We start from the raw sequence: 72,089 nt of genomic DNA, 5'->3' as shown, positions 1-72,089 counted from the left end.
CACTCCGAAGCTTATGGAGGACACCACGCTGGAGATAGAACTGCACATAAGGTATTGCAATCCGGTTTTTATTGGCCTACTCTCTTCAAAGATGCCCGTAAGTTTGTCTTATCTTGTGATGAATGTCAAAGAATTGGTAATATTAGTAGACGTCAAGAAATGCCTATGAATTATTCACTTGTTATTGAACCATTTGATGTTTGGGGCTTTGATTACATGGGACCGTTTCCTTCCTCTAATGGGTATACACATATTTTAGTTGCTGTTGATTACGTTACTAAGTGGGTAGAAGCTATTCCAACTAGTAGTGCTAATCATAACACCTCTATAAGATGCTTAAAGAAGTTATTTTTCCGAGGTTTGGAGTCCCTGGATATTTAATGACTGATGGTGGTTCACATTTTATTCATGGTGCTTTTCGTAAAATGCTTGCTAAGTATGATGTTAATCATAGAATTGCATCTCCATATCACCCGCAGTCTAGTGGTCAAGTAGAATTGAGTAATAGAGAGCTCAAATTAATTTTGCAAAAGACTGTTAATAGATCTAGAAAGAATTGGTCCACGAAACTGGATGATGCACTATGGGCCTATAGAACTGCATATAAAAATCCTATGGGTATGTCTCCGTATAAAATGGTTTATGGAAAAGCATGTCACTTACCTCTTGAACTAGAACATAAGGCATATTGGGTCATTAAAGAGCTCAACTATGATTTCAAACTTGCCGGTGAGAAGAGGCTATTTGACATTAGCCCACTTGATGAATGGAGAACCCAGGCCTACGAGAATGCCAAGCTGTTTAAAGAAAAGGTTAAAAGATGGCATGACAAAAGGATACAAAAGCGTGAGTTTAATGTAGCTGATTATGTATTGCCATACAACTCTCGCTTAAGATTTTTTGCAGGAAAACTTCTCTCTAAATGGGAAGGTCCTGACGTTATCGAGGAGGTCTATCGTTCCGGTGCCATAAAAATCAAGAACTTCGAAGGCACAAATCCGAAGGTGGTAAACGGTCAAAGAATCAAACATTACATCTCAGGTAATCCTATAAATGTTGAAACTAATGTTATTGAAACCGTAACCCCGGAGGAAAACATAAGAGACACTTTCCAGAATGTTTCAGACTCCGAAAAGGAATAGGTACGCGGTATGGTAAGTAAACCGACTCCAAAACAGTTCTAATGGCAATTTTTCTCCGTTTTGGAATATTTAAGAAAATAGGAAAATAAGAAGTAGTCCGGGAAGGCCACGAGGGTGGAGGGTGCGCCCTACCCCCTGGGCTCGCCCCCCTGCCTCGTGGGCACCTCGTGTGCCCTCCGGACTCCGTTTTCTTGCACGATACTTCTTTTGGTCGGTAAAAAATCATTATATAATCTCCCGAAGGTTTTGACCACCGTATCATGCAAATATGCTCTATTTTTGTTTCGAGCTATTTTTCTGACAGATCTAGATCGCCATGACGTCTCCAAGTGCCCCCCAGGACAAGTTCTTCAAGAAGGTCATCAACCCTACCTTGCGGAAGTGCTGCAACACCCTCAAACCATTGAGATGCATGAGGGGGTGCTGCACATCCGTGATGTTGAGGGACCAAGGAGGACCGGAAGCGTGGAGACAAGGCTCGAGGCAATGGAGCAACAAGTTTTCAAGTGTCAGGAGATGGTGGAGCGCGGACTTGACTCCAATCACATAATGATCACGGAGTTCACCAACAACCACAAGCTGGACGGCAAGGACATTGGGGAGGCCATCTTCAAGCTTCACGAGAAAATCGAGCACCTCCAAGCCCAGATCTATGACTTGCAAAACCAAAACTGTGAGTATGAATATAGATTCAAGAGGATGAGGTTAGCTGTAGATTTAAGGATCCCGGAGACTCGATCATCCTTCTATGATGGAGAGCCTATGCCTTGGAAGATGGACGACAAGCCTACATCATCAACAATTCCTTCACCAGCAAAAGAGACATAATCACATGGGTATGGGCACTCCCCTTGGCAACAGCCAAGCTTGGGGGAGGTGCCCCAGTATCGTATCACCATCACGCTCCTATCTTTACCATTTTTCTTAGTTCGATCCTTTTGGTAATATCTTGATCTAGTAGAATAAAGTTTTAGTATGATCTAGTTTTGAGTTTTGCTTTATGATCCTTCTATGTAATCGAGTCCGTGAGCTATATATAATAAAGATTAGTATTGAGTCAAGGGCTTGATTATCTTGCTATGATCTTGAGGGAATTAAAGAAAAGAGAAAGAATAAAAAGAAATAAAAGAGATCATATTGATCTTTTTGAGAGTAATGACTTCACATATAAAGAGTATGATGAATAAAAGTTGTTGAGAGTTGACAAACCCAGTTAATACGAAGTAATAAAGAAAGAGAGGTTTTCACATATAAATATACTATCTTGGACATCTTTTATGATTGTGAGCACTCATTAAAATATGACATGCTAAAGAGTTGATGTTGGACAAGGAAGACAACGTAATGGGTTATGTTTTCCTATATCCGAAATAAAGTATATTGTCATGGATCATCCAACATGTTGAGCTTGCCTTTCTCCCTCATGCTAGCAAGTTCTTTGCACCAAGTAGAGATACTACTTGTGCTTCCGAATACCCTTAAACCCAATTTTGCCATAAGAGTCCACCATACTTACCTATGGATTGAGTAAGATCCTTCAAGTAAGTTGTCATCGGTGCATGCAATAAAAATTGCTCTCTAAATATGTATGATTTATTAGTGTGGAGAAAATAAGCTTTACACAATCTTGTGATGTGGAAGAAATAAAAGCGATGCACAGCATAATAAAGGTCCATATCACAAGTGGCAATATAAAGTGACGTTCTTTTGCATTAAGATTTTGTGCATCCAACCATGAAAGCGCATGACAACCTCTGCTTCCCTCTGCGAAGGGCCTATCTTTTACTTTTGTCTTATTCCTTATGCAAGAGTCATGGTGATCTTCACCTTACCTTTTTACATTTTATCCTTTGGCAAGCACATTGTGTTGGAAAGATCCTGATATATATCCAATTGGATGTAAGTTAACATGAATTATTATTGTTGACATTACCCTTGAGGTAAAAGGTTGGGAGGCAACACTATAAGCCCCTATCTTTCTCTTTGTCCGATTAAAACTCCATACCCATAAGTATTGAGTGAGTGTTAGCAATTGTGAAAGACTAAATGATAGTTGAGTATGTGGACTTGCTGAAAAGCTCTTATATTGACTCTTTCCGATGTTATGATAAATTGCAATTGCTTCAATGACTGAGATTATAGTTTGTTGGTTCTCAATGAAGTTTCTGATTCATACCTGAGATTGTGAATAGATTATTACTTGAGCATAAGAAATCATACGACAATATTTATATATATGTTGCTGTTATAAGAATGATCATGATGCCCTCATGTCCGTATTTTATTTTATCGACACCTCTATCTCTAAACATGTGGACATATTTATCGTTATCGGCTTTCGCTTGAGGACAAGCAAGGTCTAAGCTTGGGGGAGTTGATACGTCCATTTTTCATCATGCTTGTATATCGATATTTATTGCATTATGGGCTGTTATTACACATTATACCACAATACTTATGCCTAGTCTATTTATTTTACAATGTTTACACGAAGAGGGAGAATGCCGGCAGCTGGAATTCTGGGCTGGAAAAGGAGCAAATATTAGAGACCTATTCTGCACAGCTCCAAAAGTCCTGAAGCTTCACGAAAGTTATTTTTGGATTTAATAAAAAATACTGGCGAAAGAAAGTACCAGAGGGGCCCCACACCCTGGCCACGAGGGTGGGGGCGCGCCCTACCCCCCTGGGCGCGCCCCCCGCCTCGTGGGCCCCCTGGCAGTGAAGGAAGTATGCCCTAGAGGCAATAATAAACTTATTATTTATTTCCTTATATCATGATAAATGTTTATTATTCATGCTAGAATTGTATTAACCGGAAACGTAATACTTGTGTGAATACATAGACAAACAGAGTGTCACTAGTATGCCTCTACTTGACTAGCTCATTGATCAAAGATGGTTATGTTTCCTAGCCATGGACATGGGTTGTCATTTGATTAACGGGATCACATCATTAGGAGAATGATGTGATTGACTTGACCCATTCCATTAGCTTAGCACACTCGATCGTATAGTATGTCGCTATTGCTTTCTTCATAACTTATACATGTTCCTATGACTATAAGATTATGCAACTCCCGTTTACCGGAGGAACACTTTGTGTGCTACCAAATGTCACAACGTAACTGGGTGATTATAAAGGTGCTCTACAGGTGTCTCCGAAGGTACTTGTTGGGTTGGCGTATTTCGAGATTAGGATTTGTCACTCCGATTGTCGGAGAGGTATCTCTGGGCCCACTCGGTAATGCACATCACTTAAGCCTTGCAAGCATTGCAACTAAATGAGTTAGTTGCAGGATGATGTATTACAGAACGAGTAAAGAGACTTGCCGGTAACGAGATTGAACTAGGTATTGAGATACCGACGATCGAATCTCGGGCAAGTAACATACCGATGACAAAGGGAACAACGTATGTTGTTATGCAGTCTGACCGATAAAGATCTTCGTAGAATATGTGGTAGCCAATATGAGCATCCAGGTTCCGCTATTGGTTATTGACCGGAGACGTGTCTCGGTCATGTCTACATAGTTCTTGAACCCGTAGGGTCCGCACGCTTAACGTTTCGATGACAGTTATATTATGAGTTTATATGTTTTGATGTACCGAAGGTTGTTCGGAGTCCCGGATGTGATCACGGACATGACGAGGAGTCTCGAAATGGTCGAGACATGAAGATTGATATATTGGAAGCCTATATTTGGATATCGGAAGTGTTCCGGGTGAAATCGGGATTTTACCGGAGTATCGGAGCGGTTACCGGAACCCCCCGGGGTTAATGGGCCATAGTGGGCCTTAGTGGAGATGAGGAGAGGCGGCCAGGGCAAGGGCCACGCGCCCCTCCCCCCTAGTCCGAATAGGACAAGGAGAGGGGGCGCCCCCCCTTTCCTTCCTCTCCTCCACCTCTTTCCCCCTTCTCCTATTCCAACAAGGAAGGGAGGGAGTCCTACTCCCGGTGGGAGTAGGACTCCTCCTGGCGCGCCTCCTCCCTGGCCAGCCGTACCTCCCCACCCCCCCTTGCTCCTTTATATACGGGGGCAGGGGGGCACCCCAAAGACACAACAATTGATCGTTTGATCTTTTAGCCGTGTGCGGTGCCCCCTCCACCATAGTCCACCTCGATAATACTGTAGCGGTGCTTAGGCGAAGCCCTGCGTCGGTAGAACATCAACATCGTCACCACGCCGTCGTGCTGACGTAACTCTCCATCAACACTCGGCTGGATCGGAGTTCGAGGGACGTCATCGGGCTGAACGTGTGCTGAACTCGGAGGTCCCGTGCGTTCGATACTTGATCGGTCGGATCGTGAAGACGTACGACTACATCAACCGCGTTGTGCTAACGCTTCCGCTTTCGGTCTACGAGGGTACGTGGACAACACTCTCCCCTCTCGTTGCTATGCATCACCATGATCTTGCGTGTGCGTTGGAATTTTTTTGAAATTACTACGTTCCCCAACAGTGGCATCCGAGCCAGGTTTTATGCGTAGATGTTATATGCACGAGTAGAACACAAGTGAGTTGTGGGCGATATAAGTCATACTGCTTACCAGCATGTTACACTTTGGTTCGGCGGTATTGTTGGATGAAGCGGCCCGGACCGACATTATGCGTACGCTTACGCGAGACTGGTTTTACCGCCGTGCTTTGCACACAGGTGACTAGCGGGTGTCAGTTTCTCCAACTTTAGTTGAACCGAGTGTGGCTATGCCCGGTCTTTGAGAAGGTTAAAACAGCACTAACTTGACAAACTATCGTTGTGGTTTTGATGCGTAGGTAAGAACGGTTCTTGCTCAGCCCATAGCAGCCACGTAAAACTTGCAACAACAAAGTAGAGGACGTCTAACTTGTTTTTGCAGGGCATGTTGTGATATGGTCAAGATGTGATGAGATATAAGTTGTTGTATAAGATGATCATGTTTTGTTGAAGTTATCGACAACTGGCAGAAGCCTTATGGTTGTCTCTTTATTGCATAAGATGCAAGTGCCAAATAATTTCTTTACTTTATCGCTATGCGATAGCAATAGTTGCAAGAGCAATAGTTGGTGAGACGACCATGTGACGACACATTGATATAGATCAAGATGATGGAGATCATGGTGTCATGCCGGTGACGATGGAAATCATGACGATGCTTTGGAGATGGAGATCAAAGGCACAAGATGATGATGGCCATATCATGTCACATATTTTGATTGCATGTGATGTTTATTTTTTATACATCTTATTTTGCTTTGATTGACTGTAGCATTATAAGATGATCTCTCACTAAATTTCAAGATAAAAGTGTTCTCCCTGAGTATGCACCGTTGCCAAAGTTCGTCGTGCCCAGACACCACGCGATGATTGGGTGTGATAAGCTCTACGTCCATCTACAACGGGTGCAAGCCAGTTTTTGCACACGTAGAATACTCGGGTTAAACTTGACGAGCCTAGCATATGCAGATATGGCCTCGGAACACTGAGACTGAAAGGTCGCACGTGAATCATATAGTAGATATGATCAACATAGTGATGTTCACCATTGAAAGCTACTCCATTTCACGTGATGATCGGTTATGGTTTAGTTGATTTGGATCACGTGATCACTTAGATGATTAGAGGGATGTCTATCTAAGTGGGAGTTCTTAAGTAATATGATTAATTGAACTTTAATTTATCATGAACTTAGTCCTGGTAGTATTAGCATATCTATGTTGTAGATCAATTGCTCGCGTTTAGCTCCCCTGTTTTATTTTTGATATGTTCCTAGAGAAAACTAAGTTGAAAGATGTTAGTAGCAATAATGCGGATTGGATCCGTGATCTGAGGATTATCCTCATTGCTGCACAGAAGAATTATGTCCTTGATGCACCGCTAGGTGACAGACCTATTGCAGGAGCAGATGCACACGTTATGAACGTTTGGCTAGCTCAATATGATGACTACTTGATAGTTTAGTGCACCATGCTTAACGCCTTAGAATCGGGACTTCAAAGACGTTTTGAATGTCATGGACCATATGAGATGTTCCAGGAGTTGAAGTTAATATTTCAAGAAAATACCCGAGTTGAGAGATATGAAGTCTCCAACAAGTTCTATAGCTAAAAGATGGAGGAGAATAGCTCAAGCAGTGAGCATGTGCTCAGATTGTCTGGGTACTAGAATCGCTTGAATCAAGTGGGAGTTAATCTTCCAGATAAGATAGTGATTGACAAAATTCTCTAGTCACCATCACCAAGTTAGTAGAACTTCGTGATGAACTATAGTATGCAAGGGATGACGAAAATGATTCCCGAGCTTTTCATGATGATGAAATCGATGAAGGTAGAAATCAAGAAAGAGCATCAAGTGTTGATGATTAACAAGACCACTAGTTTCAAGAAAAGGGCAAAGGGAAGAAGGGGAACTTCAAGAAGAACAGCAAGCGAGTTGCTGCTCAAATGAAGAAGCCCAAGTCTGGACCTAAGCCTGAGACTAAGTGCTTCTACTGCAAAGGGACTGGTCACTAGAAGTGGAACTGCCCTAGATACTTGGCGGATAAGAAGGATGGCATAGTGAACAAAGGTATATTTGATATACATGTTATTCATGTGTACTTTGCTAGTGTTTATAGCAACCCCTTAGTATTTGATACTAGTTCAGTTGCTAAGATTAGTAACTCGAAACGGGAGTTGCAGAATGAACAGAAACTAGTTAAGGGTGAAGTGACGATGTGTGTTGGAAATAGTTCCAAGATTGATATGATCATCATCGCACACTCCCTATACTTTCAGGATTAGTGTTGAACCTAAATAAGTGTTATTTGGTGTTTGCGTTGAGCATGAATATGATTTGATCATGTTTATTGCAATACGGTTATTCATTTAAGTTAGAGAATAATTGTTGTTCTGTTTACATGAATAAAACCTTATATGGTTACACACCCAATGAAAATGGTTCATTGGATCTTGATCGTAGTGATACACATATTCATAATATTGAAGCCAAAAGATGCAAAGTTAATAATGATAGTGCAACTTATTTGTGGCAATGCCGTTTAGGTCATATTGGTGTAAAGCGCATGAAGAAACTCCATGCTGATGGGATTTTGGAATCACTTGATTACGAATCACTTGATGCTTGCGAACCATGCCTCTTGGGCAAGATGACTAAAACGCCGTTCTCCGGAACAATGGAGCGAGCAACAGATTTGTTGGAAATCATACATACTGATGTATGTGGTCCGATGAATATTGAGGCTCGCGGCAGGTATCGTTATTTTCAGACCTTCACAGATGATTTGAGCAGATATGGGTATATCTACTTGATAAAACATAAAGTCTGAAACATTTGAAAAGTTCATATAATTTCAGAGTGAAGTAGAAAATCATCGTAACAAGAAAATAAAGTTTGTACGATCTGATCGTGGAGGAGAATATTTGAGTTACGAGTTTGGTCTTCATTTGAAACAATGCGGAATAGTTTCGCAACTCACGCCACCTGGAACACAATAGCGTAATGGTGTGTCCGGACGTCATAACTGTACTTTATTAGATACGGTGCGATCTATGATGTTTCTTACTAATCTACCACTATCGTTTTGGGGTTATGCATTAGAGATAGCTGCATTCACGTTAAAAAGGGCACCATCTAAATCCGTTGAGATGACACCTTATGAACTGTGGTTTGGCAAGAAACCAAAGTTGCCGTTTCTTAAAGTTTGGGGTTGCGATGCTTATGTGAAAAAGTTTCAACATGATAAGCTTGAGCCCAAATCGGAGAAATGCGTCTTCATAGGATACCCAAAAGTTACAGTTGGGTACACCTTCTATCACAGATCCGAAGGCAAGATATTCGATGCTAAGAATGGATCCTTTCTAGAGAAGGGGTTTCTCTCGAAAGAAGTGAGTGGGAGGAAAGTAGAACTTGATGAGGTAACTGTACCTTCTCCCTTATTGGAAAGTAGTTCATCACAGAAATCTGTTCCTGTGACTCCTACAGCAATTAGTGAGGAAGCTAATGATGATGATCATGTAACTTCAGATCAAGTTACTACCGAACCTCGTAGGTCAACCAGAGTGATATCCGCACCAGAGTGGTACGGTAATCCTATTCTAGAGGTCATGTTACTTGACCATGACGAACCTACGAACTATGAGGAAGCGATGATGAGCCCAGATTCCGCGAAATGGTTTAAGGCCATGAAATCTGAGATGGATCCATGTATGAGAACAAAGTATGGACTTTGATTGACTTGCCCAAATGATCGGCGAGCCATTGAGATTAAATGGATCTTCAAGAGGAAGACGGACGCTGATAGTAGTGTTACTATCTACAAAGCTAGAATTGTCGCAAAAGGTTTTCGACAAGTTCAAGGTGTTGACTACGATGAGAGTTTCTCACTCGTGTCTATGCTTAAGTCTGTCCGAATCATGTTAGCAATTGCCGCATTTTATGAAATCTAGCAAATGGATAAACAAAACTGCATTCCTTAATGGATTTATTAAAGAAGAGTTGTATATGATGCAACCAGAAGGTTTTGTTGATCCTAAAGGTGCTAACAAAATGTGCAAGCTCCAGTGATCCATCTATGGACTGGTGCAAGCATCTCGGAGTTGGAATATACGCTTTGATGAGTTGATCAAAGCATATAGTTTGATACAGACTTGCGGTGAAGCTTGTATTTACAAGAAAGTGAGTGGGAGCACTACAACATTTCTGATAAGTATATGTGAATGACATATTGTTGATCGGAAATAATGTAGAATTATTCTGCAAAGCATAAAGGAGTGTTTGAAAGGAGTTTTTCAAAGAAAGACCTCAGTGAAGCTGCTTACATATTGAGCATCAAGATCTATAGAGATAGATCAAGACGCTTGATAAGTTTTTTCAATGAGTGCATACCTTGACAAGTTTGAAGTAGTTCAAAATGGAACAGTCAAAGAAAGAGTTCTTGCCTGTGTTACAAGGTGTGAAATTGAGTAAGAACTCAAAGCCCGACCACGGCAGAAGATAGAAAGAGAATGAAAGTCATTCCCTATGCCTCAGCGATAGGTTCTATAAAGTATGCCATGCTGTGTACCAGATCTATTGGATACCCTACCACTAAGTTTGGCAAGGGAGTGCAATAGTGATCTAGGAGTAGATCACTGGACAGCGGTCAAAATTATCCTTAGTGGAATAAGGATATGTTTCTCGATTATGGAAGTGACAAAAGGTTTGTCGTAAAGGGTTACGTCGATGCAAGTTTTGACACTGATCCAGATGACTCTAAGTCTCAATCTGGATACATATTGAAAGTGGGAGCTATTAGCTAGAGTAGCTCCGTGCAGAGCATTACAGACATAGAAATTTGCAAAATACTTACGGATCTGAATGTGACAGGCCCGTTGACTAAAATTATCTCACAAGCAAAACATAATCACACCTTAGTACTCTTTGGGTGTTAATCACATAGCGATGTGAACTAGATTATTGACTCTAGTAAACCCTTTGGGTGTTGGTCACATGACGATGTGAACTATGGGTGTTAATCGCATGGTGATGTGAACTATTGGTGTTAAAACACATGGTGATGTGAACTAGATTATTGACTCTAGTGCAAGTGGGAGACTGAAGGAAATATGCCCTAAGAGGCAATAATAAAGTTATTATTTATTTCCTTATATCATGATAAATGTTTATTATTCATGCTAGAATTGTATTAACCGGAAACGTAATACTTGTGTGAATACATAGACAAACAGAGTGTCACTAGTATGCCTCTACTTGACTAGCTCGTTGATCAAAGATGGTTACGTTTCCTAGCCATTGACATGGGTTGTCATTTGATTAACGGGATCACATCATTAGGAGAATGATGTGATTGACTTGACCCATTCCGTTAGCTTAGCACTCGATCGTATAGTATGTTGCTATTGCTTTCTTCATAACTTATACATGTTCCTATGACTATGAGATTACGCAACTCCCGTTTACCGGAGGAACACTTTTTGTGCTACCAAACGTCACAACGTGACTGGGTGATTATAAAGGTGCTCTATAGGTGTCTCCGAAGGTACTTGTTGGGTTGGCGTATTTCGAGATTAGGATTTGTCACTCTCATTGTTGGAGAGGTATCTCTGAGCCCACTCGGTAATGCACATCACTTAAGCCTTGCAAGCATTGCAACTAAATGAGTTAGTTGCGGGATGATGTATTACAGAACGAGTAAAGAGACTTGCCGGTAACGAGATTGAACTAGGTATTGAGATACCGACGATCGAATCTCGGGCAAGTAACATACCGATGACAAAGGGAACAACGTATGTTGTTATGCGGTCTGACCGATAAAGATCTTCGTAGAATATGTGGGAGCCAATATGAGCATCCAGGTTCCGCTATTGGTTATTGACCGGAGACGTGTCTCAGTCATGTCTACATAGTTCTCGAACCCGTAGGGTCCGCACGCTTAACGTTTCGATGACAGTTATATTATGAGTTTATATGTTTTGATGTACCGAAGGTTGTTCGGAGTCCCGGATGTGACCACAGACATGATGAGGAGTCTCGAAATGGTCGAGACATGAAGATTGATATATTGTAAGCCTATATTTGGATATCGAAAGTGTTCCGGGTGAAATCGGGATTTTACCGGACTACCGGAGGGGTTAACGGAACCCCGCGGGGATTAATGGGCCATAGTGGGCCTTAGTGGAGATTAGGAGAGGCGGCCAGGGCAAGGGCCGCGCGCCCCTCCCCCCTAGTCTGAATATGACAAGGAGAGGGGGCGGCGCCCCCCCCCCCCTTTCCTTCCTCTCCTCCACCTCTTTCCCCCTTCTCCTATTCCAACAAGGAAGGGAGGGAGTCCTACTCCCGGTGGGAGTAGGACTCCTCCTGGCGCGCCTCCTCCCTGGCCGGCCGCACCTCCCCCCTTGCTCCTTTATATACGGGGGCAGGAGGGCACCCCAAAGACACAACAATTGATCGTTTGATATTTTAGCCGTGTGCGGTGCCCCCCTCCGCCATGGTCCACCTCGATAATACTGTAGCGGTGCTTAGGCGAAGCCCTGCGTCGGTAGAACATCATCATCATCACCACGCCGTCGTGCTGACGTAACTCTCCCTCAACACTCGGCTGGATCGGAGTTCGAGGGACGTCATCAGGCTGAACGTGTGCTGAACTCGGAGGTGCCGTGCGTTCGGTACTTGATCGGTCAGATCGTGAAGACGTACGACTACATCAACCGCGTTGTGCTAACGCTTCCACTTTCGGTCTACGAGGGTACGTGGACAACACTCTCCCCTCTCGTTGCTATGCATCACCATGATCTTGCGTGTGCGTAGGAAATTTTTTGAAATTACTACGTTCCCCAATAGGCAGGCCTCCGGTGCCCATCTTCAGCTATATGAAGTCTTTCGTCCGAGAAAAAATCACAAGCAAGCTTTCGGGAAGAAACTCCGCCGCCACGAGGCGGAACCTTGGTGGAACCAATCTAGGGCTCCGGCAGAGCTGTTCTGCCGGGGAAACTTCCCTCCGGGAGGGGGAAATCATCGCCATCGTCATCACCAACGATCCTCTCATCGGGAGGGGGTCAATCTCCATCAACATCTTCACCAGCACCATCTCCTCTCAAACCCTAGTTCATCTCTTGTATCCAATCTTTGTCCCAAAGCCTTAGATTGGTACCTATAGGTTGCTAGTAGTGTTGATTACTCCTTGTAGTTGATGCTAGTTGGTTTATTTGGTGGAAGATTATATGTTCAGATCCATTATGCATATTAATACCCCTCTGATTATGAACATGAATATGATTTGTGAGTAGTTATGTTTGTTCCTGAGGACATGGGAGAAGTCTTGCTATAAGTAGTCATGTGAATTTGGTATTCGTTCGATATTTTGATGAGATATATGTTGTCTCTCCTCTAGTGGTGTTATGTGAACGTCGACTACATGACACTTCACCATTGTTTGGGCCTAGAGGAAGGCATTGGGAAGTAATAAGTAGATGATGGGTTGCTAGAGTGACAGAATCTTAAACCCTAGTTTATGAGTTGCTTCGTAAGGGGCTGATTTGGATCCATATGTTTCATGCTATGGTTAGGTTTACCTTAATACTTCTTTTGTAGTTGCGGATGCTTGCAATAGAGGTTAATCATAAGTGGGATGCTTGTCCAAGAAAGGGCAGCACCCAAGCACCGGTCCACCCACATATCAAATTATCAAAGTAACGAACGCGAATCATATGAGCGTGATGAAAACTAGCTTGACGATAATTCCCATGTGTCCTCGGGAGCGCTTTTCTCTATATAAGAGTTTGTCCAGGCTTGCCCTTTGCTACAAAAAGGATTGGGCCATCTTGCTGCACCTTATTTACTTTCATTACTTGTTACCCGTTACAAATTACCTTATCACAAAACTATCTATTACCGATAATTTCGGTGCTCGCATGGAATACCTTGCTCAAAACCGCTTATCATTTCCTTCTGCTCCTCGTTGGGTTCGACACTCTTACTTATCGAAAGGACTACGATAGATCCCCTATACTTGTGGGTCATCACCATGCAAGACTGTTTGTGTTGGATAAGCTCGATTTCCAAGATAGTGACAATATGGAAACGAAGATAGCTCAACTTAGGACTCAACATGGTTACGCTTTTATGATTAAGGTCTACAATGTAGTTAATCACACACATTTTGGTTGCTCAAATTGGAGAGCTCTATGCAAGGCCTATGAATTTCAGGACGATATGCAAATAAGCTTAGATATTCGTTCTGAAGATGATGTTGAAGATAATATCGACATTTGGGTGAATGTGGAGATGCTTCCAGTTCTATCTCTGTGTGAGTTTGTCAAATTTGTTAAGTAATTTATATTGTTTATTTAAAAATAGTTGACAGCTTATTTCCATTCTTCAAGAAATATACGGAAGGTAGTAGACAAAACCTACAACACCGATGGCTCTGAACTAACTTGAGAGGAGAAAAATTATCTTGTCTCTTTTATTACTGATGTTGAGATTTTCAATAAAAAATATGAAACTCCTGCACATTATGATCAATACATGCCACTAGTCCACACGTTGAACTACGGTAGCATCTCGATGGAAATAGGCTGGTAAGATTTTTTGCTATTATGACACTAGTGCATCTTTTGCATACATTCTTCTAAAGCTAAATTGCATTGCTAACTACGTTATTATTATGTTCTTCAACGGAAACCCCCGAAGGATTGTGTGCCTCATCTGATGCATATGAAAGTTGACATGGATATTATTAGCTTAAGGCCAAGTCTGCCTCTAGCCCACGCAGTGCATAGATGATTACTCGAAGAGATGAATACCTCACAATCAAAGGATGGAGAAAAGTTATGAATGATCGCAGGGAGCTACTTGGAGGCAACATGGTGCGAAGCCCACAAACTGGAGACATGTGGATCTCCATTCTCCATAATGGAGAGTCAAGGGCTATCTTGTTATATGCCATTTTACCTTAGAGAGAGTAGCATGTCCTAATTAGTACTCATCATGTTCTAAGAACAGTTAACTAGTGTTGGTTATGACTATGATGATCAGTAGGAGTTGTTATTATGATAATGATGAGTTATGTGCTAGAATGTGTTAAAATAATGATGAGTTGTTATATGACTCATAGATGATGATAGATGGTGACTAGCTTGACTACCAATATGAAAATAATTTGATTGAGAAATTGAATGTCTTCCAATACCGTCTAATCAGCTCTTATCTATGAAGATCAAGTTTGACGATCAAGTGCAAGCATTGTTGCAAACGAGTTCCATTCCTAATAGCTGGAACACGCTTTTGTGTCACTCAGCAATTCACGTTCAAACGGTAGGCCGACACTAGAGGTGGTGAAGAACATCATGTTGAATGAAGAATTCAAAAAAATAGAATATAGACAAAAAAGAGCCTCTTCTGATGTTGCAAATGTGCCTAAACCCAAGGTAAATTATGGGAGTCGTGGAAGTAGGCGTGCAAGACTTAACAAGGCATAGATAAATCTAGTGGGAGATCAAAATCAAGACAAAAAGGAGTTTACTTGTGGCAATCCAGGATAACAAAAGAATGATTGCATGCTATATAGAGAGAGCTTGGAGAGGGTATAATAACAATGTAAAACCGAGAAAACGGAAGTGACATTTTCCAACATGACTATGCAATGTGAGGACTACTAAGTCATTAAAGATGAAGAATTTTGTATTATTGTTTGTGACGATGCAATGAATTAATTACGGTGTGGATTGAGGTGTGTCCTTGCATAACACATCATACTAAGAGCACTTCAGATCACACACCAGTGCCATTAGTGGCTCTGCGAGAATGAGAGGGGGGGGGGGGTCTATCAAAAAAATTGACAAGCGTATGCGTTAAAGCCAACCTTGGCTGCAGGTGGTGCCCGATGACGTGAGGCATGTTTCCAATACAAGGTCCAACTTTTTTCAGCTGGCAAGCTTGATGATCTCATCAGTGGCAATTACCTTGGTGAAGGAAAATGGAAGCCCGTCAGAGGCTATTTAATTGTGACATGTGGAAGTGAGCAGTGTTGTCTATATATTACTAAAAACCCAGTTGTACAAGTAAGTGTTGAGTATTGTTGATAAGGAAATTTTAATCGACTAGTCGCACATATAAAGTTATAAACTGTCCAAATGAGCGTTCATGTACTAGACTTAATTGCTAGTCATGAATATGGTAATCGATTTGTGATGCAATGCTTTATTTACCCAATACACTCGTGCTTAATAAAAAAAGTCCAAAAAATCCATATGACTATTATATAGGTAGGTCATATGGACTAGTTTTTACTAATCTTCTGGCGCTACAGGGACAAGTAGGAGCTTCTCCTTTCGGTGGACTGTTACCCCAAATGATTCAGTCATACTGATGCCAGCTTCCATTGATTCTGATGGTAGCTTCCAGTCGAAGTGGTACATGAGATTTGCTAGCATGACTTCAATGGTCACAATTGCAAAGTTGATACCTGGGCATATCCTCCGCCCAGTCCCAAAAGGCAAGTAGGGGAAATCGTTTCCCTTGTAGTCCATAGTTGCAGCGCTGCCACCTTCCATGAACCGCTCAGGCATGAACTCTTCTGCGCTCTCCCAGCTGCTAGGATCCCTTGCAAGAGCCCAGCTGTTGACGATGGCGCGCGTTCCTGATGGTATCGTGTAGCCGTTAATTTTGCAGTCAGCCATGGAGAGGTGAGGCACGAGGAGTGGTGCGGGCATATGGAGCCGGAGTGTCTCTTTGATGACTGCCTTTAGGTAGGCCAAACTGCTCAGATCGTCTTCGGTGATCATTTCTTTCCCCTTGGACATAGTGCTCCTCACCTCGGTTTTCAGCTTATTCATGAGGTGGGGTTTTTGCATGAGCCGAACCATGGCATATTCCAACACTATGAATGATGTATCAGTGCCAGCTTCAAACATGATCTGCATACATACATACACACGTATACACATATCAGAATGAACAACATATATAAGCTACAGTCTCCGTTCCAAATTATTTAAAGTTTTATGTTTGTCTTTAAGTCAACTATTTTAAATTGACCAAGTTTATAGAAAAAAAATTCTATAACAATATTAGTGTAACCAAATTAGCGTCGTTACCAAATATATTCTGTATACTATATATATTGATGTTGTAAATATTAAGAATCTTTTGTACAGACTTAGTCAAATATAGTAAAATTTGACTAAACACAAAGCTACAACTTCAAATAATTTGGAACGGAACGTTAGTATGTGTAGGTAGGTGCGGTTTGTGAGGTCATACCTCCAACTGAGCCTTAATATGGTCTCTCGTAAGATTGTACTCTTGTTGAATGGAAAGCAACACGTCGATGAAGTCGCTGTCTTCGCCGCCCTGTTCTGACGCGGGCCTGCTTGCATGCTGATCGATGAGGCTATTGAGCAGTTGGTCCCACATCTTGTTCACCTTCTGGGCCTTGGCGCAAACCATCCTCTTGATGAAGTCCAGCTTCACCAGCACCGGGAAGTAGTCCTCCAGGTTGAAACCGCCGATGAGCGACGAGTTGGCCTCGACGAGCTCCCGGAAGAGCTTGTTGTGGCCTTGTTTCCTGAAAAGCTTCCCGGACACGGCGTGGCACACGACGTCGTTGGTGAAGGCGTTGAGCAGGTCACTCAGGTCCATGGCGGTGCCTGCTGCGGCGGCCTCCCGGATCTTGGCTACCACCAACCTCACCTTGTAGATCGAGGAGGTGAGCACATGCAACAATAGTTAATTTCAGTATAGCCCATGAGGTGGACAATATATATACACATGGTGCAATCAAATTCATTTTATTTATTTTTTTGAGAACCGCAATCAAATTCAAATTGATGGTTGGTTACCTCGTTCTCGCGCGCATGGCGGTAGGAGCGGACCTTCTTGTTGGTGAGGAGGTGCGTAGTAGCGATCTTCTTGACCTGCCGCCAGTGCTCGCCGTAGGGGCAGAAGGCGACGTCCGTGGAGCCGTAGAAGAGGATGTCGGTGACGGGGGAGTAGGCCCGGGACGCGAAGACGTGGTCGTGGGTGCGCAGCACAGCCTGCGCTGCGCTCGGCGACGACACGATGAGCGTCGGGACGGCTCCGAGGCGGAGGAGCATGAGTCCATCGCGGCCGTGCTCGGCGGCGAGGTCGCGGAGGGAGACGTGCGGGAGGGGCCCGACGAGGTGCAGGTGGCCGATGATGGGGAGCCTGCTGGGAGGAGAAGGCAACTTGCTGAGCTGATCTTCCCTGGCTCTCGCGGTGACGGTGGCCGTCGACGGCGTCCCGAAGCGACGTGCCACGAGGAGTACGAGAAGTGGACAGAAGAGCAGGAGAGAGACCACTAGGGCTGCCTGTGGGGACGGCGACCTCGCCTGCAGCAGCAGCAGCAGCTCGTGGAGGCTATGCTGCACTTGCGACATGGCTGATCAGTTTACGGAATGAGGGATTGGTCGCTGGGTTTCTTTCCGACAGCAGCTCAGCTGGCTTATTTATAGCTAGAGGCTTGGAGATTCCAGCAAGAGCAAGGCATCTTTTTTAGTCCGTAGTTTATTTAGAAGAAAACTGCAGGCCGATGTAGAGAGCCACGACACCATGAGAGGCGCTATTAATTTGCATACTACACATGTGGTGACGTCTTGTAGTTTATCCCTCGTGTCTTCGTCCTCACTGACCTCACACGATAGCCCCACGATTGTGACACGCTTCAACTAAAACAGAATCTTACGTCGATGAGCACTTGAACACAAACTTCACTCCTCATCCTCGTCTCACACCGCCCGTCTCTTGGAAGGTGGCAAGCCGGCAACTGAAGTCCGGCGGCAACAGAACACGCCGTATACTAGCACCTCAACTTCGTTATGTACGAACATGCCAAAACTCCTTGAAATCTCCCAAGTGCTCATGTAGACACCATGACTTAGGACATGCTAACACCACTCGCACCACCAATCCCGCAGTAGCTAATACCTATGCCACGCCTAACTAGGATTCAACTCCAAATCAGATACTGCTCTACTACTATCGATGCTGGGGAATTCTGATTCATTATGGACACCTCATTAATACGGAGTGGAAACACATTGAAGAGTGCTTAGGCAAACGAGTGGGTAGTTGAAAAGCCAAGTTGCTCTTTATTAGAGGAAGACTTTGGGGGTGTTTGGTTCCAGGGACTTTTTTGTGTTGGGACTAGAAAAAGTCCCTAGCAAACCAAACAGGGTGGGACTTTTTGGGACTTTTTGCTAAAAGTCCTTAGAAGCACCTCCTTGAGAGTCTTTTTCAAAAAGTCCCAGGGACTAGAAAAAGTCCTAGGACTAGAGAACCAAACACCACCAAAATCATGTTCTCCCAAATTAGATTCTCCACGTGCTTTCCTTTTTCCAGCTCTCAAAAGGGATTCCGCAAGATCTAGATCCAAATTCTTTTGATAGGGGACAGTGAAAAGAAAAAATATATATCTAACCAAACGGAGTATGGTTTGTCGACGAGGAGGTCTAGGTATGCAGGACATCCATGTCAAAAATAATGCCTTAATTAGCAAATGGCTTACAAGCTTCTTACCAAGGATGGTGTATGTTAAACCCTCTTATGCAATAAGTGCTTAGGTCCAAAAGCCTATCTCAAGCATGCTAGATGCCTGGAAATTCATATTTTTGTGCAAAACTGATGAAGGCAAATAAACATATTTTCCGCTTTGATTCATTCAAGATAAAGGACGGCTCAGAGGTTCGATTATGGGTGGACAAGTGGTTCGGAAACGCCAACCATGTCAAAAATAATGCCTTAATTAGCAAATGTCTTACAAGCTTCTTACCAAGGATGGTGTATGTTAAACCCTCTTATACAATAAGTGCTTAGGTCCAAAAGCCTATCTCAAGCATGCTAGATGCCTGGAAATTCATATTTTTGGGCAAACCTGATGGAGGCAAATAAACATATTTTCTGCTTTGATTCATTCAAGATAAAGGACGGCTTAGAGGTTCGATTGTGGGTGGACAAGTGGTTGGGAAACGCCACACTCCGAGAATAGTATCCAACTCTATACCTCATTGTAGTTTTCCAATCTTGACGAGACAATCAAACGCCTCTTTTTTAGATGCGTGGTTGCATGTTCTACGTGGTCCATCCAAATAACGTCAAATTTGTATCCACCAACAAGTGTTGACAATATATATTGTTTGGCTTGACAGTACACCCCAAAGAAACTGTATGCTAATAAGGGTGGTAGCGTCTGTCTTACTATGGTCACATTGTCTCTGTTGAAATGATATGGTTTCTTAAATGTAAAAAGCTCTTCTCCCATGTAGGTTATCCATCGTTGTAGGCATTGGCTTCGTACGTGGTATATGCTACAACGAATGGAGTATCTTCCGCTATTCGTGGATGTGTGTACATGTTTGGAGCAGGTGGTCAAGGACATTTTTTCCAATATGGGTGGTGGCATAGTCTCCTGATAGGACATTCACCATCCTCGACATAGGCATAGTTTCGGTCGCACATGACTTACTTTTGCCTTTATGTCTTTCTTAATTTGTGAGACTCTTAGGATTGGTTATGTGCATTTTAATCATGCTATATGTTGTGTGTCAACTCCATGCTATATGTTGAATTAATTTTGAGTTAGTAAAATAGCTATTTATCGGAAAAGAAAAGTAGGAATCAACTCCAAGACGGACACACCCATAGTTGCTTTCTTAATTTAATCGCACGGCAACCTTAAACACTATTGAAACCCAGACAAAATAGACTCACCAACTAATTCATCAATTTACTCTGACCAAGACAAGATCATTTCCATCAAGAAGAAATAAACATGGCATGCAGCAAGAGGTCCTCTTCTGAAAACAGGCAGACAAATAGCACAGACAAGAGGTAGATACCTACTTGGAAGGAGCTAGCTAGATAACATCCAAAGTGAGGCCCCGAAGAAGATCCTGAATCCAACATCCAGATGGTACGGTTTCTTTTGAATCGTGGGTTTCCATCACATAGCCGCCCGACGCTGAGTTTGTGGACTGCCTGCAAATCTCTTGTGATCTAGTATGAAATTAAATAGGTAGCAAGGACAATAACAGGGGATCATACCATTCGTTCTGCTGAAAGGATGATACGGACATTCGTCAAGGCAATAATTAACTAATGTCATCATGTTTACAAAAACGCCAGCGTGGTTGATTTGTTGTCGTCTACTAGTTATGAATATGATGGACGAACCTATCAATGCATATGCACATCATATGATAGGCGGCTAAAATGAGATAAATCATTCAAACATACCTGGTCCGGCCGAGTTACGTACGTTGAAAACCAGCCGGGCGGCTTCAAAGACGATTATTTCATATATGGATGGTGACACATTTAGAGCCTCAACATAATATGGCTAGTGAAGGTAACATGGAGTAGCAAAACATTTGCACACACATTTGGGTGCTGCGCGCGTGAGCTCAGCACCACGCGGATCCATGAACACCGGCTTCTTTCTCCACCATACCCTCTCCGGCACTACTGGTTTTCTCCCTCGCACCTCCTTCCACAACTTATTGTTGTGGTTAATATCAGTAAGGATGGCAAAGGACTAATGACACGTTAGGCTCCACATTTGTAAAAAGAAAAAACTGACTGTTACAGCATACACTGACATGGACGGCATGGAACAGGGGTCACTTTCCATCACATATGGTCTCCTAGCATGCATAAATGTAGACGGTAGAGAGTATACTATACAAGTTGGGATCAGATCCAGTCCCCGCACTGCTACAGCATACACTGACATAGACGGCATGGAACAGGGGTCACTTCCATCCCATATGGTCTCCTAGCATGCATACATGTAGACGGACAGACGATAGAGAGTATACTATACAAGTTGCAGGATCAGATCCACTCCCCATGCCGTCTCTGTGTGTGTGTGTGAGCACGAGAGCAGTGGCGGAGCTACATCCACATCTTATACATCTAAAGTTTTGCTCTCAGGGCCCAAATTAAGCACCAGTCTTCACTAAACTTTAGTTGAGCTGGGCGGATCATGGCCTGGTTTTACCCAGCCGTAGCTCCGCCACTGCACGAGAGATACATTATGTGAACTTTTCTTGGTGCATTGCCCATCGTACAGTAGTTTTACGTCGATGGATTTGGAGTTATGTAGCTAAAAACGTACCAAGCGAGTGAGAAGAATTCGCCACAATGGTGGAAGAATAAAGATAAGCGCCAGCTGTATATAGGCGGAAAAAATCGTCTCAATGATACATTAGTGGCCTTTTCATGAAATGTTTCTTGACTACGTTAGTCTTTGTCCATTTCGGCACGTGATGCGTGAGCTCTCAATATATATTGGCGGCACTGTGCCAAACTGAATGTAAAAGCCCATCACCTTCGGGCTTCACTAAGTTCATGTTTTAGCATGGAGTCCAGTCCCACCAATATGACTATGTGATTCCTATTTGAAGCTCAAGATCGTCAAAAGGGTGTGGTTTCACTGAAGCGCGGCCTCCTGATGCCCTAGATTTGGCCGGCCCATGGTCGCTTTGCTGTTTTTTCTTTCTTCTGTTTCTTTTCTCTTTTTTCTGTTTTTGTTTCTATTTCTTTTCTTTTCTTTTTCTTTTCCTTTTAATTTTATATTTTTCTTTCCTTTTTGTGCATTATACAAAGTTCCTTGCGTCTTACAAAAGTGCTAATCATATATTAAAAAATTGTTCGTTATAAATTGTTCAACGAATATACAAATTTTCACTCTTTGTTTTGAAATTTGTTCAATGTATATTACACAAATGTTCAGTGTGTGTTCGAAAATTGTTCATCGTATATTACAAAATGTTCAATGTGTATTCAAAATTTGTTCAACGTATATATTCATATTCTTTCAAACATTTCATCAAATAATACAAAAAAGTTTAACATGTATTATTAAAATTTTCTAGCTACCTACTTGGGAGGAGCTACTTAGATAACATCTAAAGTAAGGCCCTGAAGAAGATCCTGAATCGAAAATCCAAAGAGATACGGTCTCGGTTGAATCGTGGGTTTCCATCAGATAGCCGCCCCGCCCCGACTTTGTGGGGTGCAAGCAAATTAAGGTTGATCTTGTGATCTTGTATGAAATCAAATTGGTAGCAAGGAAGATAACGGGGCATCATACCATTCGCTCCGCTGAAAGGATGATACTGACATTCGTCAAGGCAATAATTAACTTAAGAAATCGTGTTTACAAAAATGCCCGTGATGTTGATTTGTTGTTGTACTGCTAGATAGATATGGTTGATGGATCCATCCGTGTATATGCGCATGATATGACAGGCGGGTAATATGAGATCAATCATTCAAACACGCGCCCTGTTTGGCCGAGTTACGTACGTTGAAAAGCTGCCGGCCGGCCTCAAAGACAGATTATTTTTATGGATGACGACACATTAAGAACCTCAACATAGTATGGCTAATGAAGGCAACATGGAGTAGCAAACCATTTGTACCCGCACTTGGGTACTGCACGCGTGAGTACAGCACCACGCGGATCCATGAACATTCTTTCTCCAACTCACCTCTACGGTTTCCTGGCACTTTCTTGAACGACTACTTGTTATGATGAATACATTAACAAGAATTTGTAAAAAAGAAAATTGACTGTGTGTCGGGGGAACGACCCCCGGCAGACAACGAAACCTGGATTGCTTTTCAAAACATCGGGCCAAGCTAGGCCCCTCAATCCGGCTGACCTACGAGCCGGCTCCCCAGCGTGAGCCGGCCAGGTACGGCCACCCGGCCCAGCCGGCTAGCGCATGCCGGCTGGCCACAAGAAGACAGCCTCAACGACAAGCAAGCGTGGCAACAACGCTCCTCCCTTTACGCCGGCCCAGACGGGCGTGGCTACAATACGCCCTACGCCCCCGCCCGGGCTTTGGAGTTATGCACCTACAAAGGTACCAAGCGAGTGAGAAGAACTCGCCAGAATGGTGGAAGTAAGGATAAGCGTCATCTGGTAGACGAAAGTATTTGTCTCAATGATACCTTTTGACGAAATGTTTGCTGACTACTTTGAGGATCTTTTGTCCATTAGTGACCTTGCAAAGGAAGATTTGGTAATCGCTAAGCTTCATTTGGACATGCGATGCGCAAGCTAATCAGCCGTCCTCTCGGCAGTTGTGGGTTCTCGATATATGTTTAAAGTACTTTAAACTAATCGCTAAGCTTCACTGTACAAATGTTCAAAGTATTTAAAACAAATGTTCGTTGTGTACTTGAAAAATGATTAGTTTATTTCCCAAAAAGTGTTCAATGTGTATTGGCAATTATTCAGCATATATCACCAATATGTTGTTTTTCACATGAAGTCACATGGTGATATCTTCAACAAGAATTCCAAATGACAATTATTTTTATTTAAATGATATACCAATGGGAACATTGCAGTTCGGGTAGCATTTATTTGAGGGAGCGAATAACGACTGATGGTGATAAGTAGAAGAGAGAAATACGAAGATTAGTGTGAAATTGTATGGAAGTGTTTGCTAACAATAATACAATTAAACATAAATCGCCGACCAAAGTCTAATTTGTTTCCTCGAGGTGCACATTTTGGTTGTTATATTTCCATAAAATTTAAATGTTGCATCAATGCTAATGTGAAGACAAAAATAGATAAAATAACATTGGGCCACAAGGGTGGATACTGATGGACAAAATAACACTGGGCCACAAGGGTGGCATTTTGTTGAGGGAGCAAATAACGACTGATGGTGATAGATAAGTAGAAGAGAGAAATACGAAGATTAGTGTGAAATTGTATGGAAGTGTTCGCTAACAATAATACAATTAAAAATAAATCGCAAACCAAAGTCTAATTTGTTTGTTTGAGGTGCACATTTTGGTTGTTATATTTTCATAAAATCTAAATTTTGCATCAATGCTAATGTGAAGACAAAAATAGGTAAAATAACACTGGGCCACAAGGGTGGATACTGATGGACAAAAGAAAAATTATATTAAAATAAGGTGAGAATGAATGATAGAGAATATTTTAGCAAAAAAGGAATGACAAAATCATCTCGAGTATGTAATGAATATTTTTACTTTTCTTAAAATTTCAAGTTAAATGCACAAGAAATAAGCATCATCAAAAGTAACATGGTCGATAGAGGGCCACTGAGAGAAGAGAAGACATGGAAGCATTGATATGTCAATAAAACCAAAAGCACTATATGGCCAGTGATGAGATAGATGATGAAACAGATGACAAGATACGGGCACAAATAATCAATGTTTATATTTTATCAGTGAAATTTCATAAATATATAGTAGGCGCAAAGATAAATGTTGAGGGATGAGAAAAGAAGGAACAATATTATTGAAGTATTTTGCATGGCGGGACACATACGCTGATTATTTTGATCGTCCAAGTCTTCAGCAACAACGTTAAACATATGATGGAAATATTTCGACCAAAGTTTAATCATGCTTTCAAGTCTTTCAAGTTTTTTGCATGGCTATAATTATCTATATAAATATTGAAAATAAAATGAGAGAAGATGCGTAGAAAATCACAAACAGATAAAATGTAGACCACGCCTAGCAGTGTGACCCGTGCATTTGCGCCGCTATATGTATTAAAAAAATGTTCAGCCTATAGCACACAAATGCCTGATTATTTTCAAAACCAGTGGAACTAACTATTTGGCAAGCCTAATTATTTTTCATGCCTAATTATTTTTCAAAATCAATTAAGATTTTTCAATATCAACGATCATTTTTTCAACATTGATCAACATTTTTCATATCGAACGGATATATATCAACATTGATGAACTTTTTTAAATCAGATGAACTTTTTTCATAATTGATGAATTTGTTTTTCAAAATCAATGAACTTTTTGGTCTAAATCAATGAGTTTTTTTCAATTAGATGAACTTTTTCAATCTGAATGAACTTTTTTTCATATTTGATGAATTTTTTTCTAATTCGATGACTTTTTTTCCAAACATGATGAACTTTTTTCAAATTCGATGATTATTTCAATTTGATGAATTTTATTCAAAATCCATGAACATTTTTATCAAAATTGATGAACTTTTTTGAAATACCTGTTTTTTTTATTTATGTTTTTTTTAACATGCGGATTTTTCGAATGCATGAACTTTTCTGAAAAGGTCAATGGTGAAGTCAATTGTTAATGGTCAACATCCCTACTTTCCTAGTCATTAGTCACCATGTCCAGTCAATAGATCAAACCTTTTTTTTACGGAAAAACTAACGCCCACACGTGTGGGCGTTTGCACATCGCCCACACACCTCCATCACCACTTATTTTGCCACGTACATCAGCAGAAATCTTTTTGGTTTTCGGCTTTAAAATGTTTTATTTCTAATTAAAAAAGTGAATTAAAAATCCGTTTTCACCATTAAATCCGTCTCAACGAGATCTTCAAAACTAGACCCCATGTTGATATGTTTCGATGAAATTTTTTTTTTGCCCAAAAGTTGCCATGATGTTTACAATGTAGTTGCCATAGTGCTTAAACTAAAGTTGCCATGTGGCAATTTTAGTTTGTAGATCATGGCAATTTTAATTTTTTTATGATGGCAATTCCAGTACTTTGACCATGAAAATACTTTTTTTATGAATCATGGCAATTTTAAGTGCGTGTATCATGGCAATTTTAGTTTATGGTGCATGGCAAGTCTAGTTTCTTAATTCCCTGTTTTATAATATGTCAAAATTTACTTTTAAATGTAGAAGAAAATAACTGAAACATATCATGACAACTTCAGTGTAAACATCATGGCAATTCATGTGCAATAGACATGGCAACTTTTAATAATAAAAAATTCATCTAAATATATTGATATGAGATCTAGTTTCGAAGATCTCGTCGCGAGGGATTTAATGGTGAAAACGGATCTTCAATCGGATTTTTCATTTAAGAGTTAAAACATTTTAAAAAAATCCAAAAAGATTTCTACATGCATGCATGCGGTGACATGGCGTAGTCTGTGTGTTATAGAGTGTGTGGGCGGGTTTGGCTCCCACCACACGTATGGGCGTTAGTGTTGTCCTTTTTTTATCAGGAGTGTCTCGAGCGAGCGCTAGTGCTTGTCATCGAGCCCGCCCACAAAGCTTTCTGCGTAAGCGCCATTGAGGATAGGTGGCCTCAAAGGCACCCAATAGGAGCACCAAAAAAATGAGCACAAGCTACATCCATTTTGGGCCTTGGCCCATGTAAGCACTGATGCAAGCGATACCATGTGAAACGGGGCTTGAAGCGCCGACTAGGAGGTCTACAATAGCGCACCGATCATTATGTGAGTGGTTCACTGCAGTCATTAGTTTACTATAGCGACCTAATACTGTAGCAGACTATTGTACCATAGAAGCCAAGTTATTTGATCGAGTTATTTACCAAAAGTATTTTGAGAAAATAATAGTTTTTATTAAAAGTTTGTTTTTAATAACTTGAGCATTTTTTTGGAAATCTGACCACAATTTTTGAAAGCATAGATATTTATTTAATTTGTGACAAGTTATTGGTAAACAAGATATATTTTTTCAAATTGTGAACAATTTACGGATATGCCATTATTTCCTGTAAATGCGAACAATTTTAAGAAAATTATAATTTTTGTAATTTTTGAATAAATTATAAATAATTTTGATAAATGCAGGTATTTTTTGAAATTCCTAAAAAGAATATTGAGAATGGAATCATTTTTGAATTTGCAAACAATTTTTGAACAAGCAGAAACAATTTTTGAAATTCAAAAGAAAAATTGAAATATTAACATTATTTGGAATTTCCAAATATTTTTTGAAAATGAAAATGTTAGAACTATGAACAATTTTGGAAAATTGCCATGCATTTTCTTGAAATAGAAAGAAAAAGCCCAAAAAACTGGTCAGCTGGAAAACCCCAAAAATAACAAAAGAAAATACGCAAGAAAAGAGAAATTTGGACTGAAGCCTTCTAGATGATTTACCAAAAAAGATAAAAATCGGACAGGGGTCATTCCACAGGGTTGGCAAACCGGGATTAGTAGAACCTATATGGGCGGATCCACCTCGCCCCTTCTTTCTGCGAAACGACGACTATTGGACGCAATGAACATCCAATAGGAAATGCGAATGCGCATTGTCTCTCCCGAAGCAGGTGCGGGCTTCCTACCGTCCCTGTAGTGGACTGGCCTGTTAGTACCTAGTAACGTTTGTCCGTTCGTTCAGTTTTTTTACTTCTGTTTGATGGAAATAAGAAGAATTTCCAGCCTAAAAAAAGAAAACAGTGAAAATAGTCATGCTCTGGATTTTCCATGTTCCTGAATGGAATTGACATTCCACATCAACGTAAAATGATGAAAATCTGCCATGCTCCAACAACATAATTTGGCATCCAAAAATGTATCCGATCAGATTGCCATTCCGAGTGAACTGTTTACTGTTGTCGGCTCATCGTTCGCTCGAAGGGGTGTGGGGGAGCAAACGCTTTGGAATTCATGTGTGTGATCGGACATGCATGAGGGCGTTCGATCGGGATCGGCAATTCTATTACGTTAGAGAAAAATAAAACGAGTGTGTTTCTATAAGTTATCTTCGCACACTTTTTGGAGGAGTGGTAGAGATGTTTATACATTGGTGTCAGCTTCCCACCATTCTCCGTGCGAGATTGAACTATGCACCTATTTTTCATGTAGTTATTAATGTGCCTTTAAGTTTTTTCACGGATTTTTGTTGAGCTTTTTTATGGTAACTTGGTACTCCGTGTACATACAGTGGAGTACCAATTAGATTCTACCCATGATTCAAGGGCACAATTTGGAAATTTCTCTATTGCTTAATTTGGTAGCAAACTCCACTTTTTTCACATCACATCCCTTTCTTCTCGATCAAGCCAAGTGTACACCGCCTCCTTCACCTCCCGACGAAGGGCGCACTGCCAGTGGCTCTTCCTTGGCCACCTGAGTGCCTACCGGCCTTAGCACACTGCCACTTCCTTTTCTCCATTTGTGTTGCCGCCACCATGTGCTATTCAACATTTCCACGTCTACGACGCCCACCTCTATATTCTAATCAATGTTTGCACCTTTCCTTGAGGACCGGCCAAGCACACCCAGTTCTCTGGCGATTTTTGCTTAATGTCAACAAATGTATCTACCTCCTCACATAACTATTAAAATTATTGTGGTTCATCAAATATCTTCTCGGGAGCTTGGCAGTTATTATACATGTGTTTACTATTACCTCCTCACATGAAGTTTCTACATGTAGTTTCTCGATGCCGGAGAAACTCATTCTTGGTAAATCATTATAAGATATGTTAATCCACGGGTATTTGAACTAATTCAGAACGATCTTTGATAGATGAATTGAAGTTTATATATATTGTTGTCCTTGTAATTTGTTATCTTTTGATTGTTATGAATCTTATATTGTTGGAACCATTTCTTTGGTTATTATGCCTCATACGTCAAATGTTAGATGTCAAAATTATTCTTTTACTTCAAAATGGTAATAGTTTCAAAATTTTGAATGTGGGTGTTGATAGAGCTCCATTTTAAATTTATGTGTACCCTTAATTATAGGTCAGATGCTTTGATCACTACAATTATCAGTTCACAATCGATGTTCCAAATTCCATATATTTTCTTAAAATTTAGTAGAGTTGTTTTGCTATCAAAATGTTGTGTTTTTTATGGCTAGACATTATTCATTTAAAGAACAAAATGTAGCAATACTGAAAAATGGCAGCAGCTGGTATGTGACTCACTCAAATTGCCATTTTTCGTCTTACAAACTACCTGAAAAGGGTGTACGTGATTGTCAAGGCGGTCTAATGCCATCCACATCATTGTACTCATACCTAATATTAGATTATACCCCCACATTGCTGCGGAATTTGGTTGTATGGAGAATGAATATTCAGATTAATAATGTGAAACCCGAAATTGAAAATACATATGATTTGTTTTATTTGATTATTATTGTATAGTTCTAAAATATGTTTGAATATGAGTAGCATCAATGGAAAGGAAGCTTATTCCCATGCATGGTTGCATGCTGAGTTGGGACTTTTACTTTGCATGGTTAAATATAGAGGTGACATGTTTGCATGTTGAGATAAATATGTAAGTGGCGATCATCTATTATCTATATAGGAGTTGTATTTGATTATTCTACAATTTTACAAAATTTCTATCAAAATATAAACATCTACAATACCCAATAAATACATCATGAAAATATATTCCATGATGAATCCAATGATATTGCTTTGCTATCAAGGATTTTGATATTTTTTATATAATTTGGGTCAAACTTCAGAAAGTTTGACTTTAGAGAATAATAATACACAAAGTATTCCAAAATAGAGGGAGTATTTAGTCTGGTGGTGTAAGTGATAAACGTGCTCATTTTAGTCCGTAGTAGCCCTGAAGACTGGACAACTGTGGTAAATGTGAATTGAGTTGTATGCGGTTCAATGATATTTGGTAATATCCATCCAAAACATGATTTGTCTTCGCCCTCACTGTTGCTCCAGGGGAAACCTGATCCCTAGATCGGGCGGCGGCGACACTATGGTGGCATATTCTTCCTGAAGGAGTCGCCTTGGAGTTTGTAGTTTGTCATGCACGAATTCTCTTCGCGGTGACCTGTTCACCGGGGAGGGCCCAGGAGGCTTCAAGCGGCGCTCATTTTTATTGCTTGGAGTAGTAGGGGGTTTTATCGCTGCTCTGTTCATCCTTGTATCTTGCATTGAGTGTGTGTGTTATGGTCCCGGGCGTGTGAGTTTTGTTGAGTTGTATGTTTGGTTGTTGCTTTATGTATAAAGCGGGGTGCGGGCCTTTTTCAATGAAACATGATTTCTTTGTAGATCACAAACTTGATTCATTTTTTGCCAAATGAATTAAATTATAATGTCATCTTTGATTTATCCTTTTTCCAGTAATGCCATCTTTGATTCAAGAAGAAACCCAAATTTATTTATTTTGCTACTGGCTAAGTTGTGCGTACCTGAAAACACGCATGAACACTATTTTCCGTAATATTGAAGCTACCATTTGTTAATTTCTCTTCTTTGCCCCTCGCTCTAGTATTAGCCACCAACCTCCAATTAGCCTCTTGCATGCTACATCTTGTCATTCTTCATTTACGCTTGATTTGTCGATCCCTCAGTTATATCTTAAGCCTTGTAATGAGCCTTAAGCCCAGTAACTCTCAATACGGATGGTGTATGGCCAGTAAAATACATGTGGTGATGCGAAACCCCATATGTTTGATTGGCGTGCATCTGAGCCTGGCCTCAAAAACACATTTTGATCTCAATCTTCAAGTTTTGCATTTCTGTCTTCACATAGACGACTTCTTCAGTTGTTGTCTCACACCTTCTATTTTGTATGCAGATGGCTGGTAGGTTCCTAGTGGTTCGACCAACATCATTATGAGAGAGAGAGAGAGAGAGTCCACCATATATGCAACCATGTATATATTTCACGGAAGCTTGACGCCTACTATAGTAGCATAGTAGTACCTCTCCTAAAAGAAAAAAAAAGTGTTTTCTTCTTGCACGAGAGACACATATTTATTTTCCATGGAGGCATGGATTTGCTTCGGCGAGAGGCTGTACCTCCCAAAAAGATACACATTTTTTTGTGCAGGAGGCACAAATTTAATTCTCATGGAGGCATGGATTATCTTCCGTGAGTGGCACAACCATGTATCTCAAAAAGAAAAATAAGGTGTTTTTTTTCCTTCAAAGAGAGGCGCAAATTTACTTCTCGTGAAAGCATGGATAGCTTCCGTGAAAGATGTCCTAGGCTGGCCCATTCAGATTGCGCACTGTGTGAAAGCTCGTATGTTTGAGCGTCTGCTAGAGGGAGCAAGCAATTGAGGGGTGCCCCTTGTGGGAGCCCCGCAAGGGTCACTTCCATGTGTCGCATGCTGGGAAAATACGTGTCTTTTATGCTTCCACGGGAGGCACGGATTTGCTTACATGAGAAGTACATTTGTGTCTCTCAAAAAGAAAGTGTTTTGTTTTGCTTCCAGGGGCACAAATTTCTTTCATGTGGAGGCTGAAAGAACATGCGGTGCCCCCATGTTTGGTTTTGGTAATTGATGACAATCTCTATGGACTAATTGTTGCCTTGAGTTATATTTGAAGGATTTGTCCATAGGCATTTTTTGAAGTTCATGTGTTGGTTTTAAGGAGTTTATGTGGTGATCAAGGTGTTATTAAGGAATTATCCAAAGATTGGTCATGTGAGAGTTGAGCTTATTGCTAGCATGTCTTGGAGAAGAAGATTGTGTGATCATTCATGTATATCTTCAAGACATCATCCAAATGAAGAGAGTTGAAAAGATTCAAGGTTGATCAAGACTAAGTCAAGAGTGAATCAACTTGATCAACTCACAAAGCGTAGAAGATGTACCGAGAGGGATCAAGCGATCCCATGGTGTGGTAAGCATTGTCAATTACGCTTTGTGTACTAACCCATGATCTTCGTGAGAGTTCTTTGTGGGGTTAGGTTGCGGTGTGCAAGTTCAAGTGAAGCATCATGAAGAGATCAAATGCTTGAAGCTTGCCGTCCATTGTGGTGACAATGGACTTGTGAAGATGTTGCGGTGTGCAAGTTCAAGTGAAGCATCATGAAGAGATCAAATGCTTGAAGCTTGCCGTCCATTGTGGTGACAATGGACTTGTGAAGATGTGCGGAAGAGTGGCTCACCCATAGTGGAGTATGGGGGAGCAATCAACTAGTCTTCATCGAGCCAACGCAACCAAGAAAGGTGGTCCAACTTGAGGGAGTCAAGATCGTCATCATCTAGCTCAAGTGGACCATGTGCAAGGCAAAGGTTTGCCCTTGATAGGTTTTCTATTTTACCGGTCCCATGATGGTAGTTGGGAGACCGGGTTATAGGATCGATTGCCGTACTATCAAGGGGGGCTCTCGATGAGTAGCTTTATCGTATCATTCGTAGAGAGCTCAAACCATTGCATCCTTGCATCATCTCTTGGTTCTTGTTTGGTTTTTCTCTTTGTGAGTTTTGGAGCTTATGGTCATCTTGATGACAAGCTCGATTTCATCGAAAACGGAGTTCACTCGCATCTTCTATGATGTTTTCGATGTTGGAAGGTTATGCCGGTTCTTCTCGGTTGAAGGTTATGCTGTTTTGATGCTAATCGTCGTCTTGTATCTAACAAGCTTGAGTTTGCTCAATTCGGAGCTCATATGCAGAAGTTATGGCAGTTTTGGTTTCCCGTGGAGTATTCTTGTTTTCGTGGAAGTGGTACCGCGGTAGTACCGCTTAGGGGTCACAAGCGGCAGTACCACTCCGCAGCGGTAGTACCCCTGGTGGGTCCTCAGCCGTAGTACCGCTACGGTACCAGGCCCCTACCGCGTCGACTCGAGGGGTCATTTTTCGTGTCGGATAGTGCGGTACTTCCCAGCGGCAGTAGGGCGGCAGTACCGCTCACGAGCGGTAGTATCGCCCAACCACCGCGGCAGTACCGCTCGGGTCTGTCACTCTCCTGCCCTCCAGACTCCACGGTAGTACCGCTGGGGTGAGCAGTAGTACCGCTTATAAGCGGTATTACCGCCCCAAGGTTCATGTTTTGTTGATCCGTTTCCCTTCTTCTTCCGCCCGAGCGGTAGTACTGCTCGTGGAGCGGTAGTACCGCTCGTGTGCGGGCTGAGCACATAACGGTTGGATTTTCCCCCTCCTATAAAAGGGGGTCTTCTTCCCCAATGAACCTTATCCTTTGAGCTCGTGTTCTTCCCCCATTGTTGACCTTCTTCGAGCTTGCTAACTCTCAATCCCTCCATGGATTCTTGCTAGTTTTTGAGGGAAAAGAGAGAGGAGATCTAGATCCACATTTCCACCAATCACTTTGTCCTCTTTGTGAGGGGAACCCCTTGGATCTAGATCTTGGAGTTCTTGGTGTTCTCCTTCTTGTTCTTCCTCTCTTTTTCCTCCCTAGCATTAGTTGCTTCGGTGGGATTTGAGAGAGAAGGACTTGGGCACTCCGTGTTCCCTTGGCATTGCATTTGGTGCATCGGTTTGAGTTCTCCACGGTGATACGTGGAAGTTACAAGTTGAGAAGCTTATTACTCTTGGGTGCTTGGTGCCCTTGAGCTTGTTCCTCTTGGGTGCTTGGGCGCCCTAGACGGTTGGTGGTGTTCGGAGCTCAATCATTGTGGTGTAAAGCTCCGGGCAAGCGTCGGGGTCTCCAATTAGGTTGTGGAGATCGCCCCGAGCAATTTGACGGGTACCGGTGACCGCCCCCAAGGGTTGCCAAAGTGTACGGGTTCGGTGACCGCCCCCAAGGGTTGCCATTTGTACGGGTTCGGTGACCGCCCTCAAGGGTCCCTTAGTGGAATCACGGCATCTTGCATTGTGCGAGGGCGTGAGGAGATTACGGTGGCCCTAGTGGCTTCTTGGGGAGCATTGTGCCTCCACACCGCTCCAAACGGAGATTAGCATCCGCAAGGGTGTGAACTTCGGGATACATCGTCGTCTCCGCGTGCCTCGGTTATCTCTTACCCGAGCCCTTTACTTGTGCACTTTACTTTGTGATAGCCATATTGTTTCTTGTCATATCTTGCTATCACCTAAGTAGGTTTTCTTGCTTAGCATAAGTTGTTGGTGCACATAGGTGAGCCTAGTTGTTGTAGGTTTTGTGCTTGACAAATTAACCGCTAGGTTTATTCCGCATTTGTTCAAGCCTAAACCGTAATTATTTTAAAGCGCCTATTCACCCCCCCCCTCTAGGCGACATCCACGATCTTTCAGAGGCATAAATTTGCTTCTTGTGGAGGTATAGATTTGCTTCTTCTTGAGGTACATTTGTGCCTCGAACCCTAGGAGGAGCCCCGCAAGGGAGCGTCGGGACGTGACCTCCAGCGCCAGAGCCGCCGGATTGCCTCGCCGGCTTGAGGTCGGGGTGCACGACGCGTAGCGCGTGGAGCACGTGCAGGCCCCAGAGCCCCAGGAGCGCCTTCTCTATGGGGCGGCCGAGCGCGCAGAGCCCCCGGACACGAGCTCGGGCTCCAGCGCCAGCGCCGCTGGCTACTCCACTGCGAGCGACAGGATGAAGGTGCGGACGCGCACGAGGGCTCGACTCAGAACGGGAGGTGGCGCTGGAGTTCGCCGGTGGGCGCGGCCACGGGCTGCGCAGTGGCCTCGCTCCTCGTTGTAGCGGTCATGGAGGCAGAAGCTCAGCTCGTGCGCAGTCACTGGTATGCAGGACTAGGGCGGACATGCGTGAACATGAGCGGCCGAGGGGAGCGTTCGCTTTTGTCTGTCGCGGACCCATTTGTGGCCTACATTTGCGCACTTTGGGTCGGGACGGACAGTAGGCGAACGCTTTGTCCATTTGGGTCGCCCCGTTGGGCCAACTTTTCTGTCCGGATGACCCAAACGGACAAAATGGGTCACTAAGTTGGAGTTGCTCTAACTAGGAGGGACACGTCTCCTTTAACCTTCCAATTGTTTGGCCGTGCATTCATTTTTATTCTTCTCCAAATCTACACGCACAGATTGCGGGTTTGGTTCTACATTCTTGTGCGGGTTTGGTTCTAAATTTTTCTTGAAGTTGGATTTGCATCTGTCTGTGTCTTCTACGTACTCATATTGACTACATAGCTCAGGGCACACGCGGCGATAACTTGTATGCCTGGATGCCCAATAAAGTGAATACATAAATTATCTCCGGGCGCTGCTGATTTCGGTTTATACAAGTGCATAGTACGACATCGGCACCAAAACACATGTCATGGCCACAGAGTCTTTAATTATTCTCAATAAGATTGTTGTTTCGGATCAGGAAGAAGATGACATGCTTGATGTCCTTGAAGATGGTCATGTTGAAGGTGGTACGGAGGAACAAGGCAAGGAACTTATACATCCTTTTGACCCAAACATTGATGCTATGGAGAAACAAAAACATTTGAATCCATGTAAAATTACTTTTGAAGTATTGCATATACGGCATTTTTATTGTCTGATGTCCGTGCAATGGTTAATATGTTGGTGTGGTATGCTTTATCACTAGGCATTGACATACTAATATGCAACTTCGTAGTGAAGTCGGACGAAAAACATGGTGTATATAGCAATTCTTTTACTTTAATATCATTTTTCTGCTATCTAAATTGCTTCAAGAAATAACATGACACTCTAGCATGTGAACAACACATATATTCTCATGCTTATGTCCAGCGTGATTAGATTTATTTATAAGTAGCTACATATGCTCTATTTCTGATTCAAATTTTATATCAATTTTTTAATCAACAACAGGTTCATATAGTATCGAAAATTCTCATGCAGGAAAGCAATTTGGATGGCAATCTCGAGTCATGGATGGCAAGAACAAAGAAGAAAAAGAGATAAAGAGCGGTATGTATGAATGACCAATGAAGAAAAACAGAAAAAACTGAAAAGGTGATGTGAGGCCTATCAACTAAGCAAAAGAACTCAAGATTTGACCCGGTTGCAAAAAAATACACACAAAAAAAATGCAAACATGAAGCCAACACAGAAGATAAAATGGTGTGCATGGGAAAGGCGGAAAGACAAAAATATGCAACTAGAACAAAAGAACCAAGAATTGAGGCGCAACACACTAAGCAAACATTGAACTGCGATGGAGAAATCCTACATATATCGCGACATCACAGGAAGTTATATATCTATGCGACAAGGACTTCACAGTGAGCAAACACACAACATGCTTGGACACTAGGCGAAGTATACGTCATTTTTACTGTGTGATATCAGTAACTCAACATAAGTGTTGTGTGTATGATTTTTTTATCATCAATACAATGGTTAATTTACTGGTGAGATATGTGTTATCACTATATATTGACGGTCTAATCTACAATTTCACATTGAAGTCATACAGTCATACAAAAAACATCATGTGTGCTCTTACTTCAAAAATCCTTTGAATTAGTAGCTGAACTCTTAAAAAATGTGCTTCAAAGTCGAGAAAAAATGCACTCGGCGGAAGTCCTTCGTGCACCACCCTCTCTTCAACCATTGCCCATCCACCCCGTAGAAAACACGGGCATGTTTCCTAGTTTCAAAAATGTTAATCTAGCATTTTAAAAATGTTAAATGTGTATATAAAAATGCTTTGCATGTATACGAAAAATGTATACCAAAAAAATACAATCTCTATTAAAAAAGATGATCATTTATTTCGAAAATTTATTCAAGCATTTGGAAAAATATTAATCATCTATTTTTAAAAAACTAACTATGTAAAAAAATTGTTCCTGATGTTTACCAAACATATAGAAAATGTATTTAGAAATGAACATAAAACTATAAATTTTTGAAAATGTCGATCATGAATCAAAACTATGTTAATTATATATTTTAAAATGTGAACCATGTAGAAACAATGTTCATGATATACAACAAAATTGTACAATGTTTATGAAAAAGTAGAAATAGTTGAAAAATATTAATCATCTATTTAAAAAATGTGTGCCATGTACAAAAAAATGTTTCTGATTGTATGTAAAAACTGCAGCTTGTGTATTAAAAAATCCAACATAACTACGTAAAACAAATTGAAAAATTGATCGTCTGAAAAACAATGTTCCTAATGTACACAATTTTTTATGATGTATAAGTAAAATGTATAAATGCTTATGAAAAATGCATACATGTGTTCAGGAAAAAAGAAAAAAGTGGTGAAAATCGAAGAAATGAAATAAAAGACAAAAGAACAATGTCAAAAATGAAGAACAACGAAAAACCTAAAGAAAACCATGAAAACTCGTATGAAAATGAAGAACAAACAAGAAAACAAAAAATAAAGAAAAATGAAGGAAACTGATGGAACTAAGAGAGAAGCAATAAACTGAAACAAATTGAAGAAAATATAAAAGAAATGAAAAACAAAAATGGCGAAAAGAACAAATAAACACCAAAATGAAGCTAATCCACGCGTCCATTAGAAGTAAGTTTGTGCCTCTCATGGAAGGATTTTTTTTTCCGAGAGGCACGACTGTGCTTCCCACGTAAACAAATATTTGCCTCTTGTGGAATAAAATGAAAAGAAAATTGTGTTTTTTACACCATTTTTTCGATTTTATTTTGTCCAAAACCTAAGGAAAATTGGGGGAGAGTCGAAAAAATCATGTAAAAACCGAAAACATGTATAAAAAAATAAAAATAAAAATTGAAGGAGCACGTGACACATGGCGGTTGCTGAGAGTGCACCAAGTGACGTGCTCCCAGCCCACCCAAAGTGACCCTTAGTTGCTCTCATGAGATATACCTCTCCGGCATGAGTACGCCTGGTTTTAATGTGAGATGGAAGCCAGCGCTCACTTACAATACTGTAGCAAGTGGATAACCAGCAAAATCGCATTTTTTTTATTTTCCTTGTCCTTCTATTTTGCTTTTCTATATTTTTCTATTATATTCTTTTTTTTATTTTCCTCAGTTGCTTATCACACATTTTAAAAGTGTTTATCACACATTTTAAATTGTTTCTCACACTTTTTTTGAAAATTTAATCATATATTTCCAGATTTTAAATAAATTTATATAAAAAAATAACAAATATCTATAAAAAATAATACATATTCACAAAACTTTCAAACATATATATTTTTTAAAAATAACCATGTATTTGAAAAATTATAAATGAGTATAGAAATTGTTCCAAATGTTTATATACAATATACAACATGTATGAAAAAAATAGATATCAAAAACATGAATTAAAAAAATGGTAATCATCTATTAAAGTTTTGTAAACACATGTATAAAGACTATTCTTGGTGTATGAATAAAATGTACAAGCTCTATATAAAAAAGTTGACCAAAAGTCCAAAACAATGTTAATTATTTTAAAAATGTATACCAACATGTATAATGTGTATGAAAGATAAAATATGCATCAAAAATATATATTTGAAAAATATTAGACGTGTATTCAGAGAATGCTCAATGTGTAAACAAAAATGTTTCAATTGAATAAAGTGTCTATAAAAATATTAAAAATTTATATATCTATGTTCTAATATATAAAAGAATTGTTCACTATGTATTTGAAAAATGTACGCCATGTATTCAGGAAAGTGTTCAAAACTTGTATTCAAGAAAAAAGGTACATCACGCATTTGAAAAATATTAAGATTCTATCTACAAAATGTTTCAGGTGTACACTAAAAATATACATTGTGTGCTGGAAAAGTGGACATGCGTTGAAAAGCGGCAAAATAAACCAATGAAAGAAAGAAAACAAAAAAAAACAAGAAAAACAATCCTGAACAAAAAAAAGTACCAATCAAAGCTGGTGCAAAAGAAATGTCATTGAGTAACACAAACCGAAGCCACCCAATGTGGCCCAAGTCAAAATAGCTAGCGCTCGCTCTGTTGTTCCTGCTTTTGGATATTTTGTTTGTCTTGACAAGCACAACATTTATTCATTTTTCAAAGTTTCCCCACATTTTTGGAATCATTGAACAATGTTCTTACGCTTTTTATGATTTATTATTATTATTATTTGTAATTTGGAAAAACATGGACATATTTAAATATATATCAACATTATTTAAAATTTAGAATATTATTTGAACTGTTTAAAAGCATGAACTTTTAAAAATCAGGAGAATTTTATATAATTTGAAAAGTATTGGTAATCACACATTTTAAAAAAAAAATAGAAGTTTTTAAAAGTTACGTTTTGTTCTAAAGTTGTAACTATTTTTAATTTTCTGAGAGCAGTTTAAAATAAACGAACCCAAAACAAAAATAAAATAAAATATCAGGGTAAAATACCGGATTGGAACCTTCCCATCAGAAACTTTGCGGTACTCTGGCTAGCTCCCTTTCTCTGATCGGTCGCTACTTACTTCTCTGTGCAATTGCCGGTCGCATTGAGTGCTAATATTTATTTATTTGAACAACCCAGTTGACGGGCCTATGATCCAATTTACTACCCTTTATATGTTTTTTTAGGGGAACTGCCCTTTATAGGTGGGCTGAGTTCTCAACATATATCCAAGCCCAACTTTGTGGCGTGCCTGTAAGAAGAGAGGAAGGTGCCTGTGAGAAGAGAGGAAGGTGACTAAATGTAGACATGTGTTGAAAAAAAGGAAACTAAAAAGAAAAACTAAAGAAAACCGGTGACAACCAAAAGAAAAAACAAAGAAGACAAAAATAAAATAAAATTAATTGAATTATAATGTCTATTGGTTTCAGCTTCATTCCAGTATATGCATCAACATTCACAATTAGTTAAATACACACTTTCCTAAAAAATTCTACTCATACCAATGCCACATGAATATGCAAGCTTAATTTTGTAACTTATCGTACATGTCCAATCTTAAGACACGAGGCAGTTATTTACATCTATATTGTAAATTTAGATATCACTCACACAATACTTCTTTGTCTCATCAACGTCATTGATTATTCTAGAAAAGTTCAATATAAAGCTCTTAGTGAATTATGATATGATGTTTTTTTATTCTTTGTTTTCAAGAACACCATCTTTGAGTCAAGAAGAAAACCTAAATTTAATTTATTTAGCTACTGGCTAAGTTATGTGTACGTGAAAGCACGTGCAACCACTTGTTAATAAATAAACCCTCCGTTCATTTCTCTGCCCCTCGCTCTAGTCTTTACTACTAGCCTCCGACTAGCCTCCTTGCTTGCTACATCTTGTCAATAGTCTTCATTTACACTCAATTTGTTGATCGCTCGGTTATAGATTAAGCCCAATAACGAGTTCTCGGTAGCTTCTATTCTTTGCAATTCCTGATACCATACACATATGACGTGGAACTAGGTGCATGCCACAATGTTGATTAGTGTGCATATGTTGAGATGGCACTACGCTTGTTGACCTCATCTCACGGTGTTTTCCGTAGATTGGTGAGCACTGATTTGCATATACCATGTTGTTTGATATATCTTTTGCTGATCTCGTTTTTTTCCTTTTTAAATTAAATTGCATTTTCCCACATCAAACAAACAGATACATAAAAGCTGTGTCATTGATTCATTATTTTGCGGGTGTGGCTTTTATCATATAAGTACATGCTTTTGTGTAAATAAACAAACATTTACTTCAAACGCTTTACTAACCAACACAAATTAGGCAATCAACATGCTTACTCAGCTAGTCGATACGGACAAACATATTAGAACTGCATGGAAGAAGCACATCTGGAAGAAAAGGGAAAAGCAACGGTGTGCAATCTCCAAATCATTCAAGAAAGCAACGGTGTCTGCCTTTTAAAAGGGCAAGGTGTCTCAATTGCATCACCCGTATATTAAGCGTAGTTTGGCCCAACCTGAGGTGTTCTATGATTACACTATTAATAAGACCTACCACTAAATCAACGAAGGAGACAATTCAGCTAGTGTGGACGAACTTGATGGCTTATTATAACAAAAAAAAAGTATCCTACACGTGATGCTTCTCTTTCTTTCACAGATACATACATGTATCGGGTAACCCGGCGAACCTGTCCTAAAAGTTGAAAACACCGAACCGAGAAATATCAAGGCTTTCGTAGACCTAACATTGATGTTCGCATTGGATTTATTTCAGGTCTTTCGGTGATGTGTGTTCAGTGAAAGGAGACGTTCCCGTTGACTATGAAGGCATATATGGCGATTTCTTCAATCTCCAAATGCTGCGCCGGCTCAATGTCCCGGAGATGCTCATAGGGATAGGTTATGCATGCGTGCGTTCATCGGAGTGAATGTATGTGCATATGTGTGAGCGTCTTCGTCTGTACTAAGAAAAAAAGTTCTCAATTACTCCCTCCGTTCCAAAATAGATGACTCAACTTTGTACTAACTTTGTACTAAAGTTAGTATAAAGTTAAGTCGCCTATTTTGGAACGGAGAGAGTATTTGCCTGGCTTATAGCTTACCAAAATCAGATCGTGAACCGGTCTCCCTCACCTTGGCTCAAACATGATGTCGCTTTCTGCCGTATCTCAGGTTTCCTCAACAGTTAGTGGGTGAAAGACAGAAACTTTGCTACCTACCTCTGTTCGTATCTCTCTCTAGTATCTTGGAAGCAAAGATCCCATGCTCTGGTTAGCTTTAGCCTATTTATACGGCCGGTTTCTTCTCCTCTCCTCCCCGTACTACCGCAGCTGCAGCTAGCACTTAGCTCCTGTGTGTGCCAGCTAGCTGTTTGCTGCACGTACGAGATGGACGCCGCTAAGCCTGATCTGCCGCAGGAGCTGGAGGGGCACGATGACAACGATGGCATCATCATGGAGAAGACGAGCACCGACGAGACGTCGTCGGGCGAGCCAGTCCGCAACTACCGGGGATGGAAGGCCATGCCATATGTCATAGGTGAGCTTTGCCATTCCAGCTATCTGCCTCTGTTTGTTTTCCTTGAAACAGTACGACGTGTTTACTCTGAACACTACTAACTAGGAGTATCAGGGGTACACCTACAATATGATTTCGGTGAGTTTCAAGCAAGTATTGCATGCATATATCATAAAAATTTGTGATGTGTTGTTTGCGTATGCAAATTTAAGGTTGCAGTAGTAAGAATCCATGGTCTTGATTCTCTGTATCCCGCCTCTTCATCATGCAAATGTAAATTTGTACGATGAATTTTGCTGAATTACAACTAGTGACTAATCAAAATGGAGATTGGACAGTGGTTAATGAAACATGTAAAAAAATAATGAATTGTTACAGGGAATGAGACGTTCGAGAAGCTTGGCACGCTCGGGACACTATGGAACTTGCTGGTCTACCTGACGACAGTGTACCACATAAAAAGCGTCAACGCCGCCACCATACTCAACTTCTTCTCCGGCACCAGCAACCTCGCCACCATCCTAGGCGCATTCATCAGCGACACCTACCTTGGCCGCTACACCACCCTGGCCGCTGCCACCATCGCATCATTCATCGGCATGGTCCTGCTCACCCTCACTGCCGCGCTCCACTCCCTCCACCCTCCTGCATGCACTTCCGAAGGACAATGTGAGGGTCCCACCCCCTCCCAGCTTGCTGCGCTCATGGTATCCTTCTTCTTCCTCGTTGTCGGCGCTGGCGGCATCCGCCCTTGCAACCTGGCATTCGGGGCCGACCAGTTCAACCCACGTACCGCCGATGGCCGCCGAGGCATCGCCAGCTTCTTCAACTGGTACTACTTCACCTTCACTATTGCCATGATGCTCTCTGCCACCGTCATCATCTACCTCCAGAGCGACGTCAACTGGGCGCTGGGCCTCGCAGTGCCTGCCGTGCTCATGGGCCTTTCCTGCGTTCTCTTCTTCATGGGCACACGCCTCTATGTCTGCGTTCGCCCCGAGGGCAGCCCGTTCACCAGCTTCGCACAGGTCCTCATCGCCGCCACCCGCAAACGCCGCCTCCGGCGATCTCACAATACTTTCGAGTTTTTTGACCCGCCACACCAGAGCAAGCTCGTCTCCAAGTTGGCCTACACCGACCAGTTCACATGCCTTGACAAGGCCGCCATGCGAACCACCAAGGATGTACTTTGCTCTGATGAGAAGACGTCGGCGAACCCGTGGCGGCTATGCACGGTGCAGCAGGTGGAGGAGGTGAAGTGCCTGGCACGCATCATCCCGGTGTGGTTGTCGGGTATTGTCTACTTCGTGGTGATCACCCAGCTAGGCACCTACGTCGTGTTCCAGGCGGCGCAGACTGACCGCCGGATCATCAAGTCTGCCAGCTTCCAGATCCCGCAGGGCTCCTTCATCGTCTTTCAAATGCTTGCCCTCACGGTCTGGATCCCGGTGTATGACCGAGTGATGGTGCCGACACTTTTTCGCTTCACCAAGCGTGAGGGCGGCATCACTTTGCTCCAGCGGATCGGCATCGGGTTGGTGCTCTCCGTGGTGACGATGCTGGTGTCGGCAGCCGTGGAGCACCGTCGGCGCCGGACGGCTATGATGTCATGCTTTTGGCTAGTACCGCAACAACTGTTGGCCGGACTGTCGGAGGCATTTACCGCCATCGGGCTGATCGAGTTCTACTACCGACAGTTCCCGGAGAACATGCGAAGTGTAGCGGGGGCATTCTTCTTCCTGGGGCTCGGGCTGGCAAGCTTCGCAAGCGGGCTCATGGTGATTGCGGTGCACCGGGCGACGAGCAGACGGGACGGGCGGCCGGACTGGCTGGCGCAGGACCTAGACGAGGGGAGGGTGGACCTATTCTACCTGGTCACGGCTGCCATCGCCGCCGTCAATCTCATCTATTTTGTGGCCTGCTCGTGGTGGTACAGGTTCAAGAAGTCCGACGGTGACGTCAACGCTGGCAATGATGTCGAGCTTGATGAAAGCTCAAAGATTGCCGTGAATCCGGCGCCGGTTTAGTTTAATCTATCACGAAGCATAGATTGGTAGATTAATGGACAGTTATATATGTATTATTGTTGATCCTTGGGAATCAACATACACCCTAGCGTTCTATGGTATATATGTGGGAATGATCAAGCATGCATAGCACATGTGTAGTATGAGTGCGATGAGGAATGCATGGGAGTAGCATATGCACAGCACCTCAAAGCTCACCTTGCATGATTGCTTTGCATCCATCATGGATTGATGCACTACGTACGTACAGTGACGACTGACTACTACTTCCGCCCAGTTGTATTCATCTACCAACAATAAATAGATAGGCCAATCTACTCGTCAAATTCATCTACCAACAATCAAATCAAATAAATTATCGGCAGGGATGGATGCATGGATTACACATATTTTGTATGAACACCAAACAAACCTTGCCGTCCTCCCAAAACTTCTCACAGCGGAGCTTTATTGAAAAAACAAGACCCGGGCAACCGTGGCCCGGATCATGATGCCTTAATTCTTTGGTGATTGTAGCATGTTTAACCTCGTATGATGTTGTTTGTCATGTTTGGCGCGGAGCTGACTAGAGCCCTCACGCCCTTCCCTATCCCTCGTATCACTCTCCTTGTCGATATCGATCGGTTTAAATCAAGGAACGGTGGAGTGCGCAGCCGGCTGCTAGCCAAGCTTGACCAAGCGAGCTGCTAGTGTTTACCACGTTGTTGCGTCTCGGTTGACGTGGATATAGACATGCATGTCCACCTCCATCAACATACAAGTATGAAGTATTAGCCGAGCAATCATCGGCGTAGGGTGTCTTGATGCATGCTTAACGAAAAGGAGGTTTTAGATAACTACTAGTAGCAGTACATGTACCTAGCTAGCCCAAAACCTACATTAATATAATTGACTACTAGATAACGTACATGTACACATCCTACGTCTAGCTGACTTACTCGCAGATACGTACGTTGCATCCACACTCTATCGACGACTAGCTAGCTAGCTTGCCTGATACTGACCTCTTGCGTGTTAATCACTCTTCGCCTTGGCCTCCTACATGCCTAGCGACATGTACAGCTTTATCCATGCATTTGGGCCAGCCATCGAATTTGAGAAACAAACATAAACTATATGTTGGGGCTGGACAGCAACAATGCGCTGCACAAATTCACCGACACGGCAAATATGCACACTACACAGCCCCCTCCATTTGTGATAAACTTTGAGGACAACTTCAACCAACAAGTAAGCAGCGGAATAACACAAACAACATGCACATGTGACACAGGATTTAACGTGGAAAAACCTCCTCAACTTGAGGAGTAAAAAACCACGGCTGTGGACCGACCGGTCCACGCAACTTCACTATGAGAATGATGAGTACAAAGTATTCTCTAGAACCTCTAGAGATATTTACAACACACTCTCCATGTTGCCAACCGGCAACAGCAACAACATCCACAAGAGGCAAGATTTCAGCAAAGCAGAGTTTATACAGCTTCTGTACCCTTCAGTATTTTGCAAACTGCTCTTAAACCGCTGAACCAAACAACATCAAATTTGGCAGACAAGTAGACACATGAGTTCTTGACATCCCCTCCAAATTGCAGCTCAATCGGACATCATTTGCCTACCCAAACTGTTCGTCTCCCAAAACTACTCCGTTATGAAACTGCAGCAGTCAGAGCTGACAAAACCACTCTCAAATCTGATGCTCCACTGAGCCAATCCTCAAACCAGCAAACCAGATCGAAGTACTCAAAGTAAGGAACGAGCTCACAAAGTTTGGGGTCGATCCAAGCACGTTTGAGCCTCCAATCACCAGTTTGAACACTGTCTAGTCGGATGCAGCAAATCTGGACACAACCTCTGCTTCTTCTTCTTTCTCTCTCTCAGGCTGTGGTTTCTCTTGTGTGTTCTCTCTCTCACTTTCACGAATGGCAGCCACCACCAGCAGGGGTGGAATGGCTAGGGTTTTCTCCTTGCTCCCTTTACCAGGGAACACTCACAACCATTGGATGCAGAACAGATCAACGGTTCATATGTGTTGGACTTGTGGGCTGATGTTGGGCTGCCAACACACCTCCATGTGGAGGGACTTAGCCCAACAAACTTCCCCTCCCGACATCATGGAGGGTCTCACTGCCTTCCGGCAGCCATGCCAGCGAGTCGGCAGCATACTTCGAGCTTCTTCATTGTCACCATTTTACTCAACATATCAGCCCCGGAACCTGCTCAGGAGCACATCCAGGAAAATGGTTGGCCTATGTGGCCTGTGGTTCCTTCGCCGTACACAGGGTTCAGTTTTAGAACTTTCTTTCAGTACGACGGGCCGTCCCTGATGGATGGTGTGGACCCTGAAAACAATGTCCAGGACAACCTGTCTGATATTTGGTCTTCTGATTCAGAATTTCAAGCGGTGGAAGCGTTGGCTGATGGTTTTGTGCTTGGGAATCCTGCTGCACGCCTGGCGTTTGTCAGGGCAGGAGGGGATTCAGTTAATTTCTTTGTGGTTGTTGATCAAGAGTTGCTGCTTTGGATGGGAGGGATGCTCAAACGCATCTATACGCCGGCCCTCACCTTTCAGCAACCTGAGTTTGTTATGTTGCCCCTTAACCCGTTCAAACTTCTCCAGAACCAACTGAATGTTGTTGCGGCTGCTTGGCTTGAAGGCATGGTCCCGGAGCATGATGTTTTGTCAGCGGTGTTCAGTTCAATCTTTCAGTTGGGGGTTGTCATCATACCCTCGCTTCTGATGCAGGAGTCTGTTGAGCACAGGTCTGAAGTGGTAGATTCTAATTGGGAGATGGCGGCTCGCTCTCCTGGTCTCAAGGCGATCTCACGACTTGTTTCTGAAGATGCAGAGTTACAGTCAGTGCCCCTGTCAGATCAAGATACTGCTCTCCAGGTGATTGCTTCTACTTCTCTTTATAATGTTCCCCAGCCCCGCAATGTGCTAGTGCCTCTAGACACTACCACTGTCAGAAGAAGCACTCGATCTAACAAGTATGATGGCTTCAAGATCAATCAAGTCTCTGACACCAAGCGTTCTAAGTCACGGGTAAAACCACGTGAGACTTCTTTTATCACAGCTGTTTCTTTGGCTGCTGCCCCCGTGCAGGTTAGGTCTGATGCTTGTCCCCCTCCTACGTCGATTGAAGATCTTCAACAGATGGGTAGCCATTGCGGGATTGCGCAGGATGCTCTTTCTCCCGAGAAGCTGCTGGCTGATCAGCGCTCGTCCACTGGAGCTGGCGACTGAACTTTCACTCGATCATGAATAAGTCGTGGAATGTACTGTCGTGGAACATCAGGGGCATCAATTCTGATACTAAGACTTTGGCTCTTAGGAATGCTATTGATACTAGCGGTTGTTCTGTGCTATGTATCCAGGAAACTAAGCGTGAATCTTTTGATCTGGCGTTTATTAAAACCTTCTGCCCTAAGCGTTTCGATAAATTTGTGTTTGCCCCCTCAGTGGGTGCCTCTGGTGGTCTTATCACAATATGGAATAGCTCTGTGTTTGTGGGCACGCCTTGGTTTGTTGACTCGTTTGCTGTGGGGGTCTCTTTTGTTGCTACGCAGTCTAGTGATTCTTGGAAATTGATCAATGTCTGTGGTCCATGCTCTGGTCAGCGTCGGGTGGATTTTACTAACTGGTTATTTGACCTTAACATACCTGATGATGAAAATTGGTTGATCCTTGGGGATTTTAATTTTATTCGTTCCACGAATAATAGAAACAAACCTGGGGGCGTCGCTGCGGACATGTTGCTGTTTAATGAAATCATTCGAGCGCAGTCTCTGATGGAGTTACCTGTGAAGGGCAGAGCATATACCTGGAGCAACATGCAAGACGACCCACTGCTCGAACAGCTCGACTGGTTCTTTTCTTCCTCCTGTTGGACTACCTCCTTCCCAAACACGATGGTCCTGCCATTGGGGAAACCGGTGTCTGATCATATCCCGTGTGTGGTTGCAATTGAATCTACTATCCCCAAGTCCAAACTTTTCTGCTTTGAGAATTTTTGGGTTAATCATGCTAGGTTTACGGATGTGGTTGCCACCTCTTGGTCCAAAGCATGTCATGCTCCGAACGCTGCTGCCCGCATTTGTAAAAAACTGAAAACTCTGAGATATGATCTCAAGAGATGGAGCAGAGGTATCTCAAAGTTGAAAATGATCCAGAACAGTAATGAATCCTTAGCTATGATGGATAATCTCGAGGACAAAAGACCTCTATTCATCCAGGAGTCAAATTTTAGGAGGATTTTGAAATCTCACTTGCAGACACTGCTCAAGTTTCAGAATGAGTACTGGAGGAAAAGATGCACGATCAGGTATTTCAGATTTGCTGATGAAAACACCAAGCTCTTTCAATCTCTGGCCACTGAGAGATATAGACACAATTCTATTGCCATGCTTCGTGATGGTGCTGTGGAAATCCATGACCATGTTGGAAAGGAAGGGGTGCTGTTCAAAACCTATAAGGAACGTTTGGGTTCTTCTAAACCCACTAGCATGCGTTTTGATCTTTCTAGAATCATTCGTCGGATTGAGGGACTGGATCAATTGTCGGCACCCTTTTCCAATGAAGAGATCGATACCGTAATTAAGGAAATGCCGAGTGACAGGGCTCCGGGCCCTGACGGCTTTAATGGTTGCTTCCTTAAGAGCTGCTGGCAGATCATCAAGTCGGACTTCTATGAGCTGTGTCATGCCTTTCATGCTGGAGGGCTAGATATCACCAGCATTAGTGAGGGGTATATCACCTTGATCCCTAAGAACTCTTCTCCAGAAACTGCGAATGATTATAGACCAATTACTTTACTGAATTGTTGTCTGAAAATCATCACAAAGATCTTGGCTAACCGGCTGCAGAAAGTCATACTCAAAATCATCCATAAAAACCAGTACGGTTTCATCAAAGGGACGACTATCCAAGATTGCCTGGCGTGGTCGTTTGAATACATCCATCAATGCCATACCTCAGCGAGGGAAAACATCCTCCTCAAGTTAGACTTTGCTAAGGCGTTTGACACGATTGAGCACGCCCCCATGATGGAGATCATGAAACACATGGGTTTTGATGACAAATGGCTCGGATGGATGAAAACGATTTTTGGTTCGGGGGTTTCTTCTGTACTCCTTAATGGAGTTCCTGGTCGGAAATTTAATTGTAAATGTGGTGTGCGACAGGGTGACCCTCTCTCACCGTTGATCTTCGTCCTTGCGGCTGACCTTCTCCAAGCAGCAATTAATGATGCTTTCACTCGAGGACTAGTTGAACTTCCTCTCCCTCGTGACAGTGCGGGTGACTTCCCCGTTGTTCAATACGCTGATGATACGATTTTGGTTATGCAGGCGTGTCATGAACAGGCTGCCCGTATGAAAACTATCTTGGAGGATTATGCTGTTTCGATTGGGCTGAAGATCAATTTCCAGAAATCAACTCTTATACCCATTAACATTGATCACCAGCGTGCTTGTGAATTGGCTGGGGTTTTTGGTTGTTCTGTTGGTTCCATGCCCTTCACCTACCTCGGTCTCCCAATGGGCACGACGAGGCCAAGTGTTCTTGATCTTATGCCGCTGGTACATGCTGTCAAGAGAAAGACGTCCACTGCGTTGTCGCTGATGTCATCCGGGGCCAAACTGACCTTAGTCAATTCTGTTGTGACTTCGATGTTGATATATGCAATGTGCACAATCAAATTGCACCCAAAAGTGATCGAGCATCTGGACAAACTGCGTAGATATTGCCTCTGGGCAAAAAACTCTGGCGATGGGGTCAAGAACAACTCCCTTGCGGCCTGGGAACTTATCTGCCGACCAAAACGTTGCGGAGGACTTGGTGTTATTGATATCAAAACACAGAATGTTGCCCTCCTCCTGAAACATCTCTTCAAATTCTATAATCGTGAAGATGTCCCCTGGATAGAGCTGGTTTGGGACGCTTACTACAGAAACAAAATACCGCATGCAACTGATGCAGTGGGCTCTTTCTGGTGGAAGGACGTGATGCAACTCAGTGGGGTCTTCCGAGGGATCACCAAAGTCACCCCGGGGGATGGCTCTAGCGCTTTATTTTGGAAAGATGTTTGGTTTGATAGTAGCCAGGATTCCCCGCTCATGGACATGTACCCACGGGCTTTCTCTTTTTGCCTGAATGAAGACGACTCCATTGCTAAGGTTCTTACTGCAACTGACCCAGCCATGATCTTTAGTCTACCTCTCTCGATCCAGACGAGAGAGGAAATCAAAGAGATTCAACATGGGTCGACGCAAATTCGTGTGGCCAATGAACGTTGTGACATCTGGGAATGCACGCTCGGACGTTTCTCGTCCAAGAAATTCTATAACCACTGCTACAAGCAGGTTGTGGCAGATGAGGCGTTTGGTTGGCTCTGGAAAGCAAGAAGCCCGATCAAATTCAAGATGTTCGGGTGGCTACTCCTAGTTGATCGTCTGAATACCAGGAATATGCTCAAACGCAGACATTTTGCTATCGCGGGGGACAACTACACATGCATGCTCTGTCAAAATCCTCCCGAGGAAACTGTGGAACATCTGTTCTTCAACTGCCCCTTTAGTCAACATTGCTGGAGTAAAGTTGGAATGGTGTGGCCGATACATGCCAACAGATTGGCTTTGCTGCGTGGGGGTAGGGATAACTGGAGGCAACCTCTGTTCATGGATATATTTCTTTTGGCTGCTTGGAGTCTATGGATGGAGAGAAACAACCAACACTTCAGAGGGATTAAGCACTCCTTCGGAGCATGGCTGGCTAGATTCAAGCATCTCTTAGAGTTGCTAACACATAGCTGCAGAGAGGAACTTCGCCCCTTCTTGTCTAACTACATTGTAAATTTGGGTCACTAGGGTTGTAGATAGTTGGCATGGCCGGGGGGGGGGGGCACAAAAACCCTTTGTAACGCATATGTAACTGTTCCTTTGTGAGTAATACAAAGTCAGTGGGAGCCTCTCCCACTGTCATTCACCTTCAAAAAAAAAAACCTTCTCAAGTTGCATTTGCTTGAAATACAGCACATGTCGAATCCAATGATAACGGACTTCTATATGCTTAGACCTTGAATGAAAGCTTGCATTCTTACTCAAGTGGATAGCATACAACACATACTTGTCTTGCTTAAAACTAAGTTCACAAGCCAACCGTTTCAGCCACAATAGCTCTTTGCTCGCCTCTGTTACAACAATGAATTCAGCTTCAGTTGTATTCAATGCCACACACTTCTGCAGCCTGCTTTGCCACGACACCGCTCCCCCTGCATAGGTAACCAAGTATCCTGAAGTAGACATCCTTCTGTCAACATCTCCAGCCATGTCAGAATCTGAAAAAGCAACCAGTTTGGCTTCACCACCACCAAAGCAAAGTTTCAGATTTGTGCTGCCCCGGAGATATCTCAAAATCCACTTCACGGCTTCCCAATGAGGTCTTCCTGGATTAGACATAAATCTGCTCACAGTAATAACTGCATGAGCAATGTCAGGCCTTGTACACACCATAGCATACATCAAACTCCCAACTGTTGAACCATAAGGAACATGATGCATTTCCTTTTTCTGTTCATCAGTGGTAGGACATTGCTTTCTGCTCAACTTGAAATGGGCTGCTAGTAAACAACTCACAACTTTAGCATTTTCCATCCTGAACTTCTGAAGTACCTTCTCAATATACTTCTCTTGAGACAAACTTGTTGCAATTTCTGTCTCGCTCAATTCTCATACCGAGAATATTCTTTGCTGGACCTAAGTCTTTCATAGCAAAACATTTGCTCAACTCCTTCAACTTAGTAATCCTAGAGACATTCTTGTCAACAATCAGGATATCATCAACATAGAGCAATAATATGATGAAATCATCACCTGAGAACCTCTGAATAAACACACAATGGTCTGAGCTACACTTCTTGTAGCCTTGCTCCCCATGACAGTTTTAAACTTCATGTACCATTGTCTTGGTGCTTGTTTCAGGCCATAGAGACTTTTCTTCAGCTTGCACACACAGTCTTCTTTGACTTTCACAAGAAACCCCTCAGGTTGCTCCATCTATATTTCTTCCTCCAACTCACCATGAAGGAATGCAGTCTTCACATCCATTTGCTCAACTTCTAAGTTCAGACTTGCTGCCATGCCAAGGATTACTCTTATGGATGTCATCTTCACAATCGGAGAAAAGATCTCATCATAGTCAATGCCTTTTCTCTAGCCGAATCCTTTTACAACTAGCCTAGCCTTGTACCTTGGATGTGATGTGTGCTCTTCTTGCTTGATTCTATAGACCCACTTGTTCTTCAAAATTTTCTTGCCCTTGCGCAACTTCACCAACGCATACGTATGATTCTTATGCAAGGAATCCATCGCCCCTTGCATAGCATTTTTCCACTCCTTCTTGTGCTCATCTTCCATTGCATCTGCAAAGCATTCAGGTTCTGAACCGTCAGATAATAACACCACGTATTGATCTGAGGGATACCTGCTGGAAGGAATTCGACCCCTATTGGATCTTCTGAGTGGAGCAGCTGGTGGACTTTCTGGTGCTAGTACTTCCTGCTGATCCGGATCATCAACTTCAGCATCATACTCTTGTTGCTACTGTTGGGGAGCATCTTCTTCACCTGCACCACCATGTACATCATCTTGTACATCTTCTGCATCTGCTTCAACTTGCACAGGAGCTGGAGCTGCAGGAACTGGGTCAGAATCAATCATGTCTTGCTGTTGCTGAGGAGGAACCTCCCCCTTTGTCTTCACAATATCCTCAATTGTTTGGTCTTCAACAAACACAACATCACGGCTTCTCACAACTTTCCTTGCTATAGGGTCAAACAGCTTGTAGCCAAACTCATCACCACCATAGCCAAGAAAGATACACTCCCGTGTCTTCAATCAAGCTTTGACCTTTCATCTTGAGGAATATGAACAAAGGCCTGGCACCCAAAAACCTTCAGGTGGTCATATGAGACGTTCTTGTCACACCAGACCATGTTAGGAACATCTCCCTACAAAGGATAACTTGGTGAGAGATTAATAAGATAAACTGCAGTCATCAAAACCTCACGCCAAAAGTGTTTACGTAGCTTTGCACTTGACAGCAAGCATCTAACTCTCTCCATAATTGTCCTGTTCATCCTCTCAGCAAGACCATTCAGCTGTGGTGTCTTCGAGGGAGTAAATTGATGCCTAATACCTTGCTGCTTGCAATATGCATCAAATGGCCCAATGTACTCTCCTCCATTATTAGTGCGAATGCACTTGATCTTCTTCTTAGTTTCTCTCTCAACCGAGGCTTGGAATTGCTTGAATACACCTAGTACTTGGTCTTTGGTCCTCAAAGTGAAGGCCCAAACTTTCCTGGAAAAGTCATCAATAAAAGTCACAAAGTACTTAGCACCACCAAGAGATCTTACCGACATTTTGCAAAGATCGGAATGTATCAAGTCCAGCTTCTCGGGCTTCTTGTGAGGAGGTAGAGTCTTGAAGGCAACTCGGTGTTGCTTCCCTGCTAGACAATCTGAACATTTCTTGATGTGAACTCCTTTCACACCCTTCAACATTTTTTTCTTCACTAGCACTGTCATCCCCTTCTCACTCATGTGCTCAAGTCTCTTGTGCCATAGAGCACAATGATCATCCTTCTCTAGTGCATTGACAGAAGCACTAAAGAGCTTAGCATGAATATGATACAGTACTGAGACCATTTTACCTCTTGCAACAATGATGTTGCCTTTGGTGAGCTTGTACTGCCCTTTTTCAAAACTGCTCAAGTAATCATCTCCATCAAGCAAACCAACCGAGATAATATTGAGACGAAGTGCCTCAACATGCCTCACAGATTTGAGGACTAACCTTGTACCATTTGTGGTCTCCAAATGAACATCTCCTTTTCCAATGATGGCTGCTCTATCATTGTTCCCCATCTTCACAACACCAAAATCACCTGATATATAGTTAGTGAAGAGCTCTCTGTGAGATGTAGCATGAATGGTAGCACTACTGTCCGGTATCCAAATCATCTCGTCACCATCCACAAGGTTGACGGTTTCATCAGAAACAACAGTGATCCTCTCCTCAACAGTGGAACCAAATCTGCCCTCATTTTCTTCATGCATAACAAGCATGATGTCCTCTTCTACTGCAGTAACTCGGTTTCCCTCTGTGTCATTATCACTGTCAACTTGCTTCTTCTTTTTCTTTTTTTCTTTCTTCCACTTGTCACATTGCCACTTAATGTGGCCCTTTCGATGGCAGTGATGGCACTCATAATCAGCATTCTTACTTTTTGATTTGCTCCTACCTCTTTCTGCCCCTTTACCTGGACCTCTGCTCTTGCTTCTCCCCCTGGACTGAGTGACCAGCACCTCTGAATGTGAGGAAGAACTAGCTTTAGCCACCTTTCTGGACTCTTCATTTAGTACCCTGGTTTTCACAAGATTCCAAGTGATAACTCCATTAGGTGCTGAATTGCAAACCGTGACCTTAAAGGTCTCCCAGCTGTCCGGTAATGAGCCTAGTAGCAGCAAAGCTCTCACTTCATCTTCAAATATAATTCCCATTGAAGAAAGCTGATTTATAATGCCTTAAAATGTATTCACATGATCTGCAATTAGAGTGCCCTCTTTGTACCTCAAGCACATCAATTGTTTGATCAAGAACATCTTGTTTGTACCTTCTTTTTGGGCAAACAACTCTTCTAATTTCTGCCATAAGGTGCGTGCATGTGTCTCATCAATGATATGGTTCAAAACATTGTCATCGACCCATTGCCGAATAAACCCACAAGCTTGGCGATGAAGTACCTTCCACTGACCTTCCTCAATGCCCTCCGGCATCTCGGTGGAGAACACTGGCTTCCAGTATTCTTTCACATACAACAAGTCCTCCATCTTGCCCTTCCATTCTTGATAATTTGTACCATTCAAAGATATCATCCTGCTGGTATTCACTTCCATCTTTCACCACAAGAAACTCAGTAATTTGCACAAGCAAACCAAGGCTCTGATGCCACTTTGTTGGGGCTGGACAGCAACAATGCGCTGCACAAATTCACCGACACGGCAAATATGCACACTACACAGCCCCCTCCACTTGTGATAAACTTTGAGGACAACTTCAACCAACAAGTAAGCAGCGGAATAACACAAACAACATGCACATGTGACACATGATTTAACGTGGAAAAACCTCCTCAACTTGAGGAGTAAAAAGCCACGGCTGTGGACCGACCGGTCCACGCAACTTCACTATGAGAATGATGAGTACAAAGTCTTCTCTAGAACCTCTAGAGATATTTACAACACACTCTCCACGTTGCCAACCGGCAACAACAACAACAGCCACAAGAGGCAAGATTTCAGCAAAGCAGAGTTTATACAGCTTATGTACCCTTCAGTGTTTTGCAAACTGCTCTTAAACCGCTGAACCAAACAGCACCAAATTTGGCAGACAAGTAGACACATGAGTTCTTGACATCCCCTCCAAATTTCAGCTCAATCGGACATTATTTGCCTACCCAAACTGTTCGTCTCCCAAAACTACTCTGTTCTGAAACTGCAGCAGTCAGAGCTGACAAAACCACTCTCAAATCTGATGCTCCATGACCCAATCCTCAAACCAGCTAACCAGATCAAAGTACTCAAAGTAAGGAACGAGCTCACCAAGTTTGGGGTCGATCCAAGCACGTTTGAGCCTCCAATCACCAGCTTGAACACTGTCTAGTCAGATGCAGCAAATCTAGACAGAACCTCTGCTTCTTCTTCTTCCTCTCTCTCAGGTTGTGGTTTCTCTTGTGTGTTCTCTCTGTCACTCTCACGAATGGCAGCCACCACCAGCAGGGGTGGAGTGGCTAGGGTTTTCTCCTTGCTCCCTTCACCAGGGACACTCACAACCGTTGGATGCAGAACAGATCAACGGTTCATATGTGTTGGACTTGTGGGCTGATGTTGGGCTGCCAACACACCTCCATGTGGAGGGACTTAGCCCAACACTATAGTAGTATGTAGTACTGTGAATTAATGGTGTTACACAAAAAAGGAGATTTCTATTACATATCCAGCCAAGCAAACATCTCTTTTCAAACTCGCGTAGAGAACCAACACTTGAAGAGGAGGTGATCCGCCATTTCCTGCATCTCTGGTTGCAGAAAAAGAGCATCAGTCACAAATTGGACCACCCTCGGCGTTGGAGCCTATCCACTGTCCAAATTCTATTTCGAGTGACTATCCAAGCGAATAATTTAGATTTTGGGGGCACCCACGCCTTCCAGTCCATGTCCTGCATGTTGGAGCGCACAAGTCCAGCGAATTGGGCTTTGCAAGCTGACGATGTAGTATAGGCTCCTCCACTATTGAGCTTCCACATGATAGAATCTGGACCCTGGTTGGATGGTGACATTTGCTAGCTTATACCCAAGGGTGACGAACTGTTGGATGTGCTCGAGCGCCATCCCCTGTTGGGTGTCAAACTCCTTTTCTTAATTAACTAACATATATGTTTGTGCGTTGCAACGGGAGAGATATAATTTTTTTGCAGGAAGCAATGAAAGAGATAATTGTTGTGTCCATAAAAAACGGTCTCCGAAGCGGTGGCGATAGAGATGCGTACATCCAAAACGGTCTCTGTAGCGGTCGGTGACACATCGAGGAGCTGTGGTCTTCTCTTGGGTCATGTTTGGCCCGCAAGATCTTGATAGTGGTTGGGTTGGTCGGCATGGCGCCGACCACCCAACTCGTCCCCTTTTATCCTCTGGGTCCGTCTCCGTCTCAGGGTTGTGGTTGCCTCCTCCTTTGGTGGCTGCTCAACGACCTTCGGGGCACGGTTTCTTCAACCACTCCCTCCTATGATTACGTAGCCGAATGGTTTACTAACTGCAACATATAAATCCCGTTTCATCGCATAATGAATGTCCATTTTTTTATCAGGATTTATGCTCTTTGATTATTTTAGAGTTCATGTGCCCACAATTTTCATTTAATTAGAGCCAAACCAACATACTCTATTTTATTGGCACGTGCGCACAATTTGTTTCAATTATAGCCAACCAACATATTCTCTTTTATTGGCACATGCAAGCTACCACCGGCAATAAATTATGGAGTCCTCTGTTCTGCTTATGATTCTCGAGACAACTTCCTTATTTACAAACAACCTAGGGACATTTAAAAATTGGTGTGATTTAGTATAAAGCTCAAGGTGGGACTATTACTGTCATAACTGCAAGCTAGCTGAGTTGGTTTTGTCCAGCGACATAATAGAAAAGGTCCATAGTTCAATCCCCTTGTGGCCTAAATTTTTTGATGCTTGCCTGTTCGACAGAAAAAGAAATGTGTGATAGGCCCAGTTCAGTCCACCCGAGGGACAAAGAAAAATCAGGAACTACGTGTGGAACTGATGGAACAAAATCTTTATGTATATTTAATAGGACCAACCGTTTTAATGTAACAAAGCTGACATAGCTCAGTTGGAATCCGCTTGATGAACTGGATGAGACTTCGCAAGTTTGATTCCTATAAGCGGCAAAATGTTTTTGCCTCCCTTGGCAAGGATCGATGGATGTAGAGCAGGCCAGCAAGGGAATGCGGCTAAGGCCCAATACAGCCTTGGTGACAGAGCAATTATTTCTGCTTTTTCCTGTTTGAGTCTTGCTAGCCACTTGAACAAACACGTCATGCTAACCAATGGGCAGTGCGAATATTTAAGAACATAGTCCAGCTTCAGATTCAATAAAAAAATTTGAACTTGTCAAAAAATATTAAAATATTTGAATAGCCGAATATCTTGCGAAGGTGAATAATTTTGAAATTATGAAACAGTTTTTGAAAATTCCGCAATTTATAAAAAATGAAAAGGTTAAGACATGAACATTTTTTGAAATTCACAAATATTTTTAAAAAATGAACCTTTTATTAAATCAAGAATATTTTTCGACTTTGGAACAACTTTTAAAAAGGGGAACATGCTTTCAACATTCGGAAAATTTTAGAAAATGTGTTTTTATTTAAACATGAACATTATTTTGAATTTGTGCACATTTCACTTAAAGAAGAATATTTTTCGAATTTGAAACATTTTTTAAAATGCAATTTGTCTTTGAAAACCTCGAACAATTTAGGAAAACACACAAAAATGGGATTGTTTGGAATTTTAACAAATTTTGAAATTAGATCAAAAATTAAAAGTACCAAAACTTTTCAAAACAGGAACTAAATTTGAGAATTCTGAACATTTTTCAAAAAAATGAAGAAAAATGAAATTTTGAACATGTTTTGAAAATTATGAATTGACGAAAAAAGTGAAAAATAAAAGTAAACTTTGAAGGGAAAAATAAGAATGAAACAGGAAAGAAAAAAGAAAGGAACAAGAAAGAAAAAATAGAAACAACAAAAGATTAGGAAAACGGGCCGGCCCAGTCATGGGGGCCTTATGGCATGCCCCGGCTATTTGCCGCATCACGCGGCCCATGTCCAAATTATGGACAAACCAGTTTTTCATTTCTAGCATACGGAGGCACAAAAATTTGGTCCACCTCAGATAGGAAAAAATTCTTTTCGGTAATGAACGGATAAAAAATCAGAGAAACACACCTTGCTTTATTATTATGTACAGATGAAATGGCAAAACTTTTGCCTTGTTTTGAAAAATGGATTTCTGTTAGAGATCCGCGGTGGGTAGCCAATGTGGAAACATGCATGGAATTTTGTCCTGGCGTAGTGGCCAATATGTGCCTCCGACATGACGATGAGCGGGACAAACAGGTGGAAGGAAAAGGAGGCCAACACTTAACGTGCCAGATGCAGTGATCCGACGTGGATAGAGCAGATTAGGCCCTTTTCTGTCGCGCTTACTAGTATTAATTTTCCTAGGCAGTACAACTGGAGTTTTAGTATTTATCGTCTTGAGAAACATGTTATTTTCCACTTGGATCTAATTGTTGTAACACGACTTGTTTTAGTTCTATATCTTCTTGAGTTATTTAATTTCATCACACTTGTTTCTTTCTAGAGGCCAAAGGTTGAAACGCAATTTATTTTATGAGTGATGTTCAATCACATCTGCGAAATCCAGGTCGTCAAATGACAGGATTCAGATAACAATCGTACCAATCTAGTTATGTCAAAATGAAATAGGAACGCATGTGTGACAGCCAATAATATAATTATTGGTCAAAATAATTAGCTGAAAGAGCAATGTTGTTTCGTTGACACCCCATAGACTACAGTACGCCCACAGTTTGACCAGATTTGACCAAAATTCAAAAAAACTGAAATAATTATTTAGTAACACTAATATTTCTTGAATAATTAGTTTGACCATTGTTTGACCACAGTTTGACCAGATTTGACCAAAATTCAAAAAAACTGAAATAATTATTTAGTAACACTAATATTTCTTGAATAATTAGTTTGACCATTGTTTGACCACAGTTTGACCAGATTTGACCAAAATTCAAAAAAACTGAAATAATTATTTAATAACACTAATATTCTTGAATAATTATTTAGTAACACTAATACTTCTTGAATAAGTAGTTTGACCATAGTTTGACCAGATTTAACAAAAATTAAAAAAAAACTAAAATTTGAGCATAACTTTTTTTCCTTTTAGAATTTGAGGATTCCAAAAATTTGCAAACAGGCCATAGGCCGTCAAAATCGGATGCGGATTTTCGTGCTGAACATTTTGATATATTATACGTTTTTTCTGACATCGTATGCAAAAGTTATAGCCGTTTTACATTTTCCCTACATTTTGATATATAGGGATGGGCCTTTAGTCCCGGTTGGCCTGGCCAACCGCGACTAAAGGCCTTCGGGCCAGCCTGAGGACCTTTAGTCCCGGTTGGCCAGGCCAACCGGGACTAAAGCCCCTCCCGTCCGCCAGCTGTCGACCGAGCGCGCTGGGCCCAGATAGTTGGTCGCGGGTCTCCTCCCGAACCGCGACTAAAGACCCCTTTTGTCGCGGTTCGATTATTTTGGGGACTAACGGAGGCGTATGGAAGCCTCTTTTTCTACTAGTGGTCATGGCCCTTTGTGCATAGAGGAAGCCCTATTTAGGTCATTTCTTTTGGTACAAAGTTACTAATCAATTGAGATTAATCTTTCTGCTGAATAATATGTTAGTGAATATACTGTAAAAAACTAGGCTTAAGCGTATGCATATCTGCAGGGAAGCGTGCGTGTTAATATAGGGCTCAAAGCCAGAGGATTACAAGAGTTGGTTAGGCTAGGATTGATCTCCAAGTAATCTAACAAACTATGGGATCATATCTCTAAGCCTAACTATATTACAACAACCATACACACGCACACGTTACAATGTTTAACACTCCCCCTCAATCACAACTTTCTAAGTTGAGATTGTGCCTAAAAGCTTCTAATTGCCGCAAGGTGAGAGGTTTAGTAAACCCATCTACCACCTGATCACCTGTAGGTATGAATCTGATATTCAGCAATTTATCAGCCACTCTTTCTCGAACAAAGTGGTAGTCAATCTCAATATGCTTCGTCCTGGCATGGAAGATAGGATTAGCAGACAAATAAGTTGCACCAAGATTGTCACACCAAAGTGATGCTGCTCTTGAATGAGAGATACCCAACTCTGTTAGCATATTCTGAACCCAAATAATCTCAGCAGTAGCATTAGCTAGGGCTTTATACTCAGCTTCTGTACTTGACCTGGACACTGTTGGCTGTTTGCGAGCACTCCAAGAGACCAAATTACTGCCAAGAAACACTGCAAAGCCTCCTGTTGACCTTCTATCATCAAGACAGCCTGCCCAATCTGCGTCTGAGAAAGCACTAACAAGCATTGAATCTGACTTTCCAATTTTCAGTCCATGACTCTGTGTCCCTTGAAGATACATTAAGTATCCTCTTTACTGCAGTCCAATGTGCACTAGTAGGAGCATGTAAGACCTGACATACTTTATTTACTGAATATGAGATATCTGATATAGTTAATGTCAAATATTGTAATGCTCCTACAATACTTCTGTACCTGGTGGAGCCCTCTGCTCCAAGGGTCTCTCCATCATAAAGAGACATTTTCTCAGAGACAGATAAAGGTGTAGATGATAGCTTACATCCTTTCATGCCCATTCTCTGAAGTATTTCTTGCACATATTTTCCTTGTGACAACACAATTTCTCAAGTCCATAAGAAGGGCTTCAACTGCTTTAGATGATGAACTAGTGACAACTATATCATCAACATAAATAAGCATAAAAATGGTTATTCCACATCGATGGTAGAAAAACAGTGAGGTATCTCCCTTTGAGGGAGTAAATCCAAGTGATTGTAACTTAGAGGAGAGCCGAGAGTACCAAGCTCTAGGTGCTTGTTTTAGTCCATACAGTGCCTTATCAAGTTTGCAAATATGATGTGGTGCATTTGGATTTTCATACCCAGGAGGTTGCCTCATGAACACTTCTTCCTCCAGAACACCATGCAAGAACACGTTGTTTACATCAAGTTGTCTTATGCACCAATCTCTAGATACTGCAACTGAGAGAATTAATCTAATAGTAGCAGCTTTCACTACTGGACTAAACGTGTCCTCATAGTCAATTCCATACCTCTGTTTGAAACCTTTAGCAACCAGACGTGCCTTGTACCTGTCAATGGTGCCATCAGATTTCCTCTTTACCTTATAGACCCACTTGCAGTTGATTATGTTTTTGCCTCTGATTGGTGGAACTAAACGCCAAGTTTTATTCTTCATTAAAGCAGCATACTCCTCATCCATTGCCTCCCTCCAACGAGGTTCACCTAGTGCTTCTCCAAAATTTTGCGGTTCACCTGTTGCACAAAAAGAGCCCCAACGTACACAACCATCTTTATATATTTTAGGTTTAACAATACCACTTTGTGACCTGGTGTTGGAGAGCACAGGAGGTGGCGGAGCTGGTCGTTCAAGCTGCTATAGAAGGCGATTTGAAGAACGATGGCTGTCGAGGATGGCTGTCGGACGATGCGATGGACCCCGGGTCCGCTGTGCGACCCAGCCTGGTCTGCCGCCGAATCAGGGGCCGGCGCAGATCCCACATGGGATTCCCCTGCGGCAGCTGACGCGTCTGGCGCCACGGATCCCGAGCGATTCGCTCCGGGATTTGCGTCTGGATCTTCTGCAGCTTCCTCTGTCGTTTCTGCATGCATAAAATCATACGTATTTTCGCCAAAATCTTCTCTGTTTTCCTGCATACTTGCATCAGGGTTTTGATCAAAGGTATTATTAGACATGGACATGCGTTCATCAGTATCTACAACTCCCCCTTGATCAAAACGAGGCGATGGCAGAAGATGAACAGGTAAAAGAGTGAGCTCTTTGCGTAGTTGTGCACCGGCGTTAGGATGAAGTTTGGCGAAAGGAAAAACGTGTTCATCAAAGACGACGTCCCGAGAAATATAGACACGACCAGAGGCTATATCGAGGCACTTGTATCCTTTGTGGAGGCTACTGTACCCCAAGAAGACACATTGTTTTGACCTAAATTCAAGTTTGTGCTTATTGTAAGGACGCAAATTAGGCCAAACGGCACACCCAAATATGCAGAGAAAGGTATAGTCAGGTTTCTTGCCAAAGAGACGTTCAAGGGGCGTTTGGTTTTTGATGACCCTACTAGGGACACGGTTGATGAGATACACAGCGGTAAGAAACGCCTCGTCCCAAAATTTTAAGGGCATAAAGGCGTGGGCAAGGAGAGACAGACCGACTTCCACAATATGACGGTGCTTCCGTTCTGCGGATCCATTCTGCTGGTGAGCGTGGGGACACGAGACATAATGGGTGATGCCAATGCGCTCAAAAAAAGAATTGAGTTTCTGGTACTCACCCCCCCCCCCCCCAATCCGTTTGCATAGCAAGAATTTTTCGATCAAAGAGGCGTTCAACATGTTGTTGAAAGAGATGAAATTTCTCAAACACATCAGAGTTATTTTTGAGCAAATAAATCCAACTAAACTTGCTAAAATCATCAATAAATCTCACATAATATTTTTGTCTTCCTACAGAGACGGGTCCAGGACCCCACACATCCGAAAAAACAAGCTCTAAAGGAGCCTTTGACTCACTAAAATACTTAGGATAGGGAAGTTGATGGCTCTTGGCCATCTGACAAGCATCACAAACCAGCATATGGTCTTGTTTATTTGACACGGGAAGACTGAAATCTCGAAGAATTTTCTGAACCACCGGTAATGCAGGATGTCCTAAGCGCTTGTGCCACCGTGAAGTAGATGGCTTGGTCACGCTAAGAACTTGTTGAATGGGAGCATCTTGCCGGCCAGAAACAGGAAACAGACCACCCCTACTCTCGTTTTGAAGAATGATCCTCCGAGTGGCCCGATCCTTAACAAAAAAAGTTTCAGGGTAAACCTCAAGGAAAGCATAATTATCTTTGATGAGTTGATAGGCAGAAAGTAAACTTTTGTCGGCTTGCGGAGAATGAAGTATGTTCTTTAGATCTAAGGAGCCATGAGGAGTAGATAGAACTGAATGACCAACATGTGCAATGTCCATACCTTAACCACTTGCGGTGTGGATTTGCTCCGAGCCGGTGTAGCGATCATGGACAGCAAGCATCTCCAGTTCACCGGTCACGTGGTTGGTTGCGCCGGAGTCAAGATACCAGTTGGTATCAACTCCATAAGAGTGGACGGCGTTGGCAGATCGGTTTCCACCGCCGCCACCACCACCTCCACCACCAGCAGGGTTACGCACGTTGTTGTTGAAGTTGCGGTCGTACTCTTCTTGCAGCGCCACGCACCATGCCCCTCGTACTTGCAGATTTGGCACTTCTCACGGTCACCGCGGTCACCGCGATCACCACCCTGGCGAGGCGCGCCACCAGAGCCGCCGCCACCAGAGTAGTTGTCGAAGAAGCGGGTGCCCGTGTTGTTGTTGTTGTAGCCACGGGAGCCGCTGTTGCCGCCGTCACGAGAGCCACCCTAGTTGGAGTTGCCACGGCCTCCGCCTTTTGTAGCGAGGTTGGCGGAGTAGGCGGAGGTCTGTGCGGCGATGCGTGACTCAACAGCAAGCAGCAGCGAGAATAACTCGCCTAGGCCGATTGGCTGGTCAGTGATGGTGCGCGTGGAGACGGCGGACACGAACCCGCTGTACTCCGGCTCGTGCATGAGCCCCTGGATGATGTGAGAGACGACATCATCTTCATCCAGGGGCCTCCCGGCAGCTGCAAGTTCGTCAGCGAGCCCCTTCATCTTGGTGAAGTAGGCAGCCGCCGAAAGATCGCCCTTCTTGGTGTGGCCGATCTGATTGCGAAGCTGGATGATGCGGGCGCGGGATTGCGAGGAGAAGCTCTGAAGGAGAGCACTCCAGGTGGCGGCGGCCGTCGTGCAGATGCTGACCTACAGGAGCACTTCGCGAGAAAGGGAAGCGATCAAAAACGAAAGCGCCTGCTGGTCCTGGGTAACCCACACAGCATGCTCTGGGTTGACGGCGATGGTGACCTCCTTCTTGCCGGAGACATCCCTCTCCATGCGGATCTCAGGGGCGGGTTCCTTCTGGGAGCCATCCAGGAAACCCATCATGCCCGCTGCACGGATATGCGGTAGGACCTGCGCCCTCCAGACGAGAAAGTTCTCTCGGTTCAGCTTTTCCGTGATGGTGTGGCCGAGGGAAGCGAGGGAGGGCGTGGCCATGGCGGAGGAGGACGCCGAAGACATCTAGATGCGATGGAAGAGTCCGGCTCTGTATACCATGTAAAAAATTAGGCTTAAGCGTATGCATATCTGTAGGGACGCGTGCGTGTTAATATAGGGCTCAAAGCCAGGAGATTACAAGAGTTGGTTAGGCTAGGATTGATCTCCAAGTAATCTAACAAACTATGGGATCATATCTCTAAGCCTAACCATATTACAACAACCATACACACGCACACGTTACAATGTTTAACATATACAATATTGAATAATTGTATTTTCACATCAATACACCTTAAATAGTATACTGAGGTTAATCTTGCTTCAGTACTTACATACTTTGCTCGATTGTTAGTCTAATTGTTTGAAGAAGATAGTTGGCTACTTCCTTGATCAAGGTCACGCTCCAAGATTTTTTTTAAGATACTTGAAAATGGTGTCTTTGAGAATATTAATAAAGAAGACATAATTGAAGATTTCATTTCAAGGAGTATTGGATGGATGATGCTTTTCATAAAACATGTGGTCAGTTTATTGCTTTGGTAATACCTTTAATCTTTTAGCATTGATATTATGAAACAAAAAATAATTAATTTACATAGTTATGTGGGAATATGCTTTAGTTATGTTTAAGATTTTTAAAAATTTAAGGCCCCATTCTGTATTTTGCACCACGGCCGTGAATTGCTGAGGAAGCCCATTTGCACACCACACATGGATCAACACACTGCTAGGCGTTCCATCACACCCACTAGACCATGATGGCGTGTGTTACCGCGTCCATTTATTTTTTAATGATATAATGAAATGAATTTTCTTACATATATCTTTTTAGCATAATGTTCTTAGATTTGTTTTTGCGGGAACATGTTCTTAGATATTAAGAGGCACGAAACACATGAAAGTTAAATTTGTATAAATTTATCCACACACTTGCTATTAACAATCAAAGTGAAAAATTGTTGGATGGGCTAGAGCGGTCAAGCTGCAATAAAGGAATAGAATATCTGCACCCAAGGCCCACCGTTGTGGTCCACAGAAGCCCGGTGTACCTGTAATTGTTATGAGGATGAATAAAGTTACATGTTTTTTTCACAAAAAATAAAAAAGCAGCCCGATGAATGAGAAGGCACCGAAAACGGCCAGCAGAGCAGCGGCCCTTTTGACGTCGTAAATTTAGATTTGGTCACGCCGGTGCAAACTAGTCAACTCGGAGCCGCTAGATCTAGCATCGTCACGTCACCCTGTTGAGCAGGTGGTGTTTAGGTATTCTAAAAGGAGACGTGCAAACTAGTGATTTGGACTTTGACAAGCAACCAATCAAAAAGAAAAGTGTGGCACAAAAAATGGAACATACAGATAGATACAACCACCAGAACTGCAGACTTGCACAATTCTGGTAGACAGTACAAATTACATTATACTCATGCATGCAGTCATGCACACAATAAAATTGAATACTATAGAATGAAGCATGCAGATCAATTACTAATTAAGCTGCCATAGTAGCTATATACTTATAAGCAGGCAGTTGCGTGGTACGTTCATGGTGTCATGGTTGCACTGAGCTTCTGAATCGCCGGCCTGGACATGATGCTCTCCCACCACGCCTTCACGCGCGGGTACGACTCAAACAGGGCCCCATGCGGCGTCGCCATGAAGTAGAAGGTGTAGGGGAAATGGTTGAGGTCGGCGAAGCTGAGGAAATCCCCGGCCAGGTACCTGTGCTTGGACAGCCGCTCCTCATAGACCTCGAGCACTTTCCTCAGCTTCCCGAGGCTCTCGTCGACGACCTTCTCGTCGGTGGGCTTGCCGTGCATGAGAGGGAAGATGAGACACTCGTAGACGATCGGCGAGAGGGCCGCGCTGTACGTGTGCGCCTCCACCTCCGTCCACACGTCCACCATGGCGGCTTCTGAATGGTCGCCGTCCCTCAGCAGGTCGGCCTCGTCCGTCTTGTACTTGCGCGCCACGTACTTTGCGACCGCTCGTGACTCTGCATGCAACGCGTGAGTAAAAAAGCAGAAAAGTTCGTCCAACTTGACCAGGAAGGGAGGATTGTGATCATGGCTCGTGGGAGGGGCGTTACGTACCGAAGAGAACGAGGTCACCGTCCTGGAACGCGGGGATTTGCCCGAACGGCTGCAAGAAAACATCCATCAGGGCCAAAACATAAATACAACGTAGGAGAAGATGGCATAAAAACCAAGTAAGCATATGTTACGTACGTTTCTGGCAAGGTGGTCGGGGCTCTTGTGCTCCTTGGCCTGGAAGTCGACGTCGACGAGCTCGTAGTCGGCGCCGGCCTCCTCCAGGAACACCAGCACCCGCGCCACGTTCGGCGACATGGCCTGCCCGAACACCTTCACCGGCGCCATTGCGTTTCCTTTGCTCCAAGATGATCACGGTGGTTTCTGTGGTTGTGGGACCGCACAAAGTTAGTAAAGTAAGAGGCCATCACGCCCCCCTTTTATAAGCGCAAGAACCAAGGAGGGAGACCAGAAGATAAGTAGCCAGGTGTGTGTGAAATGCATCGCTGAAATGCGAGCCACGGAAACTGAGACGAAATCGCTAATTTCAGAAATATAGAGCATAAAAAATGTCAATAAATGGGTTCGAAGTTGCGTAAAGACTGGAAATTTGACTTCTAAGCACATATTTTTTGGACGCCGGCTATCTGCTCGCGAGCTCACGTGCTCTCTGATGACACTAGAATAACAAATATAGAAAATATAAAACTATGTTTTTTTTGGAAACATCCGTTGATGATTTTTTACATACATGTAACTTTTCGTGAAGAAAAAATACTCCTGAATACTCTAGCTGAAAAAACAAAATCGATGCTTCAAAAAGACTATTATGAAAAGCATTTTGGAGAACTATTTTGTTTTTTTCTTTTGATCAGAGCACTGGAAATATTTGATCTTCAAGAAAACTTGCACGTATGTTACACATTCAACAATGTTTACTACAAAACAAAAAACAATGTTTAGTGCTAAAAAAAATCAGTTTGGCCCGGAGCTGACTTGGGCCCTCGCGCCCTTCCCTATCCCTCTTATCACTCTCCTTGTCGATATCGAACAGTATAAATCGGCGAACGGAGAAGTGCGCAGCCGGCGGCTAGCCAAGCTTGACCAAGCGAGCTGCCAGTGTAAAATTAGCCGAATAGTCATTGGCGTAACATGTATACACTCTTAATAATACTGTTTTGTTGCATCTCGGTTGATGTGGACATGGACATGTATGTCCACCTCTAACAACATATAAGTATTAGCTGAACAATCATCGGCGTAAGGGGTTTCGTTACTTAATGAAAATGGGGTCTTAGATAACTAGCTAGCCCCAACGTACATGTACACACTCTATGTCCTTGTGTCCCATAATGTAAGACGTTTTTCGACACTAATCAATATGCACCCTAGTGCTAAAAGGTATGTATATTGGAATGATCAAGCATGGGGTATATGTGATTGTGTGTGATGATGGAATAATACGGCATACATGCATGGGAGTAGCAACATCACAACACCTCAAAGCAGAGCAGCCTCCCGAGTCATGTTGATTGAAGCACAGCTCAAATTGCACGAATGCATGATTACTTGCATCCGCCATGGATTGATGCACTACGCACTTACAGTGAGCTGACAACTACTCGGCGACTACTGCTCCCGCCAAGTAGTATTCATCAGCTCAACCTATTTTGATCTTCTTTCGTTTTTGGTCACGTACGACAGCCGATCGATAGATAGGCCAATCTACTCCTCAAATTCATCTACCAATAATCGAATTAGTTTATAATCGGTAAGGATTGATGCATGGACTACACATATGTTGTATGAACACCAACCATACCTTGCCGTCCTCCCAACATTTCTCACAATATAACCAGGGGCGGAGCTTTATCGAACAAATAAGCAGGGGCGGAGACAGGACCAGGGCAACCGCGGGCCAGATCATGACGCCTTAATTATTTTGGGATTGTAGCATGCTTAACCTTGTATGACATTGTTTATCATGTTTGCCCCATAGCTGAGTACGGCCCTCACGCCTTCACTATCCCTCTTATCACTCTCCTTGTCGATATCGATCGGTATAAATCGGCGAATGGTGAAGTGCGCAGTCGTCGGCTAGCCAAGCATGACCAAAGCGAGCTGCGAGTGTAAAATTAGCCGAACAATAATCGGCGTAACATGTACACACTCTTCCTACTGTTTTGTTGCATCTCGGTTGACATGGACATGGACATGTATGTCCCCCTCTAACAACATACAAGTAATGGCCGAACAATCATTGGCGTAAGGGGTTCCGTTACTTGATGAAAATGGGGTCTTAGATAACTAGCTAGCCCCAAACCCACGTTAATATAATGGACCACTGGACAATGTACATGTGCACACTCTATGTCTGTTTGACTTACTCGCAGAAGATACATATTCCCTCCGTCCCATAATGTAAGACATTTTTTGACACTAGTACGTTGCATCCATGCTCGATCGACTACTAGCTAGCTAGCTTGCCTGATATTGACTTCCTGCGTGTGGCTAGCTAGCTTGCCTGATACTAACATCTTGTGTGTTAATCACTATTCACCGTGGTCTCTTACATGCCCAACCACATGTATAATTCTACCCATGCATTTGGGCCAGCCACTAGCTTTGAGAAACAGACACTAACCTATAATACTATGTACTACAATGAATGAATGGCACAAGTCACAAGTGGTGCTGGGCTAGTTACACAGAAAGGAGGTTTCTTTACAGATCAACGAATGGTAGCCAATGAAGAAACACACATGGAATTTTGGGCCGCCGTAATGGCCAATATGTGCCACCCACATGATGACAAGCAGAATAAACAGGTGGAAAGGAAAGGAGGCCAGCACCTAACCAGTCATATGCAGAGATCTGACATGGATAGGGTAGATTGTGCCCCTTTCTGTCGCGTTTACTGGTATTAATTTTCCCCGGTAGTACAACTGGATTTTATTAGGTAACTCTTGAGAAACATGTTATTTTCTACTTAGAGGTAATCATTGTAACACAACTTGTTTTAGTAGCAATCTTCCCGTGTAATACTCTATGTTAATTTCATCAGGATTGTTATTAGTACTGTCATATCTTACCCTTCGCATTGTTGCGGTTTCTATCTAGAGGCCAAAGGTTGAAACACATGTTATTTAATATGAGTGACGTTCGATCACTTCTGTGAAATTCAGGTCGTTAAATGGCAGGATTTAGAAAAAATGAAATAAAATAGGAACGCATGCTGGTCAGATAATAATATAATTACCGATCAAAATAATTAGCTGGAAGAACAATGTTGTCTCATTGACGCCCCACAGTCACTGCACTTTCCTGCCGGCAACGCCCAACAGAAGCCCTATTTAGGTCATTTATTTTATTTCTTTTGGTACAAAGTTACTACCTGAGATTAATCTTTCTGCTGAATAATTATGTTAGTGCATATATAATATTGACTAATTTTATTTTCTCAGCAATACATCTTAGTAAATACTAAGTTTTTTTAAACAAGTAAATACTAATTTTAGATTGAGCTTGCTTCAATTTACATATTTTGCTCGATCGGTAGTCGAATTGTTTGAAGAAGATAATTGGCTAGCTACATGCCTAGCGGTCCAAGATTTTTAAGATACTTGATATCTTGGAGAATATTAATTAAGAAGACATAATTGATTATTTCATTTCAAGGAATATTGAACCGATGATGTCTTTTGGTAGAACATGTGGTCAGTTTATTGCTGTGGTAGTACCTTTAGTCTTTTAGCATTGATATTACGACACAACACATAGTTAAAGTTACATCATTATGTGTGAGTATGCTTTAGTTATGATAAGGATTTTTAAAATTTTAAGGCCTCATTCTGTATTTTGCACCGCGACCACGAATTCCTGAGGATTGCAATTTGCACATTGTGTTACCACTTGGTTTGCCATGACACTGACCATGATGGCGCGTGTTAACACATCTGTCTATTTTTTATGATATAATGAAACGATTTTTATTACATATATCTTTTAAGCATTATTTTCTTACATATATGGAGGAACAAAACTCATGAAAGTTGAATTTGTATAAATTTATCCATACACTGGTCAACAATCAAAGTGAAAAATGATAATTATTGTACACAAAAATGGGAGGCACACATGTATATAGCAAGACGTATAAAAAGGCCATTTTATTGGATGCAGCAAGAGGCAGCCGAAGTAAGAAGTATCATAAGCAATTTAAGTTCACCCCATTTGGTTCTAGCTCTATCTACAAATTTCTCAATAATCGGCACTACCCCCTCCAAGTGCTGAATCATAACAGGATGGCCGGCCACAAGGAATGCATAAGCTATGAGCTCAGTTGAATATTTCGCACCTTTTATTGGTGACCAGACCTCAGACCACTTTTGCTAATGCTAAGTATGTAACTCTAATAGTTTCAGAAATATCCACAACAATGTAATAACAAATTAAGAAATAGTGCACATAATTCTGATTACTAACATGGTGTTATTTGACGGAGGCAGTGCCCTAGATGGTGTTATTTGACGGACCTTTTATTGGTGATCAGACCTCAGACCACTTTTGACTGCATGACTTTTTTTTTACGGAGGCAGTGCCCTAGATGGGCTTTTATTTTGTGTGTGAGCCCAATCAACCGCAGGCTATCCGTAGAATATTTGTTGGGCAGGCCAGAGTGGGCAAGCTGAAGGAAAAGAACAGACTATCTGCACGCGAGGCCCACTTGTGCATTCACTGTTCACTATTTTGGTGTTAGGTTGGGAAGGCCGGGGACATGTTTTGTTTCAACGTAGCTCTGGCCCTGTCTGTGTGGCCATTGCAACTGACAATAGCCCTGTACATAAGAAGGCACCGAAAACGGATACGGAGCGCTTAATCATATTTAATGCTAGCTTCTATTGTTTTTGCTACTTGGCGCACACTTGCTGGCTTCTCTAGCTAAATACCGGGGTGGCCCATATAATATGTCGCCAATTGCTGTGCTTCGCGTGCGAGTTGGAAGCTTTCAGGCTGGTATTGGGAAGCTTCTGAAAGCTTCTTTCCTGGTTTTATTGTTTGATTATTTCTTTTTTTTCTTTTTCCATTTTAATTATTTTTTATTTTTCCTTTTAATTTTCAAGAATTCTTTTTTGAATTTTTTTGCAAAGTTTTTTAAAATCACGAACTTCTGTCTAATTCGTGTTTTTTATTGAATTGATGAACATTTACTAAAGCTGTGAGTATTTTTGAAATTCATGAACTTCTTTCAAATTCACAAAAAAAATCTAATTCATGAACTTTTTGAATTCGTGAACCTTTTTTGAAGTGGCGATTTGTTTTTTCAAATTCATAAATTTTTCCAAGTTGCCGAATCTCTTTTTCCAAATCCAAGATTTTTTTTTTCAAATTCATGAATATTATTTTGAATTAGCAAACTTTTTTTAAACTATGAACTTTTCCTCAAATTCATGAACTTATTTTCAAATTG

At 42.3% G+C, this 72,089-nt stretch overlaps 3 protein-coding genes across 3 annotated transcripts; 1 reads left to right on the top strand and 2 right to left on the bottom strand.

Moving 5' to 3' along the window:
* Positions 1-15,755: 15,755 nt before the first annotated feature.
* Positions 15,756-18,082, bottom strand: LOC123048325 (indole-2-monooxygenase-like). Its single transcript, XM_044471453.1, has 3 exons — positions 17,462-18,082; positions 16,884-17,312; positions 15,756-16,537 (listed from the first exon to the last, which is right to left on the bottom strand). The coding sequence occupies exons 1-3, from the start codon at positions 18,017-18,019 to the stop codon at positions 15,911-15,913; spliced, it is 1,614 nt and encodes a 537-aa protein (XP_044327388.1). The 5' UTR covers positions 18,020-18,082; the 3' UTR covers positions 15,756-15,910.
* Positions 18,083-41,877: 23,795 nt separating this feature from the next.
* LOC123055517 (protein NRT1/ PTR FAMILY 2.11-like) lies at positions 41,878-43,929 on the top strand. The gene is made up of 2 exons (XM_044479513.1): positions 41,878-41,923; positions 42,281-43,929. Exons 1-2 carry the CDS (start codon positions 41,908-41,910, stop codon positions 43,927-43,929), a joined length of 1,665 nt encoding a protein of 554 aa, XP_044335448.1. The 5' UTR covers positions 41,878-41,907.
* Positions 43,930-65,929: 22,000 nt separating this feature from the next.
* Positions 65,930-67,021, bottom strand: LOC123048324 (probable glutathione S-transferase GSTF1). Its single transcript, XM_044471451.1, has 3 exons — positions 66,818-67,021; positions 66,683-66,731; positions 65,930-66,585 (listed from the first exon to the last, which is right to left on the bottom strand). Exons 1-3 carry the CDS (start codon positions 66,965-66,967, stop codon positions 66,134-66,136), a joined length of 651 nt encoding a protein of 216 aa, XP_044327386.1. The 5' UTR covers positions 66,968-67,021; the 3' UTR covers positions 65,930-66,133.
* Between the last annotated feature and the right edge of the window lie 5,068 nt (positions 67,022-72,089).

This window comes from Triticum aestivum, chromosome 2D (genome assembly GCF_018294505.1).
Source record: "Triticum aestivum cultivar Chinese Spring chromosome 2D, IWGSC CS RefSeq v2.1, whole genome shotgun sequence".
Lineage (NCBI taxonomy): Eukaryota > Viridiplantae > Streptophyta > Magnoliopsida > Poales > Poaceae > Triticum > Triticum aestivum.
Note: the sequence above shows the minus strand (reverse complement) of the source record. Positions and strands in the feature narration are given on the sequence as shown.

Excerpts from the sequence above, each read along its gene's own strand:
- LOC123048324 (XM_044471451.1), bottom strand. The coding sequence starts at position 66,967 with ATGGCGCCGGTGAAGGTGTTCGGGCAGGCCATGTCGCCGAACGTGGCG. Across the intron at positions 66,732-66,817 it reads CCGACCACCTTGCCAGAAAC|CCGTTCGGGCAAATCCCCGC; the intron begins GTACGTAACATA and ends GTTTTCTTGCAG. Across the intron at positions 66,586-66,682 it reads CGGTGACCTCGTTCTCTTCG|AGTCACGAGCGGTCGCAAAG; the intron begins GTACGTAACGCC and ends CGTTGCATGCAG.
- LOC123048325 (XM_044471453.1), bottom strand. The coding sequence starts at position 18,019 with ATGTCGCAAGTGCAGCATAGCCTCCACGAGCTGCTGCTGCTGCTGCAG. Across the intron at positions 17,313-17,461 it reads GCCATGCGCGCGAGAACGAG|GTGAGGTTGGTGGTAGCCAA; the intron begins GTAACCAACCAT and ends TCGATCTACAAG. Across the intron at positions 16,538-16,883 it reads ATATTAAGGCTCAGTTGGAG|ATCATGTTTGAAGCTGGCAC; the intron begins GTATGACCTCAC and ends GTATGTATGCAG.